This window comes from Nicotiana sylvestris, chromosome 4 (assembly GCF_000393655.2).
Source record: "Nicotiana sylvestris chromosome 4, ASM39365v2, whole genome shotgun sequence".
NCBI classification, from domain to species: Eukaryota; Viridiplantae; Streptophyta; class Magnoliopsida; order Solanales; family Solanaceae; genus Nicotiana; species Nicotiana sylvestris.
Genome location: NC_091060.1, coordinates 77,989,183 through 78,061,271, shown reverse-complemented (window position 1 = coordinate 78,061,271; position 72,089 = coordinate 77,989,183). Strand labels below are relative to the sequence as shown.

The following is a 72,089-nucleotide window of genomic DNA, read 5'->3' as shown; positions in this document are numbered from 1 at the left end:
ATGCCGAGGGATTTTTGAATGTGTTCATGTATCCCTTCACGCTGAAGAGGCGGACAAACACAAAAACTTCAAAAAAGTCTTCAACGAGGGAAAAATAAAGCCTATGTTAAAGGTCGTACCGACCAAATATGTGAGAGCCATTGTCGCCAGATAAATTAGAGGTCATGCCGACCCAACGCGTAAGAGCCTAAGCGCCAGCCTATATTAGAGGTTGTACCGACCCGGCGCGTAAGAGCCTAAGCGCCAATCTATGTCACAGGTCGTACCGACCCAATGCGTTAGAGCCTATGGGCCAACCCAACAAGCCTCAGGGCCGATCTGTAAACCTAAGGGTTTTTCCTAGATGTCCAGTTCACCTGGCTAATCATCGACAAACATCTAAATCCAAAACAAAGAAAGACATACACAAGCAAAGGGAAATGCATGAAAGATGAAACCGAAAGGCTTCCTTTTATAAGTATATAGGAGATAATATAAGGCTTCGTTCACAAAGTTCTCTAAGAACATTGTACAAAGAATCAAAAATAAAAAAACCTAGTCTACTTTTCCCTTGGGGGCTATGGCTCCATCGGCCTCCTCCTCATTATCCTCGGCATCAGATACAAGGAACTTGGCATCGTATTCGTCCGCCTTGGCCTGCGCTATCTCTTCCGGGAGATTGAAGCCCCTTGCATGGATCTCCTCGAGGGTTTCCCTCCAGGATCTGCATCGGGCATATTCATTACTTTTGCTCTCCTGATCAGAAGCGCCTCTCAACTCAGCCCGTGCATCGGCAACGTCTTTTAAATAGACGGCCACTCTCTTGTCATCCTTAGCTCGAATCTCTTCAGCTTCAGCCCAGGCGTCCACGACCTCGACCTTTATCTTCAAAAGGTCAGACTAGAGCCTTGGAATTATGCTCGTCTGGACCGAGCTGTTTTCACGAGTATTTCGGAGTGTTAATTCCGCTAGCCGCAAAATATTATGAAAAAACCTTTAGCTCATAAGACTTATAATAAACTAAGGGTCCTCCCTATTGAAAATGTTGAAAATGGTATCTGAGCCAACAAAAGTAAGATAAATATTAAACATCTACTCCAATAAGTAAAACCATGGACGATAACACTAAAACTAATAGTACAAAACCGCAACAAATACCCATAAACAATGAGTCAATTACAGAAATTAGGCACATTAAAATAAATAAAAAATTAAGAAAAGTAAGAAAGAAACTAAAGAAACTATACCCAGAATATGAATATTTAAGTATTACTAAAATAACCAATGCTAGGCTATCTAAATTAATAGATACTATATCCAAAATAGAATACAAATATATTTACTATCTTAAAAATAAAAGATGACTAAAGAAGAATTCGCACTAGAAGAAAAAACATATGAAAATCCGGAAGGATTAAAAATAATAATAATATTTTCTAACTTAGGAAGAAGATACAAGAAAATAGGAAATAACCTAAACTTAATGTTAGAAAAAGAAACGGTAAAACTAGAAGATAGTTTAACTGCAATGATTAGAATAACAAAGGAAAACGAAGAAATAGATAGAAAACGAGAAATTAAGGAAATACAACAGCAAGCTAAAGAAAAAATACAACAGATAGAGGAAGTAAAGAACACTAAAATAACAGAATTAGAAAAAGAATTAGAAATACTAAAACAGTTATATGCAAGTAGACAAAAAGAAAAAGAAAAACGCAAAGAAGAAGAACAAGAGTTAAAACTGACAAATGAAATAGAAAAATTTAAATTACAGTTAGAAGAGGTACAAGATAATCCACCAAAAATAAGCATAAACGAAATAAATGATCAAAGTGATGATGATAAGGATCTAGGAGAAGACTATCCAGAAACAAGTGAGACATATACAGAAATTATAAAAAGAACAGAAACAAATCCAGAAATAAATACAGGAGATATGACCGAGGATAAACCAAGCACATCAGGAATAAAAAATCCAAAACATCTAAACCCGAGCTATTACAAAATAAGTTATGATTCACATGATAGGAACAAAATATTATGGGATAAGAGACTAAATAGGAAATGGACACCAGGACAGATAACTGAATAATGTAATTTTTTAGATCTAGATTGTGTAGCATATATAAATAAAACAATCCAATTATGGATAGGATATATCTCAAAACAATTAATAGATAATAAAATAGCAGTAGCTGAAACACCAGGTTATATAGAAAGAACACTCATAGGAACAGTAAAACTATGGTTACAAAATTTAACAAATGAAAGCTTAGATACATTGAGAAGTAATAAGAAACATGATAGTACAGTTGCAACAACGGCTACAGAAATATTGTATAAATATGAAATAGCGATAAGAAATAAATTTAGTAGTATGACAACAGAAATAGAAGAACAAAATAAAGAAAAAACTACAAATAGAAATTTAATGACAAAATTAGCAATATGTAATATGTGTTATATAGACGAATATACTTGTGCATTTAGAGACTATTATTATAGAAGAACATATAGTCCGGATGAAAGTAAACAAATAAGAAAATTATATTTTACCAAATTACTAGAACCTTTCAGCTCAAAAATAATAAAAAATTGGAATGAAGCAGATTTAGCAGATACCCTAGGAGCTCGAATAAAAATTTTACAAAATTGATTTATAGAATTATGTGAAAAATATAAAGAAAATATCAAAATGGATAAAATATTAGTAAAAAATTTGGCATGCTGCAAAAATAAAATGGCACCTCAATTCGGATGCACAGATAAATATTACAAAAAAGAAGGTAAGAAAACAAGAAGATATAAATCCAAATATAAGTATAAGAAACCAAGAAGAAGATATTATGTAAAAAATTACAAACATAAAAAACTATATAGAAAAAAGAAAAAACTAACAGAATGCACTTGTTACAATTGTGGAAAACTAGAACACTTAGCTAAAGATTGCAAATTACCAAAAAATCCAAAGAAAAAAAAATTTCGAAATAATAATAGACAATGATAAATATACACAAATGGAATATATAGATTATGAATTAGGAAGTGAAGACAGTATATATGAATTTTCAGAAAATGAATTATCAGAAAATGAAAAGGATGTAAATAATAACATAATAGAAGGATCAGACGAAGAAAATTATGACTGAAAAAGATATACAAATCATACAACAAGAAGAACACCAAAATGAACAATCTTCAGAACAAAAAATAATATTTGACACCACTATATTTGAACAAATAAAAGGAAAAGAATTGGACCTAAGCATAGACAAAATACTAGAAGTACCAACAATAAAGAATTGGTTTAAAAGACAAAAAGAAGAATACTACGTAGTAAGCCAAAGGGAACATATGATAGACTGTAAATACATTAAAGTTAAAGCCAGAATACCAATATTAAATAAAAAACTATTAAATAAAGAAATACAAGATATAAAAGCAAAAAACCCAATAAAATACGTACATTTAGGAGGAACAGAGATACTAATAAAAGCATGTTTTAGAGAAGGAATAGATACTCCTATAGAAATATACTTAGCAGACGATAGAATTGTACAACCTATAGAAAAAAGTATAATAACTGCAGTAAAGGGTAACTTAATATACCAAAAAATTAAATTCATAGTAAGTGCAAACTATTCGGTTGCAATAGATGATAAAAATATAAATAAATCATTAGTTCTATACTGGAAAATATCGGGAATAGAACTAGCACCAGGAAGTAAAATATTCACAGCAAGATGTAAAAATCTATATGTCTTAACAACAAAACATAAGATAGCAGCTAAAAATAAAATAAATAGAATTAAAATAGAAAATCCGTTCGAAAGAATAGTATCAGTTATAGACAACAATGACTATAGTTATAAAGAAATAGACATAGAAGAAGATTTAGAAATAGTAAAAGAAAGATTAAGCACATCAAAATGAACAAGTGATGAAATACCAGAAACATCATCAAGAATGAGTACATCAAGAAGAATAGATTACACAACTCCACAAAAATTAATAGAACAAAAAATAGAAGAAATAAACCCACATCATTATTATATAACAGGAATAATGGACCAAAGAAAATATTTAATATTAATAAATACAGGACAAAAAGAAAATTATGTTATAAGAGAATTAATACCAGAAAAAGAAATAGTAACAAAAGAACAACAATGTCCAGAATTATCAAAAACACTAAGAAAAAGTGAAGAAACGACTGAAAAAGAATTAATTATTGGAGGAATACCAATATTAATAAATTTCAAAATATATCAAGGAGATAAAAACATTACACTAGGAATAAAATGGTTAGAAAAAGTCAAACCATATAACTTAGAAGATAGGCAATTAACAATAAGTTATGAAAACAAAAAGATAATAATCAAAAGAACCTTAATATAATGCCAAAAATATATATACTTGCCAAGATAATAGTAGAAGGATATTATAATAGATATTATACACCTATGATGGATACAGGAGCAGAAGCTAACATGTGTAAACATAATTGTCTACCAGAAAATAAATGGAAAAAGCTAAAAACCTCCCTAGTAGTAACAGGTTTTAACAATGAGGGAAGTATGATAACACATAAAGCAAGGAATCTAAAAATACAAATATGGGATAAAATATTAACCATAGGAGAAATATATAGTTATGAATTCGCAAATAAAGATATATTACTAGGAATGCCATTTTTAGATAAGTTATTCCCACATACTATAACAAAAACACATTGGTGGCTTACCACCCCATGTAAACAAAGAATATGAGCAAAAAGAGTAACTAATAAATTGAGAAAAACAACACCCTGGATTAAAGGAAGTGAGAAGATCACCCAGAAATTAGAAAATATAACACTAAGCAACCATAATATAGAGATAATCATTTTCTCAATAGACAAGATAAAACAACTCCAAGATAAATTAGAACTACTATATAATTATAATCCCCTACAAGGATGGGAAAAACATAAAACGAAAATAAAAATTGAACTAATAGATGAAAATAGTATAATAACACAAAAACCTTTAAAATACAATTTTAATGACCTAACAGAATTTAAAATACATATACAGGAATTGTTAGACAATAAGTACATACAAGAAAGTAATAACAAATACACTAGCCCAGCATTTATAGTAAATAAACATAGTGAACAAAAACGAGGAAAAAGTCGAATGGTTATAGATTATAGAAATTTAAATGCAAAAACAAAAACATATAATTATCCAATACCAAATAAAATACTAAAAATCAGAAAAATACAAGGATATAACTATTTTAGTAAATTTGACTGTAAATCAGGATTTTACCATTTAAAACTAGAAGATGAATCTAAAAAGTTGACAGCATTTACGGTACCACAAGGATTTTACGAATGGAATGTATTACCCTTTGGATATAAAAATGCACCAGGTAGATACCAACATTTTATGGATAACTACTTCAACCAATTAGAACTGCATAATATATATAGATGATATACTATTATATTCTAGAACAGAGAATGAACATATAAAACTACTAGAAAAATTCATGCACATTGTAGAAATATCAGGAATTAGTTTAAGTAAAAAGAAAGCTGAAGTAATGAAAAATCAAATAGAATTCTTGGGTATACAAATAGATAAAAATGGAATAAAAATGCAAACTCATATAGTACAAAAAATAATTAACTTAAACGAAACACTTGATACAAAAAAGAAGTTACAATCATTTTTAGGATTAGTTAACCAAGTAAGAGAATATATTCCTAAATTAGCAGAAAATTTAAAACCATTACAGAAAAAATTAAAGAAAGATGTAGAATACCATTTTGACGAAAAAGATAAAATACATATAAAAAAGATCAAAATTATGTGTCAAAAATTACCAAAACTATATTTTCCAGATGAAAAAAGGCAGTTTACATACATAATAGAAACTGATTCTAGTGATCACAACTATGGAGGAGTTCTCAAATATAAATATGATAATGAAAAAACTGAACACCATTGTAAATATTATTCAGGATCATACACGGAACCACAATTAAAATGGGAGATAAATAGAAAAGAACTATTTGAATTATATAAATGTTTGTTAGCATTTGAGCCATATATCGTTTATAACAAATTTATTGTAAGAACAGATAACACACAGGTAAAATGGTGGATAACACGGAAAGTACAAGATTCAGTAACAACGAAGGAAATAAGAAGGCTTGTATTAAATATACAAAATTTTACATTTACAATTGAGGTAATAAAGACTGATAAAAATGTTATTGCAGACTACCTATCAAGAAAAAGGTACCCAAACTGATGACAGCCAAGAAACAAAAGATTTATTTGCAATCCTTACTACTCTATCTTTATAGATGGATAGTATGGGTAAAAGATTACAACAGCTAGAGGAAAGCAAGCCAAGTCAGCAGAATGACTATAAAGATGCGGAGCTAAGTCGATCGGAAGACTCAAAATTTCCAGAGTTAGAGGGAGACGTTGGGAAACTCCATAAAACCCATAACAATGTTTGTTTACATATAGCTGCAGGTACGAGTAAATAAGTTAATAAGAAGCCATATACCAATGCCAATTTGAATAACATATTTGATAAACCAATTACTCCAAAAATACCAAAAGAAACAATGACTACAACACCACAAACCTCAACCTATGCAAACAGTCTACACCAAAATAAGAAAATATACAACCATATTACCCAGACCTATATTGAAAACATATACAAAATCCAAACATTTCTAAACCTTAACCCCAGAGCAACTACTACAACAAATCCAACACAAGACTATATAACCCAAAAACTCCAAGGATATAATAGACTAATTGCCCAACCAAAGACCAGATCCAATCTAGTAAAAATATGTTACAATTACGGATTATTTAGCACAGTATATACCTATGATGGAGAAGAGATAAGTGGAATACCAGAGATATATAAAGCATTTATTACATGTAAAAGAATTACAAAAGGGAACCTATTTTTTATAAAATTCTATACAGCACCAGCTGAGATACTATACGATGAAATAAAACCTCTTATACAGGTTGTAAAAATAGGATTGACACGAGATATGATAATACCAGAAGAGATAGAACAAAAACCAGAGATACCAAAAATCGAGATACCGAGTTTTTATGCCAACAAAAGAATAATTGGAATAGCAACTATTATCCAAGAATTAGCCAACAATTATCTACAGGAAAATGCCATTTGGAGCTACTACTCAAGAGATCAACTAATGATATATGCAAATTCAAGGGAACTACGACAAGGAGATATGGATGAAGTCCAAAAATAGATTTTTATCATTATTAAAACCAGAGATGCAACCAACTACAAGAGCACTAAAGAAAGGATTTATTTCCAATGAATTACTAACAAGATACTGCAAATTAGTAGGCAATAAGTACCCAGATCATATATGTTCAAAGTGCAATGGAGAAGATAATTATGTACCAAAACTACAACTGGAATAAAGATACCAGCATAAAAACAAAGGAAGAAGACAGCTATGGCAAACAGAGTATGTAAAAAGTCGTAAAGTAAATAGTACGAGTCATATTCATGAACAGTAAAGGTCGTTCATGAAGGGTCGTTGTTTATAAATAGTAAGAGTCATTTGAGTATGTAAAAAGTCGTAAAGTAAATAGTACGAGTCATATTCATGAACAGTAAAGGTCGTTCATGAAGGGTCGTTTGTAAAAAGTAAGAGTCATTTGAGTTTTCTATATATAGTCTGTATCCGAGAAGAAGGAGGAGAAGCCTCACCTTCTCTCTTATAGAAATTTTAATTTAAGTCTTTCATAATAACAACTATGGAACATTCAAACGAGCTACAAGATCAGGTATGTTTATTCATAGTCATGTCTAACTAAACTTTTGTATTCCTTATAATCTCTTGAATATCATAACTGTTTATCATGTTATAGTACTGTTATAAAGAACATCTTGAGAAAGTTTGTCATGCCTAATAATGCTAAGAGTAGTTAAGCCCAGACTATGTCATCCTAAGGTCGAAACCGGTAGACAAGGAAGCCGTTTAGGGGAGTAGACAGAGTTGAGGCACTGTTAGGGAAAATGATTGAAGCAAGAAAAGCATGGTAGTGGCCAGAAAAGATTGTTCAGAATAACTTATTAAAGGATGATAAACCCTATGATAAACAAAGAGGTTAGAGGGAATATGTTTAGTAAACACATGATAAGAATAAATAAAAATAGATCTAATGAGCAACCACACATATCTACTAGATGACAATGATGATTACAAAATACTCATATTGTATACTTTTAACCAACTTAATAACGATATTAGAAGAAAAATTTACGATATTTTAGTTACTTTTGAAATAATAAACATAATGGAAAAAGGATATACAGAACTAATTCTATCAGAGAAAATAGACGAATTATATTTATATGAACTCCATTTATATTCAGATTAATGATCAGCTACGAATATCAGCAGTACTGGTTACGAACTTTAGAAAATATAAATTTATTAGAAAAATTATTAAGAGAAAATATAGAAGAATATCGAAAAACCCAAGATATCTAATACTTAGAATACACGAGAGAAAATATAAAAGAAATTTTAATGTTAATTCCGCTAGCCGCAAACCCTCCGTCTTTCTTTGCAACTGACGTATCAAATTATTAACCTTCGAGGGTAGAAAACGAAACATGCATCCCCTCGAAACAAAGGTTACCTGTCTCTCGAGGTATCCTTCGTAGTTCCGGATTCGGCTCGCCTCCTATCGTAGGTATACTAACTCCTCTACCCTTTTATCACAAAGAAGCCTGAGGGATTTCTCCCCGTCCAAAAATTTCCGCAACTGGCTTCACTGCGGAGCAGCTCGGACTTAAGCTTATCAAATGCCTATGAAAAACAAGCTCAGTGAGAAAATAAAAATTCAAACTGAAAACCAACAAAGTCAATCAAAACTCACCGCAGAATATAGTCGTTGAGCCTCCTCAAAAGTTGAGCGTGCATCTACTGGCCTAGTCTCATTGACCCCAGTCGAATCACTCTCGGAGGGGATATGATCGCTCGATAGCTCGCTTGATTTAGGTGGCCCCTGGCCTCGAACTCCCCTCGAAGTACCTTCGACGGGAAAAGAAGATGGCGGCAGAAAATCTTTATCCCTCGAAGTACCTTCAATGGGAAAAGAAGACGCCGGCAAAGAAGGAACCATTTTCCCGAGGCTAGAAGCCTCGGGTGCTGCAGGCTCAGCTTATATATCTTCTTTGAACCTCCGGGCAGGGATTTCCTCGCTATGAGCACCTTCTCCCTTCAAGGATTCCTTCCGTTTGTTATTATTCCTCGGCCCCGAAGCAGACAACCCCTCCTCCTCTCCGAGGGGACACGGTCTCACCTCAGGAAATTCTCCAATGCTTGCGGCGACGGAATTAATACACATAAAAGAAAGTACCTTTCAAAGAAAATAAACCACACAGCACGTACAGTGGTGTTTTGCCTCCCATCTACCCTTCGATAGGTCTCGCCACTTGCACTCATCGTAGGTCGAGCGAGATGCCAGCTTCCAAGTCCAATCCGCCAGGTCGGGGACCTTGTATGGCATCTAGGGAATTGTTGTACAAAAGAAAAGGCAAACATCTTTACGGATTCCGCCTCCACCATGAACAAAATGATTAAAACACAAGTGTACCACTTACGTGTGAAATTCTATTTCTTAGGAAATGGAAGGAACTCCACAGGGATAATATCGATAGTCTGCACTCAAAAGAATTGACTCATCCACCCTTGGCCCTCATTTTATTCATCGTTGGCAACAAAGGGACTGGTGGATCGACATCGTAAAGCTATCAGGCCTCCGTAATGAAAGGGTCGGTATAATCTGATTAGATGGCTAAGGGTGAACTCGAGACCGGCTTCCTCCGCAAAGAACCTCATCATCAATACTATCCTCCAGAACGACGGATGAACCTGTGCTAGGGTAGCCCGATATCTTCGGCAGAAGTCGAGCACAACTCTATCGAGAGGGCCCAATATGAAAGGGTACGTGTATACGTTCAAAAAATCCTCTACATGATCCATGATGTTCTCTTCCAGGGAAGATACCTGGAGTACCACCTTTTCTCCCTATCCGCAGTCTCTCCTCACTATCTCGAGGTGTACGTCTCCTATTGATGAAGTGAACCTCGATGCATGCTCCTAATGGCCCTCAACATTGGGAGGTCTCTATAACGGAAGGTCCCTCCTCGAGAAAAAACATCTCGAGGTTAGCTCGCCGAACACTAGCGGTGTACCACCGACCGAGCGGGAAGTAGAGGCGAAACTATCCTCTTTTTGGTGAGCGGGTTTGGGTGTAGCAGCCATAACTATGGTGAAACAGGAGAAGGGAAATGAAAACTTAGGCGAAAACTTTGAATTAAAATAATGAAATAGCTAACGTAAGGAAGAAGAGCTCTATAAAAAGGATAGATGCTCAAAGTAGCGGAATCCTCAAATAAGGGGGGAGCAAACTCATAAATAGAGTGAGCGGCAACTGTACGCATACTTTAAAGGTCGATTAATTCTAACTAGGCCATTAATACTTTAGGGGAAGTGTACAGGAGGGACCATCTCGGTCACTTCATGACCGTGCCATACGAATGACTCTGTCGTACAACGTTCGAGGGGTCAAAGATTCCCATGTCTACCTAGCCTCGAGATGGTGCCCGATCTTGAGGATCTCTATCAAAATAAAATTGGGCTCTAAGGAGCTATCGGCATCAATCTAGCCTCGAGACGGTGCCCGATCTCGAGGATCTCTATTAATATAACTATGAGCTCTAAGGAGCTATCCACATAAACCTAGTCTCGAGATGGTACCCAATCTCGAGGATCTCTGCTATTACAAGCACGGGTCATTCACCTAATTCTTTGTCCCCCGAACTACCCGAGCCCGAGTCAGTTCTCACTCGAGGGTTATCAATAAAGCCTCAGGGATATCTTCATCTCTAAGTTCAATTTGAATGCTCTCTCAATTATTTTAAGCCCGAGGGCCACCCGAGTTCGAATGCATCCTCGCTCAGGAACTATCTATAACGCCTTAAGGCTATCTTCATTCCAAGATCAAGGCCAATTTTTGCTCAGTTGGAGGTCACCTGAGTACGAGCAAACTCTCATTCGGGGACTATTTGTAAAGGCCTAAGGGTTACCTTTATTTTTAGATGATCAAGCAAACCCTCACTCAAGGACTAGCAGCGAGGCCTAACAAGGCTAAGCCCTATCCCAAAGATAATCGAGACCCAGCTCTCACTCAACTCAAACTCAGAGGGCCCGGCAACCTAGGTTTGTATCGGATCAATCCAGGCTTAGTCCGAGGGATGACAAAGAATTTCAAAGAACATCATATTAACCAATCAAGAACCAAAGGAATTCTTATGTTCGGGTCCAGTATTCAGACCGATCGATAAAATCGCACGCGTGGATTTTTCAAACACAGGCAAAAGGGGGATCTAGCACAAGGCAAAGACATATTGGAAGAAACTTTTGCATTAATAAACGATGATTACAAAATTCCACGAGGGGTCCTTACACAGAAACAAAGAAGCAAAATACAACAGCTAAAGAGCCTAATCTACTTTTGAGGGTATGTCCTCGGGAGCGACATCTATGAGAACCATTTCCTCGAGGATCCCATTTCGATCTTCAGAGCAATATCTTTGAGAGTCTCTTCAGAAGCAACTATAGCCTATCAAAGAGCAAAGGCTTTTAAGCAAGCAGGGTAAATTATGGTTTGGTGAAAAATTTGGCAAGTGTGGGTCTCGCCAGCACTACTATTGTGAAGCCATTTATTGAGACGTTATACCCCGTGGGATGCAAAAGTTAGTAGATGATGCCACATCACTCCACGGAAAGCAAAAGTAATGAGGCACCACACCAGGTTGAAGTTAAGAGAGATGAGAAGCGGTTTGCACTCCATATATCTTTTGATTCGGGAAATTTCGAGGTCTCTCTCTCGTTATCTCGGGCCAACATCAACCCAGTATAATCCCACTCAGTGGGGAAGAGCTCTGAAAAAGAGCCATGGTATAACTAGCAATACCGCTACCATGTGACCTTACGATCACGGGCTTGAACCATGGAAATTAGAGTTTGGATAAGGATGAAGAGAAGAAAAGGGTTAAAGGCTGTTGAAGAATGACTGGGTGTAATTTTGGTTCAAGTAACCTTCCATTTATAGAAAGATAGTAACGTAACTGATGGCACAATCAATGCTTTGGGGAACGTATCAACAGGGGCAATCAATGACTTTTAGGGAACGTATTAACAGGCGCAATCAATGCTTTTTTGGAAACGAATCGGCGGCGATATCACCGCTTTTAGGAAAAATAAACCGGCAGTGTATTGAATACTTCTTGGAAGATGAACCGATGGGATGTTTCAGTCATCACAAAAGCTTACATCATAAGCATGATGTCATCGTAAGAGGCTCGATAATGTCGATGTCAAAGTCATTTCTTATCATTCCACTCTAAGAAATGTGGGGACTATCTGTATACGGCTAAAATCAGAGAGTCCGATTTTAGGGTCATCGTGGCATTCCATAGCTCATTGCCAAAAGGCTCGAGGCACAGCTCGAGGTTTGATGAACCAGAAGGCTCGAGGCACAGCTCGACCTCGGGGAAGTACAAATTGATGGCTATGATGAACGAGTGGGAGATTCCCAAGGCAAGTGGTTAGAGCTGGCCAAGTCTATAAGAATAGGAAAGGTTCGTACCGTGGCATTAAATGGCTATACCAGCCGTATAAATTTGTAATAAATGCATATTTACTATATTGGGATTCCCCCACCTATATAAAGGTGACCCTTATCAATTTGTAAAGACAGATGATATTCAATAAAGAACAAGAACATTCTCTACTCTATAACTTAAACATATTCTCCCTTGATTTCATTGCTTATATTTATTGCTTACATTTATTGTGTTTCATTGATTGTTCTCCATTTATTATTCATCACTGATCATAAAGAGCCATCATCAAAGCTCTTAGGACTATTATCCCTCCATCGATTGTCCTCGATCAAGCCTGTCTAGCTCGACCTCGAGGCCCCGCTTAGGCTGGTCCGAGACCCCGACTTGCAGCTGTTCGGCTTGAATAACTACACTGCCTCTTACCCTTACCGTTTTCTTAACTCACACTTATCATCTATTGCCTATCAACTAGCATAAAAATAAATCACATATTTTTAGAACCACAAAATCAAATCTAATTATAATTACCATTTTCAAGATAAACATATAGAATTAATGAAAAACATGTCTGCCAAATACCAACATTTCTAATTCAATTCCAAACATAAAACACCACCCACAACCTGTCTATAGAGCCTCTAAGTACAACTGAAGAGTAATATGGAAATGCTAGCAACAAGGCCCCGACTATACCTCAAAACACAGTACATGAGAACAAAAGATACATGACCCCAAAATGAAGTGGGGCTCACCAAGTCAGCTGAAGAGAGTGCACCACTATCATTGATCAATACTGCCTGCTATAGAACTACCTGCATCTATTAAAGATACAGCGCCCCCGGCAAAAGGAACGTTAGTACCGTCGAATAGCACTAGCATGTAAAGCTAAAAGCCTACTTCCAAAACAGAATGACCATATTAGAAAAGGAAAACCACAAATACAGCAAGTCACAATCAACAATATCCAAATGCCCAATTTAAACATAATAATTTTCAAAATACGAAAATAATATATATTTTTGGTTGGGAGATAATTAGCACCGATATACCACCGTCTTTGTTAGCACGGAGTCTGATCACGCCCGATCGGCTAGGCCATCTTCCCACGAACAATGTGGTTTGATATGTGATGCGAAAGAAATTTGTTACCAAGAGTAGTACCACTATGTGCGCAATATGGAATCTGATCTCCACCCGATCAGCTAGGCCGCCTTCCCACATATGTCGTGTGGGTTGACTTTTCCAATTGATAGCTATTACCAGTTTCATCCCAATTAAGGGGAATAATCACAATTTCACCAATATTTCAATTTCATCCCAAATAAGAGAATAATCACAATCCACCTCTATACCGGCACGTGTAGTTTCAGGTGTTGGCCTTATGACCCACCCTTCCTCGATTTTGCTAATGATACTCCCAGAAACATTTTTGATTTGATTTTCACACAAAGGTAACATAAATACAATTGTACTCACCTCAACACACATTGTATGAATTCTTATTAGTATTTCCAATCACTCACAACAACAATATTTCCTTGGCTCATTTGGCCATTCACAAGATTCTTTATTCCTGGCACGGTGGCCATATTTCATATTTCATATTCTCACCTCCTTCAATTTCAAAGATCATCATCAAATATCCACATATAGAATATTTCAGTAATCATATGCCTCAAATTCATTAGTAATGAAAAATTTAAACACAAAAAGTTTCTTCCCAAAGAATGGGGCATACCGACCAGTAATAGAAACACACATCAAAATCATAAACAATCAATACACCATTTTCTCTTGCAACACTCTTTCCCAGAAATGACAATGTACAATTTCAACACCTGAGTATGTAAGAACTCGAGCCACACTGAATATATTTATAAAGCGAGGCATTAGTTAAAAAAACCACTTATGGGCATGAATTGAGTACAAAAGCTTTTAGGCAAATCTATCTTCAAAATCATTTTTAAACAGTTAAGTTGAGGCTCATTTTATAATCTTTATCACATCCTCTCATTTAATAGGCACCACTAGCCACAATTATTACTTAAAATCTTGGCACGTTGGACACACTCTATTTCTAATTCACTTATTTCATTTTCAAGCATCTTTATAGATTATCAACAACAATACATTTTCAATCAAGACTTTAGGTACACATATGAGCAATTTAGAGCCTTAAGCATATCGAGTTTTTCTCACCCAATTGGTATACTAGTTTTCATTTAAAACACGACTCAAAGCCATAATATTTTAATACGCAAACCATACTTTGAACATCTATCTTTCGACATAAGGATCATTCGGAATAATCAAGTTTATAGGGGATAAACCGGAATATAGTAATTAGGAATCTTGAGCCAACCATACTTGAACTTACGGGAACATTATATAATTCGATTCAAAGAGAGAAAGTTTAGCCAACATACCTCAAATTCACCCCTAAGTGATATTACAATGATCCACTATACTAAGAAACTTCAATCTACAATAACAACATCCAATGGGACCAATATTAGTAACAAATTCAATAATTTAGGCCATTTAGGCACTTCATCAAACTTCTAGTAGGCATAAGTCTCTACATCTCTTAACCATAGTATTAGCTCATCCAACTACCACTATTTACCAACAATTTATCCCACCATTTTTCCTAAACAATTCATAATTTCCAACATCACATACATGACCATCCATCCACACCCAACCAACAAAATTCCATCAAATAGTCACCTTTCAATCTCTACAATGGTTATGTATTTAAATTAGAAACTTATGGCTTCCAATCACCATATCATAAGTTTCAATACTTAATTCATACTCATATTACCATAATATATCCATGCATGTAAGTCTAAGGGTGTAGGGTTACCTTTTGGAAGAAATCTTGCAAGATCCTCCTTTGAGTTCTTGAAGAAATTACTTGAAGATCTATGTATTTTATGGAGGATTGAGTTTGTTTTAGGGTGGAATTGATGGAATGAAACACAAAATTAGTAGGTATTACTCACCTTGAAGATGGGGGGGAGTTGAAGGTAATGAGAGAGTGGAGGAAAACCCCAAAGTTCGGCCAAGAGAAATGGGGAAAATGAACCCTGAAATGAGTATATAATGTTTCGGGCACCATAGGTGGCGTGGGGTGCTACCTGTGGCGCTGGTTCCAGAACCTCAAGATACCCAGCTCCAGGGATAGCGCTCTATGCTATCCTGGGCACTGGTGATGGAAAATCATTTCTATCTCGCCCGAAAATGGGCATAACTCTCTCATACAATGTCTGAATTCGATAATTCTTTTTGCTATAGCTCCATAATTTCCATACGGATCTAATGCTTTAATAAAAATAAAATTTGAAGCTCATTTGGTTAATTTTATACCACTTATTCTTGAAGAAATAACGTTGAAAAATCCTAGAAATATCAAAATTAAATTCCGTTACCATCAAAAATCCACCTGAGGCTCTCGGGACCTCAACCAAATATACCAACAAGTCTTAAAATATCATAAGAACTTATTTTATGCCTCAAATCACATCAAAAAACACTAAAAACACGAATCACATCTCAATTGAAGCTTAAATGAAACTATCGAATTCAAACTTCTACATTCGATGTCGAAACCTATCAAATCTTGTCTGCTTGACTTAAAATTTTGCACACAAGTCATAAATTACATAATAAAGCTATTCAAATTTCCCGAATTGAAATCCAAGCTCGGTAAGGTTAAGGTCAACTTTTGGTCAAACTTATGAATATTCCAAAAATTCAACTTTCCAACTCGTTCCAAGTAACTTCTCCCCACTTACAAACCTCCTTGATATGTTCCGAAACACTTTTCATGCCAAAATAATGTGGTTCCACCCTATAGGTCTCCTTTATTTACTCAAATATGTTATTCCTGAATACCGATGTGGTACTTTAAAATCTTAAATCATTAGCAAATTTTAATGGGGATGCTATTGGGCTTTGGTACGATGTTTTTGTATACATATATGGGTATGACAGGGCCCAGTCCCATCCTTTATACAGTTGTATACTCTATTAGAGGTCTGCAGACAGTCATATATAGTTGGATAGTATGTGGCCTTGTCGGCTCACCCTATTGTATTCCACACACACACATACACACATACACACACACATATATATATGTATATATATATATATATATATATATATATATATGTGTGTGTGTGTGTGTGTGTGTGTGTGTGTGTGTGTGTTATATGTCTTTTGGGCATGTGTCCTCATGTATGTTATTCACATGATTCAGTAGATTATTGACAGATGTTATGCATGGCCTACCCTTATTTCATGTTTATATCTTAGATGTATGCTTAGGGGTGTTCGATAGGTAGGAATCATGCGCTCATCACGACCCTTCATTATGAGTCGTGACACTAGGTATATCGGACCTATTGAGATTCTTGACAGGATTGGAGAGGTGGCCTACAAGCTTGGACTGCCACCTATTCTAGCTGTATTTCATCCAGTATTCCATATTTTAATGCTCCGGAAGTATCACGGAGATCCGTCTCATATGTTAGATTTTGGCTCAGTCTAGTTGAACAAGGATTTGTCTTATGTTGAGGAGTCGGTGGCCATTTTGAATAGACAGGTTTGAAAGTTGAGGTCGAAGAACATTGCTTCAGTAAAGGTTCAATGGAGGGGTCAATCATTCGAGGAGGAGACTTGGGAGACCGAGCATGATATATGTAGCCATTACCCTCATCTTTTTCACCACTTCAGGTATGTCTCTATACTCGTTCGAGGACGAACATTTGTTTTAAGAGGGGGAGGATGTAACTACCCGGCCGGTCGTTTTGAGTATTTTAGCCCCGATTCCCAAATTTTTGCTACCTCTATGTTGTACTATGGATATGCGATTTGCCGGGGGTGTTTGGTTTTGGTTTCGGACGAGTTTTGGAGTGGAATGGGACATATAGTCCCTAGGTTGGAGCTTTAAGTTGAAAGAGTTGACTGTAGTTTGAATTTTGTGTAGACAATTTTAGAATAGAGTTCTTATGGTTTCAATAGCTCCGTATGGTGACTTTTGACTTAGGAGCGTGTCTAGATGTTGACTTGGAGGTTCGTAGGTCGTTTCGGCATGAATTGTGAAACTTAGAAAGTTGAAGGTTTGGAAGGTTGGGAAATTTGACTGGGAGTTGACTTTATTGATATTAGGGTCGGATTCCGATTCCAAAAGTTGGAATAGGTCCGTCATGTCATTTATGACTTGGGTGCAAAATTTGAAGTCAATCGAAGTTGTTTTGTTTTGCTATGAATCGGCATTGGTTTCGGAATTCGGAAGTTCATAGTTTCATAGGCTTGAATTGGTGTTGTGATTCGTAAAATTGATGTTGTTTTATGTGATATTTGGCCTTGATTAGGTCTGTTAGGTGTTTTGGAACTTGTTGGTACATTAGGACAGGTCCCGGAGGCTCCGAGTGTGATTCGGATCAAATCTGGAACAAGTTTGGACTTGTGAGATAGCTGAAGCACTGCTACTTCTGGTGCAATCACACCTGCACATTTTGGGCCACAGGTGCGTCACTGTAGGAGCGGCCCTCGAACCGCATAAGCATGTTTTGTCATGGCGAGCTGGGACCGCAGGTGCGGTCAATGTTCCACAGAAGCGAACTCGTCGATGCGACGAATGCATCGCAGAAGCGGAGATGGCCAGGTAGGCCTTGGATCACAGAAGCAGACAGTGTTCACATAAGCGCTTAAACAAAAGAGATAAGTCCACAGGTGCGAGTCTTCTGGGCTTAAGTTGGAACCGCACCGGAAATAATTTTTTCGCAGGTGCGACTGAGTGACCGCAGATGCAGATTCACTGAGCAGAAAAGGCCTAGTTCGAGGGTTTGATATCAGAATCCATTTTTGGACATTCAGAGCTCGGTTTGTGGTGATATTTCGGAAGATTTGCGTGGAAATCATTAGGATAAGAAATTCTAACTCGATTTTTGTTAAATTACACAAATCTATTGTTAATTTAATCATTTAATTAGTGATTTGATTTGAAAATTTGAGGGAAAATTGTGAAAACTTCTTAGGCTAATATTTGGGGATTTGAAAGGTGATTTGAGGTCGGATTAGAGTAATTATTATAAGGTTAGACTCGCTATCGAATGTGAGCTCAGAATTTATAATTTTGGTCAAGTTCCGATACGCGAGCCCGAGTTGACTTTTTGTGTTGACTATTTATTTTTTTGCAAAGATAGTAATTTTAGTGTTCGAAATAGTTTCCTATAGTTTATATTTATAGTATGAAGTTGTTTTGCTATATTCGAGCCGTTCGAAGTTGGGTACTCGAGGAAAAGACCTACTAATGGATTGAGTTTGCGTGTTCCGTGGTAAGTGTCTTGCCTAACTTTTTGTGGGGGAATTTCCCCTTAGGATTGGTGTTGTTTTGTGTTAATTGTGACATGTGGAAGCCATCTACGCAAGGTGACGAGTGTGTACACGGGCTAGAAAATAAAAATTTACCGGTTTTAGCTATGTAGTTCCCCTTCACGCCTTAATTGAATTATCTTATCATGTTGTATTGATCATCATTAGCCTATTTTCACATGTTCTACTTGTCTTATCTCTTACTTGTTAATTTGTCTACATGTTTAGTCGATGTTTCTGCTTCCTTTATTCTATATTCATTATTTATCCGTTGAATTCTTTACTTGAAGTTGTTACTCTTGGAATACCTTGTTGTTGGAATTGGTATTGAGTTATAAATACCGTGATTCACATTGAGGCAAAGTGTTAAGTTGTGAAATACTATTCCGTTGAGTTATTCACTTCTGGTTATTATTGTTGAGACTCTTGTGTACATTATGGTTAAGCCACGTGCTCTTTATTGTGAAAACACTGTTGTTGTTAATTTCTTTGGCAAGTTGTGGTATTGGGCATTTGAGGTACGATTTGTGTTACATTGTGATATTGATACGCATGGGCTCTTTAATGTGAAAACACTGTTGTTGTTGTTGTTGATTTCTTTAGCAAGTTGCGATATTGGGCATTTGAGGTACGATTTGTGTTATGTTGTGATATTGATACGCATGCGGTGGTATAAGTTTTTGGGGTTGAAACACATGCGGTGAGACAAGGTGGGCTTGCTACGCGTGGCTAGTAGGGAAACTACTAGAAGTCATGCGGTGCGATAAGGTGGGCTAAAAGGCGGGATGCTATTTCAAAAAAATAATTTTCAAAAGTAAATGCAAGGCTCCCGCGGTGATATAAGGAAAGATTGTGATTTATTCTTGTGATTTAAGACTACGAGGCGGTACCTCGGTAGTAACTCTTGTTGGTATTTCTCCATTGTTGCACTTGTCTTTGGTTATTTTGTTTCCTTAGCATATCATTCCTTGTTTTCTCCGTGTTACATTATTTGTTTTAGTTCTATATAGCTAACCTTGATATGTTATTGTTGTTTCAATTTTATTGCTATCATTACTACACTGCCATACACTTGTACAGTTTTTCTTATTTATTCTAGTAGGTCCTTGACCTGACCTCCTCACTACTCTATCGAGGTTAGACTTGACACTTACTGGGTACAGTTATGGTGTACTCATGCTACGCTTCTGTATATCTTTTTATGCAGATCCAGGTACCTCCTACCAGCCCAGGTATTAGAGAGAGCTCAGTTGCAGAGACTTTAAGGTATACATGTCAGCGTCCGCATGCCTTGGAGTCCCTCTCTACCTAGACTATTTTATTTTCCTTATCCATTTTATAGACATTGATGTATAGGATTATGCAGTACTACTATTTAGAGCTTGTGACTTGTATTCAGTGGGTCTTGGGAGTTGTATATGTTGAATTGCAGAGTTTATTTTATATAGTTACTGAGTTTTGAGACTTTAATTATTATTTCAGTTATTTATGCATGAACGTTAGGCTTAGAGACTAGGTGTCCTCATGACATCCTACGGAGGAAAATTGGGGTCGTGACAGGATTATAATAGTATGGTAGTAATATTAGCTTCTTGTTTTTTATTTGTAGTTAGTTTTGTATGTTAGCTTGCTTTAATAATTAGTAGTATACAAATATAGACTTGTAATAGAAGTTGGATAGCTAAATTTGAATTAAAAAAATTATGGACTTTTCCCAATGATGGATCTCTTGGACAGCTTTCCTGAGCGATTAAGGTCCAATAAGAAACCAAAAATATCTTTTTTATTTTTAGTTAGTCATAAGTAGATAATAATTCGCTTTGATTTTTCTTTCATCATTGGTTATTTTTCGAGGGATGTATCTTGAACTGGATATTTTTATTTTTAGAATAAAGTTGAATGAAGAAGATTTGAATGCTCCTAGGTGCGTTTTTACCTGTTTGATGCTGGCATAGTTAGGCCTTAGCATGCGAGTTACCTTTCAACAGGTTTTCAGGAAAATTGATGTCTTAGATAAATTGGATAGCCTATTAGAGATGCCTTCTCTCAATTTCTTCACTTGTTTGTTCATTTTGTGCTTATTGTTTAATATTTCTTGACTATGTGATTATTTGCTTTAACATTTGAATTGGAACAGAACCGTTCTGAATGGGACATGTGCATTGTGTGACATGAGGTCTTGATTGTATTCTGTACTATCATGTGTTAGTCTAGAACTTGTCATGTATGTTAGTTAAAGCGAAATAGTTAAGTCTTGTGAGTCTTGGAGTGGACATAGGCGCTTGTTTTGGTTGTCTATTAAGTTGTTACGCTACTATAAATAAAATTTTCCGTAGTTAGACCGTTTGAGCCTATAAACTTTTTCTTTGGCACCCACATTACAGTCGGATCCTATTTTGTTCTTAACTAGATCTTTTTGAACTTTTACCTCTGAAAGCACTTAATCCGCTAGAAGAGTAAGGTGAGAGTTAAGGTTAGCTTTGATTGGACCATAGAAAGGCCAAAAGTTGCACGTATGTTTTGAAAGACTATTAGTCGGGCAAAGCAAACTTATGGAGAGTGTGAAAAAAAAGAGAAAAAATCAAAGAAAATACAAAAAGAAGAAAAAATAGACCTATGGTACTTTGTAGTGCTTATGAGGGTTAAGTGTAGTGTATTAAAGTGCTTAGGAGGGTTAGTCACTGTAAACAAATATATCCTACTCGTACCTTAGCCTACATTACATCTAGTAAAGACCTAATGGATCCTAGACTTTACGATCTTATATTTGAGACATACATTATGGGCAAGCCTATGGTACGACCTCGCGATCCACATAAATTTCTTTCTGAGAGTGAGTGAGTTATTTTTTGTCATGATGTCCTTGAACTACATTTCAAATCTTGATTTGATTATGTGGATTATATATTCTCTTGTTCTTTGCTGAGGACACATGATTTCATGACGTATAGGTGACTTTATTAAACTTCTCTTGTTGGAGTGAGTGTGCAAGTCGAGAATACTTATTGGCAACGAGTCGGTCTTTGAGGTGAGGTGGTTATGGGAAAGTTGTTTGGTTATTTGAACTTTATTATGCTTTGGCATGTAGAAGTTGAGAAGTGTAGAAAGTATGTATGCAATGGCTTAGTTGTTGGTATCAACCATGGTCAGAGGTGTAGTGTGCTTAATTGCTAAATGCTCCTTTGTACATGATGTCATGTGTTGCATTTGTAAGTAAGCAAGGTTTTAGGTTGCTCGAGGACGAGCAAGAGTGTAGGGCCCCGTAAACATTTACCTAAAAACCCAAAATTTCGTGGTGCCGAGATAGGCTTGTGTTAAAGATTGTAGAAGAAGCTTGCCGCGGTATGGACTTTTTGGGTTGAACAGTGTATTGAGCAGTTAAAGGAAAATATTGGTAGAAGAAGGCATTTATGCGGCCCACTATACACTTTACGGGACGCAGAGTGAAATAGAAACTTGAGTAGAAGTTTGGACCAATTCGCGGTCCATTATGCGGCCGCACAACAATTTCGCAGGTCGCACACAGATTGAAAATTTAGCTTGGAAAGTTTTCGGAGGGAGGTTCTGCGGCGCATTATGCAGCCGCAGAATAGGTCTGCGGACCACAGACTGGTCGTAGAGTGAAGCAGAAAATGTCAACTCTGGAGGGTCAATTATGCGAACCATTTTGCGGACCGCGGACCTGTGTCGGGGCACTTAATTTTCTAATTTTAAACTTGACCCCATTCTAATTAACACCTTTGGAGATCAATTTAGAAAGATAATACATACAATTCTAGAGAAAGGGAGTGACATAGAGTGAGAAAGGGAGTGACATAGAGTGAGAAAAGGAGTTCTTAAGCTCCATCCACCAATTCTTGCTCAAACATTGAAAGATTACCAAGTAAAACTCACTATGTCTTCATCCTAAAGGTAAGATTTTATACCCTAGCCCTTAATTTTGAAATTTAACTAAAAATGGGTAATTAGAAAGTTAATTCTTGGGCATGGGAGTTGTTTATTTTGCATCCATGTGTTAACAAAGGGTGTGGAAGATTGTGAGCTAAAAATGGTAAATAATGGGTTGCGGAATGATGAGATCCTCCATAGAAAGAGTCTTAAAACCTTAATGCACACCTAGTAATTGGTAAAATGCTCAAATGAGCTAGAATCATGATCATCTTCCTAACTTTGGTTCAATTTGTTATATTTCTAAACTAGATTGAAGTTTCTAAGAATTCCGGAATATTTTAGAGTTTAAGGAAGCTCAATGGAGGTATGTTGGCTAAACCCCTTCTTCTTAGAATTGAATCCCACGGTGTTCATGTAATTGGTGTAAGTCCCAAATTGATCATTATAGAATTAGTTATTCCGGATATGCTTGTGTTGAAAGGTATACGTTCAATATGTATTCCAAATGATTTCATCATGTTATCTTATCATTTGAGGATGTGTCCAAAATATGGAATATGTGTTAAAAATGTTAAGACTTCAAGTCAAGTTCGAATGAAGGTTGTTATGCCAAATTGTATGAAAAGTCTCAATGTGCCTAAGATTCCCAATTGCTCATATGTGTATTTAAAGTCTTGAATGGAAAGCCTTATTGTTGTTGATGATGATAATGATGTTTGCATATGGAAACGGGAACATGAATTATGAAATACGGCCAAGTGCCAAGAGTGATTTTATAATTGTGGCCACTAGTGCCAATGAATTGAAAGGATGTGAAAAAAGAATGAAGCGAGATGATTGATAGAAAAAGGTAATGTCTCGGGTGAGAAGGCCTAGCAGATCGAGCCGTGATCGGATGCCATACCGCACACATGGTGGTGACTGTGCTAGAATTTGTAATTGAAATTGTGATTGTGGTTGATGTCTCAAATGAGACGGCCTAGCCGATCAAGTCATGATCGGAGTCTGTGTAAAAGTACGGTGGTACTTTGAATGATGGTATATTGTTACTGAAGATCTCCCAACCTAAAAACATGGAAGTTTACTTGAAAACTTATGTGGTTCTTAACTTGATGTTTTGGTATTGTTTGAGGCCGCTATTGATTTCATGATTGTTTCCCCTTGTATTATCATTCATTCTATTGATATGGTGTTTAGTTATACATACTAGTACTATTCGACGGTACTAACATCCCTTTTTCCAGGGGCGTTGCATCTTAAATAGATGCAAGTGGTTCCTCAATAGGCAGCATTAAGCAGTGATAGCAGTACATCCTCCTTCCAGCAGACATGGTGAGCCCCATTTCATTCTGGGGTCATGTATCTTTTGTTCATTATATTATTACGTTTTGAGGCATAGCCGGATCCTTGTTGCCGGCACTATCATTGTACTCTTTTGTATCTATTAGAGGCTCCGTAGACATCTCTTTGTTTATGAGTGAATTTGGGTAGAAAGTATCTAATAGGTTGCTCGACCGTGTTCACTCGGTTGAGCGTCGGTCGCGCCCCCCAAGTTTGGGGCATGACAAAGAGCTTAAGGGAGGGGTGGTTATATTTGGCTAAAAATCCATATTTTTATATATTAAGTGCCTTACATTTTTGCCCTATTCTTGTTAATTCTAACGTGTTATGGGACGACTCGAGCTTAATTATGATGCTTATATGTATATGAGTCAATTAAGAGTGATTTGGAATGAATGCACGCAAGTTGAAGCCAAAATAGAAGAATTTTGAGGGTGTATGATTGTCACGACCCAAGTTCTCCCTCCACGAACTGTCGTGACGGCACCTAGTCTCTAAGACTAGGTAAGACTAACAATTTTCGGAAAACAGAAACAAAGATACAAAAACTAGCAATTTACGAGTAATAAAATAGAAAAGTTTAAGATGACGCTCGGCATTTACAATAACAGCACTCTCGATCAATACTAACACTCCCAAAACCCGGAATCTCATGAAATCACAAGCTATGGATATTATATAGTGTTCTAACTCCAGAATGTCTAGTCAAAGGAAATACAGAAGGTTATAGCTAAAAGAGAAGGGATCCTCGGTCTGCGAATGCGGCAGATATACCTCGAAGTCTCTGAAGATCGCATTGCCTCACTGATAGTATGGCTGAGCCGAAGAACCTGGATCTGCACACAAAAAACAAGTGCAAGAAAGGGCGTGAGTACACCACAGCGGTACCCAGTAAGTGTCAAGCCTAACCTCGGTCGAGTAGTAGCGAGGAAGGTCAGGGCCCTACTGGTTATAGATGAAAAACAAGGTAAAGCAGTATAGAATACGATGATATAATTAAAATGCTAACAGTCTATAACGAATAAAATCACAGAAAGAATCTAACTCAGTACACAGAAATAGCAACAGGGGGATCTCCCGGGATATCGTCCTGTAGTCCCAAACGTATATGTCCAGAGGATCTCCTGGGATATCGTCCCGTAGTCCGAACAATAAATGTGCAAAGGAAACTCCCGGAATACCAATCTATAGTACCAAAGTAAATATCCAGTACGGGAAATCTACCGGGTGTTGTCCTGTAGTCCCAATTATAAATGTGTAGGGGGATCTACCAGAATACCGATCCATAGTCCCAAAGTAAACAAGCAGGGGGATCTCCCGTGATATCATCTCGTAGACCCAAAGTAAACACACAACCATATCAGAAGAATATACAGTTCTATTCAAGAATTAAATAGGAATTATACTCTAACATGGTGCACAGAGTACAAGTAGGCAATTAAAGCAGGTAAGACAATTAAGTCACGTAAGCATGCTTTTCCTAATCTAAACAAGAGGCTTCAAGTAAAAGTATTTGCTAAATTACAAGAAAATATAGGTATTAGCTTAATGAAAACGGGATTTTCAACAATTAGCACGTGTATGCACTTGTCACCTCACGTACACGGCACTCATATAACAACAATACCAAGTCCTAAGGGGAGTTCCCCCACACAAGGTTAGGCAAGCCACTTTCCTCGAACCAGCTCAATCAACTCAAAATTATGTTCTTGCCACGAGTACCGGACTCCAAATGGCCCAAATCTATTCAAAGTAATTGCATAATGTAAATATAACTTCATGTAACTAATTTAACTAATTAATTCTAAGCTATCACGCAAAATTAAGAAAATCGCCCAAAAAGTCCCCTGGGACCACATCTCATAATCGGATAAAATTCACAAAACTAGAATCCATACACTCTCACGAGTTCATACATACCAAATACATCAAAATCCGACCACAAGCGACCCCTCATATCCCTAAATCAAGGTCTCCAATTTCAAACCCTAAATCTCCAATCTTTTAACCACTACTTTCCATAAAGTCCTTGTCTAATCAGTAGAATAACACCATAGAAACAAGTTTTGGTTCCAAATATCTTACCTCCACGAAATTCCCTTGAATTCCCTCTTCAAAATCTCCCAAAAAGCTCCCAATCCAACTTTAAAATGGTGAAATAAAGCTGAAAATTGCGAAGGAAGCCTTATATAGGTTCTGGCCTAGGGATTCCGCACCTGCGGTCCTTTTACCGATTTTGCGGTACCGCTTCTGCGGTCTAGCCAACTGCATCTGCAGTTTCCACTTAAAGTCCTGGGACCTCAACCGCGCCTCACCTACCGCACCTGCAGTCTCGCAGGTGCGTGCAACCATCCGCACCTGCGGCTTCTGGTCTTCTAGCTCCTGGCCGCATCTGCGACTGCTCTTTTGCTTCTGCAATCTCGCACTTGCAGTCCCCAATCCACAGGTTTGGTTATGACAGGAACTCAACAGCGTCAGCTGCAAATTCTAGCATCCAACTCCCCGATAAACATCCGAAATCATCCCGAGGCCCCCGTAACCTCAACCAAAAGTACAAACAAGTCATATACCACTATTCAAACTTATATCAATCTTCGAAACACTTAAAACAACATTGAATCATCAAAACACCCTCGGATTCAAGCCTAAGGATTCTAAAACTTCCAAATTCCACTTTCGATCAAAAAGTCTATCAAACCTCGCCCGAATGACCTGAAATTTTGCACACACATCCCAAATGACACCAGTGAACCTACTCAACTTTCTTGAATTCCATTCCGACCCATATACCAAAATCTCACTATTGAACCGGAAACTTCCAAAAATTCAACCTTCGGCATTTCAAGCCTAAATAAGCTACGGACCTCCAAAACATAATCCGAACACGCCCCTAAGCCCAAAATCACCCTATGGAGCTAACGAAATCGACGGAATTCCATTCCGAAGCCGTCTGTACACTACTCTGACCACGGTCAATTCTAAAGCTTAAGCTCTAATTTAGGGACTAAGTGTCCCGAAACACTCTGAAACTCCAAACAAATCCTCCAAGGAAATTCACAATAGCAGAAATAAACTTGGGGAAAGCAGTTAATAGGGTATCGGGGCGTTAATTTTTAAAACAACCGGCCAGGTCGTTACCTTCTCCCCTCTTAAAACATTCGTTCATCCTCGAACGAGCATAGAGACATACCTGAAGTAGTGAAAAGATTAGGGTAACAGCTGCGCATATCCTGCTCGGTCTCCCAGGTCACCTCCTCGACCAGCTGAACCCGCCACTGAACCTTCACTGATGCAATGTTCTTTGACCTCAGCTTTCAAACCTGCCTGTCCAATATCGCCACTGGCTCCTCAACATAAGATAGATCCTTGTCCAACTGGACTGAACTGAAATCCAGCACGTGCGACGGATCACCGTGATACTTACGGAGCATCGAAACATGAAATACCGGATGAACTCCTGCCAACCTGGGAGGTAAGGGAAGCTCATAAGCAACCTCCCCAACACATCTCAATATCTCAAAAGGACCAATAAACCTCGGACTCAATTTCCTCTTCTTCCCAAATCTCATAACGCCCTTCATAGGCGAAACCCGAAGCATGACCTGCTGTCCAACCATATAGGAAACATCACAAACCTTCCGGTCCGCATAACTCTTCTGTCTGGACTGGGCTGTACGGAGTCTATCCTGAATCACCTAAACCTTCTCTAAGGCCTCCTAAACCAAGTCTGTGCCCAATAATCTAGCCTCACCTGGCTCAACCAACCCACCGGGGACCAACACCCCCTACCATACAAAGCCTCATACAGTGCCATCTGAATGTTGGCTTGATAACTGTTGTTGTATGAAAATTCCGCCAATGGCAAGAACTGATCCTAAGAACCTCCAAACTCCATAACACACGCACGGAACATATCCTCAAGAATCTGAATAGTGCGCTCGGACTGTCCGTCCGTCTAGGGTGAAATGTTGTGCTCAACTCCATCCGAGTACCCAACTCATGATGTACGGCCCTCTAGAACCGTGATGTGAGTACCTCTATTTGAAATGATAGAAACCAGAATACCATGCAGACAAACAATATCCCGGATATAAATCTCCGCCAACCGCTCCGAAGAATATGCAGTACACGTAGGAATGACATACGTGGACTTGGTCAGCTGATCCACAATCACCCAAATGGCATCGAACTTCCTCAAAGTCCGTGGGAGTCCAACTACGAAGTCCATGGTGATCATCTCCCACTTCCACTCTGGAATCTCTATCTGCTGAAGCAAACCATCCATGCTCTCGTGCTCATACTTCACCTGCTGACAATTGAGGTATCGAGCTACGAACCCAACTATATCTTTCTTCATCTGCCTCCACCAATAGTGTTGTCTCAAATCTTGGTACATCTTCGCGGCACCTAGATAGATGGAATACCGCGAACTATGGGCCTCCTATAAAATCAACTCCCGAAGGCCATCAACATTAGGTACACATACCCGACCCTGCATCCTCAATACCTGTCATCACCAATAGTCACATCTCTGGCATCACTGTGCAGAACCTTGTCCTTGAGGACGAGCAAATGAGGGTCATCATACTGACGCTCCCTGATACGATCAAAAAGGAAAACTAATAAATCACACAAGCTAGAACCCGATTGGGCTCCGAAAGATCCAATCTCACAAATTGGCTAGCTAAGGCCTGAACATCCATCGCCATGGGCCTCTCTGCTGCTGGTAAATTAGCCAAACTCTCTGCCCGGCGACTCAAAGCATCGGCCACCACATTGGCCTTGCTCGGGTGATACAAGATAGTGATATCATAGTCATTCAACATCTCTAACCACCTCCTCTAGCGCAAATTAAGATCCTTCTGCTTGAACAGATGCTACAAACTCTGGTGATTAGTATAGATCTCACAAGGAACACCGTACAAATAATGACGCTAGATATTCAAGGCGTGAACAATAGCAGCTAACTCGAGATCATGGACAGGATAATTCTTCTCATGTACCTTCGATTATCTAGACGCGTAGGCAATCACCCTACCGTCCTGCATCAATACCGCTCAAAGGCCAATCCTCGAGGCATCACAATAGACAGTATAAGACCCCGAACTTGTAGGCAATATCAATAGTGAGGCTGTAGTCAAAGCCGTCTTGAGCTTATGGAAGCTCGCCTTACACTCTTCCATCCACTGGAACGGAGCACCCTTCGGGGTCAGCCTGGCCATAGGTGCTGCAATAGATGAAAACCCCTCAATAAATCGACGATAATAACCCGCCAAGCCAAGAAAACTGCGGATATCTGTAGCTGAGGATGGTTTGGGCTAACTCTATCCACCTTTATCCCCTCACTCGACACCACGTGACCCAAGAATGCCACGGAATCCAACCAAAACTCACATTTCGAGAACTTTGCATATAACTCATTTCTCCCAAGGTCTGAAGCACTGTCCTCAGGTGTTGCTCATGATCTTCCCGACTCCGGGAGTATACTAGAAGGTCATCAATAAAAACAATGACGAACGAGTCAAGATATGGCTGAAACACACTGTGCATCAAATGCATGAAGGCTGCTGGGGCATTGGTCAGCCTAAATGATATAACAAGGAACTAGTAATGACTATACCGAGTCTTGAAAGCAATCTTCGAGATATTCGGCTCCCGAATCTTCAACTGATGGTAACTTGAACGCAAGTCAATCTTAGAAAACACTCATGCACCCTATAGTTGGTCAAACAAATCACCAATACGAGGCAAAGGATACCGGTTCTTCGCTTTAACTTTGTTCAACTGGCAATAATCAATGCACATACGCATAGAACCATCCTTTTTCTTCACAAACAAGATAGGAGCACCCCAAGGTGATACACTGGGCCGAATAAAACCCTTATCAAGCAATTCCTATAACTGATCTTTCAACTCCTTCAACTCAGGAGGAGCCATACGGTACGGAGGAATAGAAATGGACTGAGTGCCCGGAAACAGATCAATGCCAAAATTAATATCTCTATCGAGCGGCATGCCCGGAAGATCAGCTGGAAATACATCACAGAAATCCTGTACTATTGGGACTGAATCAATGATAGGGGTATCAATACTGACATCTCTCACATAAGCTAGATACGCGTCACACCCCTTCTCAACAATTCATTGATCCTTAAGGAAAGAAATAACTCTACTGGGAGTGTGATCTAAAGTACCCCTCCACTCTACTCGCAGTACATCTGGCATAGCCAGCGTCACGGTATTGGCATGACAATCAAGAATAGCATAATGGGGCGACAATTAGTCCATGACCAAGATAACATCAAAATCCACCATGCTGAGCAATAATAAATCAGCTCTGGTCTCAAAACCACTAAGAGAAATCAAACACGACTGATAAACGCGGTCCACAATAAGAGAATCTCCCACATGAGTAGAAACATAAACAGGGGAACTCAAAAAATACAGAGATACACCCAAATGCAGGGCAAATAAGAAGACACATAGGAATAAGTGGAGCCTGGATCGAATAAAACCGATGCATCTCTATGACAAACTAGCACAATACTTGTGATGACAGAATCGGAGGCGACAGACTCGGTATGGGCAGGAAGGGCATAATATCTGGCCTGGCCTCCCCCTCTAGGGCGACCTCTACCTCCCCGTCCTCCGCCTCTAGCTGGCTAAGCAGGTGGTGTAGCAATTGGTGCTGTGATCATAGCCTGGGAACTCTGTGGGGCACGCTGTGAATGAAAAGTATGTGGAGGTGCACCATTCCTAAGTCTGGGGCAATCCATCACCATATGGCGTGTGTTACCATACTCAAAACAAGCTCTGGGAAGATGTGGCAGTTGTGACTGGCTCGGGCCAAGTCTGCTGGACTGACCATTGAAAGCACCCCGCGCAGGAGGCACACTAGATACTGGAGGTGCATAATAAGGTTCCTGAGGTCTAGAAGGAGCTGGAATACCACTGGCTGCTAGAAGAGCTGAATGAACGGGGCGACTCATATAACCCCTACCATGACGAACTGCAACTAGGGCACGGGCACCAGAATAATGGCCCGACTCTTGAGACCTCTTGGCCTCCCTCTCCTCTCTGTCCCGAGCATGCATACCCTCTACTCTCCTAGCAATTCTCACCACCTGCTGATAGGAAATATCCATCTCCAACTCCCGAGCCATGATAGACCTGATGCTGGGAATGAGCCCCTCAATAAACCGGTGAACTCTCTCACGAATTGTAGAAACCAAGGCTGGTGCATGCCTAGCCAAGTCAGTGAAACGGACAGCATACTCTGAAACAGTCATAGTGCCCTGGCGCAAATGCTCAAACTCTGGGCGCCATGCGTCCCCGAGGTTTTGAGGGACAAACTCTTTCAAGAACATATCTGAAAACTGAGTCCAAGTAAGGGAAGCTGCCTCAGCTGGACTATCCAACTCAAAAGTACGCCACCATAGGCTGCTCCTCGAAGCTGGAAGGCAGTGAAGAAACCTCACTCGATCCTGATATACTCATAGTGCGGAGGATACGGTAGAACTCCTCCAGAAATCCCTTAGCATTATCTGATGCTAGACCACTAAATACAGGAGGCTTGTACTTCTTGAACCTCTTAAGCCTCCGTTGCTCATCCTCAGAACCCGCTGCCCTCTCCTCGGGCTGAACTGGGGCTACAGGCGGTACCGGTATAACCTCTGGGATCTGATCAACCTGGACCCGCTGCTCAGGAGTGCGGGTGGCGGGAGTCTGTGCTCCTCACCGGCCTGGGATGTGGTTGCAGCGAGGGGAATCAACCCTGCCTGAGCTAGAGTAGTGTACATGCTCATGAACTGTGCAAGAGTCTTCTGAAGAGCTGGAGTAGTAGTAGCAGTAGACGTATCAGGTGCCTGGACTCCGGCGGGAACTGCTGGTGGCTCCTCGGTGGCAGCTTGCGCGGGTGCTCTGGCTGCACCACGTGCGCGTCCTCGGCCTCTACCCTAGCCCCGACCTCTAACGGCTCTAGTAGGGGGCGCGGGTGCCTGGTCATCTCCGGTAGCATGTGTCCTCACCATTTGTGAGAGAGTAGAAGACAGAAGTTTAGAATTGTGATATCAAAATTTCGCACGACAAGGAAATCAAATGAAGTGGAATTTTCCTAGCAGTTACATAGCCTCTCGTAGATAAGTACAGACGTCTCCATACCGATCCGCAAGACTCTAATAAACCGGCTTGTGGTTCATGACTCCTATAAACCTAGAGCTCTGATACCAACTTGTCACGACCCAACTTCTCCCTCCGCGAACTGTCATGCCAGCACCTAGTCTCTACGACTAGGTAAGCCTAACAATTTGCGGAAAACAGAAACAAAAATACGAGAACTAGCAATTTACGAGTAATAAAATAGAAAAGTTTAAGATGTCGCTCGGCATATACAATAACAGCACTATCGATCAATATTAACACTCCCAAAACTCGGAATCTCATAAAATCACAAGCTATGGATACTACATAGTGTTCTAACTCCAGAATGTCTAGTCAAACGAAATACAGAAGGTTATAGCTAAAAGAGAGAATAGAGAGGGACTCCTCGGTCTGCGAACGCGGCAGATATACCTCGAAGTCTCTGAAGATCGCCTCGCCTCACCTAGTATGGCTGAGCCGATGAACCTGGATCTGCACATGAAAAGCATATGCAGGAAAGGGCATGAGTACACCACAACGGTACCCAGTAAGTGTCAAGCCTAACCTCGGTCGAGTAGTGGCGAGGAAGGTCAGTGACCTACTGGTTATAGATGAAAAACAAGGTAAAGCAGTGTAGAATACGACGATATAATTAAAATGCTAACAGTCTATTACGAATAAAATCACAGAAAGAATCTAACTCACTACACAGAAATAGCAACAGGGGGGTCTCCTAGGATATCGTCCCGTAGTCCAAAACGTAAATGTCTAGAGGATCTCCCGAGATATCGTCCCGTAGTCCGAATCATAAATGTGCAAGGGAAACTCCCGAAATATCAATCCGTAGTCCCAAAGTAAATATCCAGTACGAGAAATCTACTGGGTGTTGTCCCGTAGTCCTAATTATAAATGTGCAGGGGGATCTACCGAAATACCGATCCATAGTCCCAAAGTAAACAAGCAGGGGAATCTCTCGGGATATCATCCCGTAGTCCCAAAGTAAACACACAACCATCACAGAAGAATATACAGTTCTATTCAAGAATTAAACAGGTATTTCTACTCTAACATGCTGCACAGAGTACAAGTAGGCAATTAAAGCAGGTAAGACAATTAAGTCACGTAAGCATGCTTTTCCTAATCTAAACAAGAGGCTTCAAGTACAAGTATTTTCTAAATTACAAGAAAATATAGGTATTAGCTTAATGAAAACGAGATTTTCAACAATTAGCACGTGTACACACTCGTCACCTCATGTACACGACACTCATATAACAACAATACCAAGTCCTAAGGGGAGTTCCCTCACACAAGGTTAGGCAAGCCACTTACCTCGAACCAGCTCAATCAACTCGAATCACGTTCTTGCCACGAGTACCCGACTCCAAATGGCCCAAATCTATTCAAAGTAATTGCATAATGTAAATATAACTTCAAGTAACTAATTTAGCTAATTAATTCGAAGCTAACACGCGAAATTAAGAAAATTGTCCAAAAAGTCCTCCGGGCCCACGTCTCGGAATCGGAAAAATTCACAAAACTAGAATCCTTACACACTCACGAGTTCATACATACAAAATACATCAAAATCCGACCACAAGCGACCCCTCAAATCCCTAAATCAAGGTCTCCAATTTCAAACCCTAAACCCCCAATCTTTTAACCACTAATTTCCATAAATTCCTTGTCTAATCAGTAAAATAACACCACAGAATCGAGTTTTGGTTCCAAAGATCTTACCTCCACGAAGTTCCCTTAAATTCCCTCTTCAAAATCTCCCAAAAATCTCCCAATCCGACTTAAAAATGGTGAAATAAAGCTGAAAATCGCGAAGAAAGCCTTATATAGGTTCTGGCCTAGGGATTCCGCACCTGCGACCCTTTTACCGCTTCTGCGGTCTAGCCAACCGTATCTGCAGTTTCCACTTAAAGTCATGGGACCGCACCTGCGGTCTCGCAGGTGCATGCAACCTTCCGCACCTACGGCTTCTGGTCTTCTAGCTCCTGGCCGCATTTGTGGCTGCTCTTCTGCTTCTGCGATCTCGCACCTGTAGTCCCCAATCCGCAGGTGTGGTTATGACAGGAACTCTGCAGCTTCAGCTGCAAATTCTAACTTCCAACTCCCCGATAAACATCCGAAATCATCCCGAGGCCCCGGGACCTCAACCAAAAGTACGAACAAGTCATATACCACTATTCAAACATATATTAATCTTCGAAACGCTTAAAACAACATGAATCATCAAAACACCCTCGGATTCAAGCCTAAGGATTCCAATATTTCCTATTTCCGCTTTCGATCAAAAAGTCTATCAAACCTCGCCCGAATGACCTGAAATTTTGTACACGTCCCAAATGACACCACGGACCTACTCAACTTTCCGGAATTCCATTCCGACCCCTATACCAAAATCTCACTATCGAACCGGAAACTTTCAAAATTCAACCTTCGACATTTCAAGCCTAAATAAGCTACGGACCTCCAAAACACAATCCGAACACGCCCATAAGCCCGAAATCACCCAACGGAGCTAACGGAATCGACGGAATTCCATTCTGAGGCCGTCTGCACACTGCTCTGATCGCGGTCAAATTCTAAAGCTTAAGCTCTCATTTAGGGACTAAGTGTCCCGAAACACTCCAAAAATCCAAACTAATCTCCCGGCAAATTCACAATAGCAGAAATAAACTCAGGGAAAGCAATTAATAGGGGATCAGGGCGTTAATTCTTAAAACGATCAACCGGGTCGTTACAATGATGTTGACGTCCAACAAGCCAAACTCCTAAAACGCCAAATGCAGTAGAGCACAAAGTGGAGAAAAAACTTCCTGTTGGGCGCCTGGCGCTAACAAAAATGGAAGTTCGGGAACCTTTCTATTGCAACTCGGAGAAGGCTATTTCATTACTACACGTCCCTAACAAGTATGAAAGAGTTTCTAAACTTATTTTGAGGGATTGAACATTATTTGGAGGCTAGAACGCCGTATGGAGCACTTTGGGAGGAAAAAAACATAGAGTTCTTCATTAATTCATCTTTTCTTTGTAATTTATTCATGCAAAACACTTAGTGTGATTGTTACTATAAGTATGAGTGGCTAGGCACTCTATTTTCTAGGGTTGTGGTTCAAATATTTTGTGGTCTTTTTAATATCCTGAATGAAACTAAAAACTGCCACAAATTATGTATCAATATACGGGTTATCATGTAATGAAAGCGCTCCACCCTGTAATAGGCCTTGTGCAATCAGAATCCAGATTGTGAAAACATCAAGGTGGAAAACAGAACAAAAAAAGAAGTAACTGCATTTACACCCTCGTATCAATTTATTTGTACATCAGTTTCTGCTTCCATAATCTATTTCTTAGCAAAACCAAAAATTTCCATTTTCATACCAAATGAAATTTCTAACCTTGTCTTTGCAGTTCTTGAATACAAATATGAATATCATAAACAATGATTAACTTTACGGAAACGCTGTATTTCCAAATTACATAATACGTATCTCACATTATACTAACATCCCTTTCACTTCTATACAAATTTGCTCCCTGCACCACACCTGAAAACTTTGATCCAACTTGACACAAAATAAGATTTTTATGAAGGCAAAAAATTAGTTAAACCTTGTGCTATTCCTCCTTCCCCACCATTTCTTTTTCATTTTATCGCTGGCTCCTTCATCACTCCCGAGTTTATTCAGAATCACCTTTGTTTCTCTCAATCTTGATCCGTAATCTTTTTTCCAAGCTTCAAACATCTGCTTCAATCTCCTTAGCTCACGATCTGGATTTAAGTTAGCCTCAACTTGACCTGATTTTACTTCCACCAAGAACTTTGCATCGTCACCAAATACTTGACTCCTCTGCTCAAACTCCTCAGCTAACCGGCTTATGACACTAAGACCTGCGCTCATTGGCCTTGCTCCATTGCTCTCTCGGGCCCTATGGTTGCTTCCCGTCTCCCAACTAGACTCTTTCTCATCTGTTGGATTGACGGACGCATCAGAGTTCCTCCTCGAATCATCAAGGGTTAAGCTCCTTTTTGCAATGGAAAGACTTGACTGCAGCGATCTCATTTGTTTCTGCCATATTTCTTCCATGGATTTCATTTTCAACTCATACTCTGACCAACGATTCTCATACTGCTGCAGTCTCTGGTGAAGTATGTCATTCTCCTCTTCTTTTTCTCGTAGAGCAGCTTCAGCTCTAAGGACTCGACGTTGTAACTCTGCCAGGAAAGAAGATTTCACAAGCACCTCTTCCGACTCATTACCCTATAGGAAGTTAATCAGGATAAGAAACCAATAGAAGAAAACGGGCAGCACGAGAACCGATTGCTGACTAAGATGAATGATACGCTTTTGTCAACGAATCCAAAGTTAACTAACGAACTTGAATAAGCAGTGAGTGAAATATAGTGCAAAACAAAGAGATGTCACAAAACGTTGTCATCCCAAATTTATAGCCACCCATGATTACCTTTCTGCCTCCAAATTGTAAGAGTCCAATGTCTCCTGAGCATCTTCTAACTAACCAGCCACGAATCACTGGAGAAGAAACTCAATGAGGTGAAAGAAAACTACAATATTAAGTTTAAAAACCTAGATAAAACCATGTCAAATCTATTGGATGAGCAAGTGAAAATATTGTTAAAACCATCTAGTAAATTTATCTCATTGACAAATAAGAGAAAGGAGTCAAACACTACAAAGCCCTGAAACTACAGCTATTTGTGCAAATCTATCTTACAGCCAATATCTGTCGAGGATTTGAGCGCGACGGGGGCACCACTAACCTTAATTATGCAAATAATTAACAATAAAATTTTGTGTGCAGTTCTTTAAGAAATTAATAAGTATGACAACTTATCCGCAATATATAAACAACCAGAAATTTTTAAAGAAAGAAAAAGCACTAAGCAAAGAGTGAAAGATTACTTTGCAAAATAGGTGCTACAGGAAGCAATGTTGATAGAAGCGGTGTCACCCAACACTACTTCGTTAATTTTTCTTATTTTATATCAGTGTTAGCGAAAGCGCTCACTTCCTCGCTTTAAGCGGGAAGCGATGCGACCCGCCACCCCCATGTGAAGCGACTCAGGTATAACAAAGCGACCGCTTCCCACTAAAATGCGAGAAGCGACCAACCGTAGCGATGCAAAGAAAGCGACCACTTCTTTATTTTAAACAAAAGCCAGGTCCTATTTTATTAAAAACGAGTTTCAGTGCATTTAGGGTTTTCAGCAGAGCATTTTCAACAGCGACTAGAGGCGAGTAGGGTTCTTCTTTCACTGTTTCAACGTCCAAATAGCAGTGAAATGCTGACGAATTTTTTTTTTAGCCTTCGGTTCTTTCTCAGAATTGATGCCAATCCTTGGGTTCTTCTGCCCAGTTTTTAACAGAGAATTATTGCCCTTCCTTTAATTTTTATATACTTTATTCTTAGTTCTTATTGCCTTTCTTAGTCCCTAGTTGATGAAGACGAACAAGTTGAAGAAGATGACGAGCAATATAATGATAGTGGAATACAAGAATTTGACAATCTTGTGGAAGAATAGGATGCTCATTCTGCGCTTTAATTGATGCTGCTATTTAGTTTTTACATTGAATTATTGAACATTTGCTTACAATTACATGTGTTGTCTATTTATTTTAAATTTTTTTTTTTAAATTCCGCTTCACTTCAAAAAAGCGAGCGTTTCGCTTCTCGCTTTAAGCGAAATAGGGGTTGTCGCTTTTTCTCGCTTCACGCTCTTCACAACACTTTTATATATATATATAAGTAATATGCAAATATAAACATTGTTGTCAGTGCTTTGATATAAAACGTTTTGACAAAACTGGTTTTCAAAATGTAAAAGAAAACGAAAGAAGAAAAAAATGCTAATTTTGCTGGAACTAGGTCTCGAACATAAGACCGAATGGTGAGGAAAGCTGGGAAGGTGCTGAAACTAGCAGCTCAACCACTCCTGTCGTCCAGCTTTTGTTTTCCAGGGGGGCCAAGTAAATTATTTAAGGGGTCCTATCTGGATATACAGTACACAAAAGATCTATATATACATGGTTTTTGCCGAACCTAACGGATTCCGGTGCCCCCACACACTCCACTGTAGGTCCGCCTCCGCGTTTATCCAATCATGCAAAATACAATCATGTCTAAAATATTGAACTGGAGCTTTAGCAATTACCAGATTGTATCACAATTGATGCATCATGAATATTTCTGTAAGTTTTCCTCTTGGTCCTGCATTTTATCTGCGTTTGTATACACACAGCTGCTCTGTGTCTCTGTAGCAAGATTGCATATTCTTTTCTAGCTTTCTCACCACGTACAACTGAACAGAGAAAGCATGCAGGAATTGAGTTGAGTCATAAACCCTGTGAAACCAGATAAAACAGAGAAGGAAAAGTTCAAAGTTCAATGAAAACCCACATGACTGAAGTGTAGCAATTCCTCTGCCCAATTGTTTGAGATGTCGGCGAGCTTGGTGACCTCTAAAACAACTTTGAACACGTAAAATGCCATGGAGAGTGCGATTTCTGGTATCTTCAAGAACCCCAACCTGAAAAGAGGTAATAAGAGAACAATGCATTTGGAGTTAATATATGGAACAAATGAAAGTATGCTCTTTAGTTTGGGGAAATAATTATCTTAACATTATCTCAACCCATTTCTGTTGGCATGGTCTATAGTGGACATCTCAATAGAAGATGTGGATGATTGGAAAGCAAATTTTAGCATTGCAAAAGTTTATAGTGGAAGGGGGAGCAAAGGAACAAAATTCCAAAAGCTTGCTTTACGCAATTGTGCAGTTGCTAAGATATTTAATAGTAATCCAATTATCAAAGTTACATAGTTTAGATGATTCGTTTCAGTCATCTTTCTCGGGAATCTAATTTAGAAAGTAAAGTCAGAAACTTGACAGAAACGCCAGTACTCAATTACTAGCATGATAACTCAAGTACTTAACAGAAACGCCAATGGAAGTTAGCACAAGTTTGCATATTTTAAATTTATATTTACATTCATAAAGATCTAGCAAATGCTGTAACAAAAGAAGCAGCACATGGGTAGGTGTGTAAGTTGAGGATGATTAGAACACTAGATGCATTCGGCCTTAAGCTAGTTCTATTCCATGCTTTAGTTACCTTTGGAAGAAAGAAAGAACAGGCAATGGATTCCAGTGATCTACAATGCACTATCTACATATAATTCGTTAATCGTTCTAAATATTTATCTTCTCTTCTTTCCCTACAGCTTTAATTAGGGATTGTACAACTCACAAGTGAAGAATTCCTACAACTCCATGCAAAATAAAAATTGAACGAAAAAGAAATGAGGTAATGGACTTTGAAATTTGGGGGAATCTAGAAGAGAGAGGAAGGTAGTTCAACAGGGTATACGAGGCTTAATTGTACAATAATTATACTCAGAGGTAATGATACGTGCTGGCAGTAGCGTTAAATCTAGATTCACAGCTCATAGATCAACATAAAATTTGACTGTATTGACAAATAAAAGCCCAGCAGAAGTGCACACGCAGGAGGAAAAAGAGGGAAGAAAAAATGGGAGCAGAAGGACAAATTTGGTGGTCATAATAGTCTTTCTCACCTGCCCAGTTCGGAAGAACAACTTTGTGAAGCCAACTTGGTACAAATCAGGCAGAATATTGAACTGATGTAATATTGCAACTGAGACACTGAGTGGATCTTGCGATGCAACATGGTCGAATAAAAGGAATCCATATCTGATGCAGAATTCCATTGAAGTAAGAACTCGAGCATACTGACAAATGAACATTAAAAAAAAAGCATTAGTGATAATACTCCATCTTACCTTCTAGCAAACTTCTGATGGGACATTCTGGTAGGAAACCCAGATCTTGATATTCGAACTACTTCTAAGACACCACAACATCGTAACTGCTGCAATACAAGTCCTTGCTCATACTTTCCAGGAGACTGAAAATTGTTGGGCTTGATACAACGTACGAAATGTGGAGTTGTGGTCTCTAATCGTTGCATTAGTTGGAATAATTGTCCCTGATAGCAAAAGGAGAATCAAGTATCACACACATAAACTGAATCCCGCTACATCATGAACACCCTTACACAAGGGAGCAAAGACAGAGAAAGAATGAATAAACTCCTCCATGAACCCCCCCCCCCCCCCAAATTCTAAGTCAATTGCTACAGTCAAACAATAATTATTTTTTGTGATTTTTTTTATAACGAGGAATAATTTTGTGATATTAAAAATTTAAACCACCAGTCCTCCAATAAGTTTATCCAGATTATATGATGCTGAATATTACTCTTTAAGTGTCAATAAATCAACCAAAAAAATTTTGTTAATCTAAATACTAACCGTAATGTATAAAGCATGCTTAGAAAAGCCTTAACTATATTTTGACTGTGATTTTACTTGTAGACCATATATAGGAAGGAATCTAGAGGGTTATACAGCAACAATACACTGCGTTTATGATTCTTGTACACTCGCTTTTTTCTTTGTTTCTTCTTCCACTTTCTGCTTCTTAGCTAATCATATATGGCCTAAAAGCAAAAGTCTATGCAGAGTCATAAGCAGGAAAAGCTGCATTTGAAAACTTAAAGAAAGGGTTCTTTTTCTTTCTGAAGATCGATGTATAAGATTCCTCTACCAACACATTTAACTCCATTTTAGAAAAATCCATTGAGTCTGCATCTATCCTTTTCTTTTGTTTGAACCTTTATTAGTTTTCAGAAACAGGATTTGGCTCAGGATTGCCTATTTTTGTTAATTCCAGGGTTTCTCTGAATTTGAAAGTGATCACTTAGTACATTTCCATACCAAAGCTTAATCCAATTAAGTCTGTAGCATCTACCAATTTCTCCATATCCCCCTTTCTTTTTGTTTTGACAGTAGCATTTGGACCATATCAGCATGTTATTGGATTTCAAATAACCTGACTTTCAGAAGAAATGGAAACGGAAGTTTTATCTTTTCTTTTAGATAGAAAAAAGAAGTTTCTATATGTAAAAATACCTTGAATTTGGTGGAAACGCTTAATTTTTGGGAGTCTGCTCCACCAGATTTGTACAATGGGCCAACAACAGGCTTTTCAGATTGAGCAAGCATATATGATGCAAACGTTTGAGGAAGGTGGTACTTGCAAGAAGATAGAAGCTGAATTGAATTGGAGTGCAGTAAATCACGATTCTTCTCAAGAAATCCAGTTGTATCGTAAGTAACCTGGTAACAAAGGAATTATTACATTTCCCTGATAGAAAATACGGAAACAGCATAAACAAGCCATTCACATCACTACATTAGATAGCGGGTGAAATGGGACAAAACAAGTAGGTCATAAACAAGCATACCTCCCCTGCATAATGGCATACTGTAAAAGCCTTCCCTCGTTCACCTCTGAAACAAAGATTAGAATTTAGATGCTGCTTGAGTTTGTTGGCAAATGACATGTCTGTGCCATTAGGAAAGGTCGACTCCTCGTCTAACAGAGATAACAAACCCAGTGGTTTCTGCATAAAAGAGAAAAGAGAAGTTTCAGTATGCTAAACCAGATATATACTTCAAGAAACACCAGACATGGAAGACCTCCATTGTGGCGATTTGGTTCCTCTATCAGCATAATTCACTTACTACATATTTCAGGCTAACGTAATACCAGAACAAGACTTAGGGAAAAACATGCTTTTAACGAATATGACCACATCTGGTTTATGAGAGCCATGAATACATAAACTCCTAAAATTAACTAAAGAAAAAGTGAAAGAAAACAATATATATGGCTAGGACTGAGTTAGATTTATTTAAGAGACTAAACATACAAACCTTCTCAAACAGATTTAGACAATCTTGGTTGTCGTCAAAATCAACTTTTGTCCAATCAATGCCATCTTGAATATACTCCTGGAAAGACAGTTAGCTGTTAATGAAGAGTTAAATACGGTAATATATAAATAAAACAAACTAAAGCTCCAGAAAGTATCCTTTAAGTTGCCTAATTGGCAAATGCAGTGGTCATGCATGTTAAGAGTAAAAACTGCTGCCACCTAATTCTGTGGTAGATTATCAAACAGTATTTATAGCGTGTTTGGCCAAGCTTCTAAAATCAGCTTATTTTGAAAAGTATTTTTCTCAAAAGTACTTTTTTGGTGATAAGCAATTTTTGTTTGGCTAATTAATTTGAAAAGCACTTTTGAGCAGTAATTAATGTTTGGCCAAGCTTTTAAAAACTGCTTCGGTATTTTTCTCAAAAGTGCTTCTCAGAAAAGTGCTTTTGGAGAGAAGCTACTTTTTTCTGCTTCTCAAAAACTGCTGCTACTTCTCCTTAAAAGCACTTTTTTTCCTTATAAAAGCTTGGCCAAACACCTCAATTTTTGGAAAAAAGCACCAAAAAAGCACTTTTGGCCCAAAAAAAAAAAAAAACTTGGCCAACAGGCTACTAGTTTAACACCATAAGCTTTGAGACTTCTTAAGCAGCTAATGGATCGGCAAAACAGTATTTTGTTATAAATGTTTAAGCAACATGCTAAATAAGCCTTTAGTACGTAGAGGCAAATGTACAAAATCAACCCCAGACAGCCAGAATCAAATCAAAACCAACCCCCTTGAAGTCAGCATGTTGGTGTGACAATTACAATTACAATAATTATAACTACTATTTGAGAAATGCTGTGAAATTAAAATGTTTGGAGCAAACTTACTGTATAATCGTTTAGTACATTAAAATAGTACTAAGACAAATAAATGTAACCAACAACGATAATAAAATTGACCGTACCCTTTTTCAAGCAATAATGACATTTTTCTGTCACAAAATTACATTCCAAACCAAACAGGAGAAAGTATAAGTCACACAGCCATTCTCCCTACAAACTTTCTGTAAACCATTAAAAGGGCCTGCTTCTGCTAACCTAGTCAATTGTGATTATACCAAGAGAAGACTCACAAGAAAATATCCACCAAATTAATAATTGAAGTTGAAGGGTCATGCTGAGATTCAAAAGGGAGGTTGAGATCAATTCTCTCATTCATAACAGCATCACTGTTCTCACTAGTAACTGGTGAACAGCTTTAATTATTCTGTGTAAGAACTTCTTGTGGGATAAATATAATGTAGAAAACGAGAGAAGAAAACATTTTTGTATCTGTACAAAAACAAAGGTGGATATCATATGATGCAAAAGAGAAAGTGAATTCGGATAAAGGGTGATCAGGAAGATAGGAGATTGCTCACCTCAGGAAGAGAAATCAAGTTTAGAAATGGAATAATATAATAGCCAAAACAAAGAAGAGCAACATGAGACTGATATCAAGATAGCAACTTCTAAGACCCAGAAAACATTGAGATTCGAGGGACCAAAGAATTCTCGCCAACTTAAACATGCTTCTTTGCATTATACTTTCAATATTTTCAAACTAACAACAAACCCAGTGTAATCTCACAAGTGGAGTCTGGGGAAGGTAATGTGTACTGAAACCTTTAGACTCCAGGGTCTGCCTCTAAACCTCTAACCTCGTGTTAACACCGCCTTACGTCTCGTCAATCATTACAATGTCATCTGCAAATAACATGCACCATGGCACCTCCCCTTGAATGTGACACGTCACTGCAACTATTGCCAAGGCAAAAAAAAAAAAAGGGCTGAGAGCTAATCCCGCATGCAAGTCCATCGCAACTAGAAAGTGTTCTGAGTCTCCTACCACTGTTATCACATGGGTCTTAGCTCCATTATACAAAGCCCTTAATCGCCCTAATATATGTAATAGATACTCCTCTAGCCTCCAAACATCTCCACAGGACCTCCCTCGGGACTTTACCGTAAGTCTTTTTCAAGTCAATGAACACCATATGTAAGTCCCTCTTCCTCTCCCTGTACTGCTCCACCGATCTCCTAACAAGGTGAATGGCTTTAGTAGACGAACGCCCTGGCATGAATTCCGAACTGGTTCTCAGAAATAGGCACTCCTCTTAACCCTCAACTCCACCACCCTCTCCCAGACTTTTATACTCCCTCTGTTCCAGTTTATGTGAACCTATTTCCTCTTTGGTCCGTTCCAAAAAGAATGAACCCTTTCTAAATTTGATAACAATTTAGCTTAAACTTACAATTCTACCCTTAATGAGAAGCTTTTATAACCACACAAATACTCTGGGCCCCTTTTTGACTTGTTTAGAACCACAATTTCCAAAAGTCTTTATTTTTTCTTAAACTTCGTGCCCAGTCAAACAGGTTCACATAAATTGAAACGGAAGGAATAGTATGACTTAGCAGCTTGATACCTCTATAGTTGTTGTAATTTTTTATATCACCCTTGTTCTTGTACAAAGGGATTATCGTACTCCACCTCCATTCTTCGGGCATCTTCTTCTTCCTAAAAATGACATTAAACAGCCCAGTGAGCCACTCCAAGCCTGCCCTGCCCGCGTTCTTCCAATCATCTGGCCTAATCGCTCTTCCCCTGCTCAACTTACGCATAAACCCCCTTGATCTTCTTAATTTGTATACGCCTACAATACCCAAAGTCTTGACGACTCTCGCATCATTCTAAATCACCCAGCACATTGTTCTTGTCCCCTCTTCGTTCAAGAGTTATGGAAGTATGCCATCTTCGTCGAATATGTACCTCTTCCATCAAAACTCTGTCCTCTTCCATTAAATTCTGTCTTCATTGTCTTTGATGCATTTCACTTGGTCCAGTTCATGGGCCTTCTTTTTCTCTCACCTTGGCTAGCATGTACAACTTCTTGTCCTCCGCCTTTGCCCCCAAGTTCTTCGTACGAACTATCAAATGCTGCAGTCTTAGCCACTATAACCGCTAACTTCGCCTCCTTCTTAACCTTCTTATACCACCCCCTACTCGTCCTCTTTTCCTCCTTGTCTACGGAATGTTTTCAAAATAAACAAAATGAATTTGTTTTACCTACTCTTATTTTAAAGAGGTGTGTTAAAAAATTTATTTATTACAAAGGTCTGAATACTAAGTGTAAGTAAAAAGGATGAAATAAGTTCTTGTGTAAGATATCATCCAACATTAGACAAATATCATGTCTTGTATCTAACACCTATAATAGGTGAGACTTGTATTCATCAACTCATAAAGTGTTTGATATATTTCTTCCCTAATCTTATTTTCTCACACCCTTCTTCAGATAATTAAGATTCACAATCTCTAATTATGCAAAATAACGGTAGAACTAAAGCTTCCTCCTGCAAAGTGATACAAAGATAAAAGATGGAAGACGGAAGAAATCAAAAGCACCTTCACACTGTTCACCTACTCAAGATACCTAGGCGAGTAAAGTCTACTATACTTGTATTCAAAATCAAAAAAAGAAAACATGAAGGAAAAGATTCCAACTCCATAGCCAATATCAATAAAGATTGTGCTATTTAAAATTGAAAATAAACTTCTTTCCCGTCATTTTGTAAAACTCAATTAGATTAACTTTGCCCAAGTGAATTACCATCTTTCGTTATGTCCACTAACAGAAAGCTGCTACTGAAACGCCTCTTAATGGACGGAATAGCAGACAGATATTTTAATAATTAGGAGCAGCACCATTGTGGAAGAGAAAAAGGATTTCTTGGTATGACTTCTGAGAGGCTGATTGGTGCTCAGTCAGGCTTATATTCGTACCTTAACTTCTATTCAATCTGTCACGTTGCTGACGTAATTCCTCTTGGGACATTTATTAAAAAAGATGTTGAAAATGTGCATCATTTTAATTAAAAAAGAAATCTGTTGTCACCACCTGCTTAGAAAGTGGAACTAGAAAGCAGTATGTTTATTCTAAAGTATTTAGATGTTTGATAAATAGTTAAAAATGCTTACCATACATGGCACTGGATTCTAAATTGGTACTACATGGTCTCAGGCTATAAAAATAAGTATAGTTTATGAAACTATTTTATGTAATAACTCACCATATGAAGTCTCACATGTCAAAATAGGCATATATTAGGAACAGAAATTTACTAATACACTATGTTCAGAGCAATGGAAATATCTCTAGCATATGATAATGGCAAACATTAGGAAATCCACCTTATCCAACCAAAGCTAACAGAACCCCATCCCTACTCCACTTTCCCCGCCTTTCTCCCAACAACAACCTTAAATGGCATCCATAGTTATAAGTCTTAGGTACAAACCTAACAACAACAAAGAATTCAAGAAATCTGCAATCTCTAGTAATTTTGACATTAAGTCAAAGATATAGCTACAGCGGAACCTTCTCTTTTTCCCACTAATTAGGCCGAGAGTTCGGGGATGCTACATGTTCTCCGTTGTTCTTACACATCTTTTACCCTGAAGCAAAAGCCTTTGTATTCTATCCATGGTTGCACATATTCAATCAGTATCATTGAGCAGAAGGAAGAAAACAAACAAAGACATGACCTAAGTGAAGATACTATATTTAACAGGTATCAAGATCTAGAAAGCCTGAAAGTCAGATGCAAATATATTCAACCAATGCATCAGTTTCTAATAGGATTAAGCAAAGGGATCATCACCTCTTGTTCCAACTTGAACAAGTGACGGTTAAAGTGTTGTTGCAACCTCTCATTGGCATAATTAATGCAGAACTGCTCAAAGCTATTCCTCTGGGAAGGAAATCAAGGTCAACATAATTAGAAAATAAAAGTAACATGAATGAATAAAGCATTATAAACCACAATACCTCGAATGATTCAAAACCATAGATATCAAGAATGCTGATAGATCTTCCAGTTCGACGTTTGCCGACTGCAAGTGACTTATTTATTTGTTCAACGAGCCAGTCAAATAGACAAGAATAGATTGATTTTGCCAATGCATCTCTTGTGTCAGTAGCCTAACAAATAGAGAGAACGATCAGTTATTCTTCAAGGACTTCTTAAATGGTCCATTGATCAAACGTAACTAACAAGCTTTCGGTATTGCCATATACTGAATCATTACCTGAGAAAGTGTTAGCTTTTGGACAATATCATCATTTCTTACTCTCATTTTTCGACTTGATAAAGCTAGCTTTAGCTCTTCCACACCACACCCGATTAAAGTTGAAACGGTTGTTAGGCCTACAAAATTAGACATCAAATAATAACATCAAAGAGCCAACAACAAAGCATGAAAACAATGTAGTTTCTTGGGAAACTAGTCAGTTTTAACTGTAGAAAATAAGAAGATTCTCCTAACATACTTTAGTTTGATATACAATATAAATCAACGTCTTAATCTCAAATTAGTTGGAGCTACATGAAACTTCTTTAGCCATTCTACTCTAATTATGCCACTAGCTGTTAGGCCTACCCTACATACAAAGCTTTTAATTAGTCTAGAAAGACTCCTAAATGTCGGACCTAATGTAAGTGTAACAACAACTAAATAAGTCACTGATTGACATTGCTCGTACAAATCCTTTGGTCAAGTTACAGGTCCCACATAGGTATAAAAGAACACATCAAAAATCGGGTAATGTGCAAATCCACTTATTGTGTTCTTGGAGGGACACTTAGTTTCTTTCACATGATATCAGAACCAACTATTTGGTAAGCCATTCTCATACACATGAGTCAGCATTCAAATCCATGTGCCAACCCATGAACCGATTCCACAAGTAGAAGGTTGAGTTATATAGTGTTCAACGCCGGGTGCAAAAAGGCACCCAATGAGGTTTGTAAAGGTAATGGACCATTCCACGAAAAGGCTTAAGGTTTTGGGTCAAATGTACAGATTCTTTATTTTTCTTTCATTGTGCTATGTTCTTAACTAGCTAGATTGATCCCGCCAGATTGTAGATCATTGAGCTCTCCTCTATACTCCATATCCATTTATTATGGTGAATTATCAATTCATCATAATTTGATATTCTTTAAGCTAGTTTTCAACCTACTGCAACCCTCCTCTTTTTACTAACGTGGAACTGGATATTCTCTGCATTGGCTGTCCAGTGTCCAGATAGAATTTGAAAACTAGTGTTTGATGTAAGTTGAGGAAGGCAGTAGTAAATAATGCCTTTTCTTTAGGACTCTGAAGTGGTCAAGTAAAGTCTAAAATTTGGTATAATATCACATGGCTACATTACATCAAAAGAGCATGTTATGTGACATCACTTTATCAAATTATTGAACTTTTCCTATGCGTCCCATAGTTAACTATAAAATTGAATTGAGTCAACCAAAGTTTTATATATCAAAGAGAGGAAAGGAAGGTGTCCAACTGAGAGTAAGAAAGAGCAACAGAAGGAAATCGGTTGCAACCTAGTCCTAACAGAAATCATCAAAAAAAAAAAGGAGAAATAAACTACTGCCTACTAGGAGTTGGAAGGGCCACAAATAGCTGAAGTGATTATCTTTTCACTTTCAATATTACCTTCATCGACAACTGGTTCAGCATGGTTTTCATTGTCCACAGATGTAAAAGAGATATTTCCAAGCCATAGCACTGCAGCTAGCATCGAAAAAACACTCTCTTGATCCTCCTTGCTGATATGAACAACATCGAGTGCTTCCTAAAACAATACACCATATTTAGCTTCACAAGTTTTAAGAAACAAACAAGATCGAAAGTCAAATAGCCTGTTATAGACTAAAGATAAAAGGTGAAATTATTTTTTCGTGGAATAAGGATCAAACTTGACAGCAAGACGAGAAGAATATTACCGTTACAATACGAAATTGTTCAGCATCATCAACCCCAGAAATTGAGTAGCAATTGCTTTGTCTCAGGTAGTTATACTCACTTACATCCTTCAAATTTAATTTCTCTGCAGATGAGGTACAAAGAGAAAAGGAAAAAGACCTAAGTGTCCGACAAATATAGTAATAACTTGTAATTCCAAATCAAAGTACTCATATTTAAGTTATATTAAGCATAGCAACGATCAGCAAAAACTATAAATCAAACACATACTATCATTCAGTCCAACTTCCATTTTTATTGTATTATAGTTGCTTTGCTACATGCAATTCTCGTCCAAAACCTCTCATATATTGATATGAAGCTGCATTAGCATTAGCATGCGCTAAACTTCGATCCTCATTCAAGCACATACAGATTTTGCAGGAAAAGACCGAAAGGAGGACGGGGAAACCGAAATGCAGAGTATCAATCTGACATCATCAGTAGAAAGTAAAAAAATTTAAAGGACTCAATATACTGAAAATAGAGATTGGTGATTAGTTTCTTTGAGCATTAGCTTCAAAAACGTGATTGACTCTTTTGTTTCCTCTTCTTCGCTTCTTCAACACTTCTTGCAATCTTGTGGGATTGAGGAACGTATGGGTAGGGTTTCTTTTCATCTTATATTCTTCTAATGTGAGTTTGAAGAATGCTTTCGCTAATTTTGTGAAAAACTTTAGCAGGGTGATTTTGATTTTCTCTCTTCTTTGTGCTTGAGAGGTGCAAAACCTTGAAAGTCCATCAATTTGGTATCAGAGCACCGGTCCAGGTCTGAATTCTTGAATTGTTATCTTGTTCATCATGTCAGCAGACAACAAAACAACAAGCTCGGGATCCTCTTCATTGATGAACAACTTCAGATTGAAAGATTAAGAACTACAGCCCTTGAACGAAACAACGAAGAAATCAATGCAGACTTTGACTGAATTGGTCGAAAGTTTGCTGATTCCAAATCAGCCACCAAACCCGCCATAATGCCTACAACCTCCACCACCACCAAGATACAACATACCAGCTATAGTATGGTGCATTCCGCTAAGGTGAACTATCTTCCCTTGAGATATTTAGAGATAATCCATACGCAGTTAACGGTTTCTATGACAGTTACTGTAGAACATGAAGTGCCAACAAAAACTAGGGATCAAACAGAGAACAGCGCATCTTATAGGCAAAACATCTAGAGCAGGTGCATTGACAGATCAAACAATGAAATTCTCACCCTCCTACAGATTTATCATTCATACCTTTGAGAGCCCCTGGAGCTCCTGCGCAGAGCTGATAAAATATATGATATGACCTTTCTCCCTCACTGCATTGAACCACTCTGGACTGTTCCATAAAACTTATAATTAAGTTTGCACTACAGAAAAATAAAATAAATTTTGCTGACGATCAAGGCAATTGGAAGGAAAAGTACCTTTTCAAGTAAAACTGTGAAGATCAAGAAACCACATCAGCAGTCAAAGGAAAAGTACAAATATATGTCAGCCACTAGATTTTACTTACATGTCAAAATTTCATTTTAATGAACTCATACAGGATGTTGTTCTTACATGTTTGAATATTAGCCCCTGATATTTTTCCAGTCTCACTAAAGTGAATCTCAATAAGTTTCCCCTGTCAAAAATATAACAATTTCTTAAATGCTAGGAAAAGAAATCTTGAAAAATAATTACTAAGTCAAATCCAGGTCAGTTACAAGAAAATCACTTACAAATCGACTTGAGTTGTCATTTCTTAAAGTTTTAGCATTACCAAAGGCTTCTAAAATCGGATTCGTTTTCAGAATCTCATCCTCTATTCCACTACCACCTCCAAGGGCAGCCAAGTATTGCATGGCTATCTTTGCTGTTTCAGTTTTGCCAGCTCCGCTTTCCCCACTGGGCATGAACAAACCAAGGATTATTATAGTATACAGATTATCTAAGGTGGCTTGATGCAATAAAAAACTACTACCGAAATTCTTAAAAGTCAAGATATAAAACATGCATAACAGGAAATCAAAGAGGATCATCTGTAATAATATCATTTGCAATAATCAGAGAGTATTGTAGGTATAACTACTGGTCGGAGTATTGATCAGGTAATAACTGGAAAAGATGTCAAAACAAAAGAATGTACCGACAGACCTCTCTATAACAACATCGTCATATAACAACCATTCACTAAAAGCCAAGTTTTTTATGGAACCAATTTTCATGCTATGCTATAATATATGTTCTCTATAATAGCATTTCGCTATAAAAACCATAAAAATCCGGAACAAATAAGATTGTTATAGAGAGGTTTCACTGTATATTATTCTAACTCCACTCCAACTTGCGTGAATATGCACATTAGAAAATGCCAAACAACCTAAACAATAAGAATGCATGCCTTCATGAAAGGCACTACGCGAGAATACCAAAACAAACCAGAAATTATTGACTTTTGGTAGCATACAACCATCAATCTGCTACCCGTCAGTGTTGTTAAAGGAGAAAAGCATTAACTAGTGCTCAGGTTTATCGAGGCTTTACGCGCAAAGCACAATTAAAGTGTGAGATTTAGTTAAAAAAAGGTGCAACAAAGGCGCAACAAAGAAAAAAGTAAAAAAATATATATGTAATGCAAGAAAAAAGTAACTTCATTCATAATGATTTCCTCAACAATTAATATATCTTTTTGCCAATCATATTTATTGTTTATATCTCTTATTCTATCCATGAGATGCGCCTAACCTACACATCGCGCATTGTGCACTTACATTTTAAAACTATGTTACTTGGAGATTTGATTTTATTTGATAGTCGGACTGATTGTATAGATTTATTCTATTTTCTTAATTAGCATTAGGAGCTTTGTATAAATTCTCTTTCTCATGGGATGTAAAGACACACAAAAATACAAGAAGTCTTCTTCTTCTTCTTGAAATCTTCATGGTATCATAGTCATTGCTACCCTTAGAGGTGAGTTTTTCTCCTTCGCAGCAGTGGGGTTTCATATTTGTAGCAATAGGTCGAGTTTCCTCCCTCAAAATAGTTTTTTCCGGTGACTTTAAGAAGTTGTCCCATGAAAATCTTTTCATGGCAGTTTTGGAAAATTAATTTTCCCTGTGGTTCGCATGCATGTTCTGACCCTACCCCAGTCAAGTTCATACTTTCTCGAATCACCAAAGCTAGGGTTAAGGTGAGGCAAACCTATTCTTTACGGCAAGATAGTGATTTGCTTCAGTTTTTTTTCCTTCTTCTATGAGACAAGTTTGAGGTAGTTTCTTTCCGATTTTTAGAAAATTTATTTTCTGATTTGGAGTGCTATTTGAACTATGGGGACACTAAGGCAGTTGATAACACTTACCCGAGGGATAACACTTCTCTTTCACAAATAAGTGTTGTAAAATTAGATGGGGCTGGTACTTATCTTGCTTGGTCAAGATCTTGTTTGCGTTTTATTAAGCCTAGAAAGTTGCTTGGTTAAGGAGAAAAGAAAGCACCTACTGTGACTGATGTTAGTTGTAGAGGGTGTTTGGATTGGCTTTTAAGCTGGTCAAATCAGCTTTTAAGCTCTTTTTAGGTTTTTTCAATCTTTGGTAAAGTTAAAAAGTGTTTAAAATAAGTTTAAAACTACTTAAAACAAGCCAAAAGCAATATGCTGGGCAATTCAAACTTATTGTTTTTTGGCTTAAAAGTTATTTCTGCTGAAAATCCACTTTTTTAAAGTCAATCCAAAGGCTCATAGTCAATGGGATTCTGATAATTCTCTAGTTATGACATAGCTTTTAAATACGATGCACCCTCACATTTCCAAACAATACTTATTGTTTGATAGAAGATATAGAATTCGACTAAGTGCACTTACTCTCGCAAGGGAAATGATGCTGAGATCTTTGAAATTCGAAATAAAATTCATGCCACTAGGCAAGGTGAGTTGACTATTACTGATTATTACTCTGAGCTAAGTGGGTTACGATAGGAGATTAACTACCATCAGGACCTCCAAGCAAAGTGTACTAATGATGCAGTTCTCTTTCAACAATTGATTGAAAAGGAAAGGATTGATGATTTTCTGGCTGATTTGAACCAAATATAAGATCAAATCAGGTTTCAAGCTATCGATAAAGTTCCTTTTCCTTCTATTAAGGATGCACACTCTTATGTTCAACAGGAAGAGAGCCGACGAAGGGTCATACTTTATTCAGCACCAACGGAAAAGTCTGGGTTAGTTGTGTCTCATGAGCAACCAAATGTGTTCACTTCTTATAAAGATCACCTGCACTGTGATTAATGTGGAAAGCCAAGGCATAAAAAGGAGACATGCTGGAAACTACATAGTAGACCAACTAAAAATTGTGGAGAAAAACGTGTAGGTCCACTAAGGGTTCAAGCTAATATTGCAAAAAACATAGAGACATCCAAGGAAATTGCTTTTGGAGAAGTTTTGTCTTCGGATGAAGTTCAGTATCTTCGCCGTCTTCTAAACAAATTTGATTATTCTAATGTTGCCACTTCCAACTATATACAGTCATGTATTTCCTTTAATGCTCACCTTAATTATTGATTTATTAATTCTAGTGCGAATAGACACATGACACGCTCCTCTAAACACTTTCAAACTTACTCTCCTAGTCCCAAAGGGGATTATGTCAAATAGCCAATGGCTCCCTAACTCCTGTCTCTGGAACAGGTCTGTACATCTGAAATTATATTATCATCCGTTCTCCATGTACTTGAGCTTCCTATTAATATGTTATCTATTAGTGCCATCACCAAAGAACTAAATTGTAGTGACAAGTTCTTTCCTGATCGTTATGTTTTTCAAGATTCTCAAACAACGAAGAGGATTGGCAGTGGTAGATTGCATGACGACTTATATTGGATTGATGGGATTCGAGACTCTAGTCAAGCCTTTTGGGAAAAAATAAGGATGTTAAACAAGAAATAATACAATGTCATAGATCATCTTTTTTTCTTTGAAGAAGCTATATCCTAGTTTGCTTTCCAGAACTAAGTTTGGATCTTTGTTTTGTGATGCTTGTGAATTTGCCAAGCATACTAGAAACTCTTCTCCTTTAAGTGATCATAAAAGTACAACTCCGTTTTCAACTACTCATTTTGATGTAAGGGGTCCTACTCAAACAGTTTCTTTGTCTGGTAATCGATGGTTTGTTACTTTTAGTGATTGTTGCACTAGGATGACTTGGGTGTATTTGTTAAAGGCCAAAAGTGAATTTTCTCCTGTTTTTAGTTTCATAAGATGATTTGTACCCAATTTGAGACTAAGATAAAAATCTTGCGAACCGACAATGGTAAAGAACACATGGACAATCCACCAAACAAGTTGTCCTTATAATAGTGCACAAAATGGGGTTGCTGAAAGGAAAAATAGGCATATATTAGAAGTGGCAAGATCTCTTATGATTAGTATGAATCTACCAAAACCTTACTGGGGATGCCGTTCTAATAGATGATTATCTCATCAACAAAATGCCAGTTAAAATCCTCAATTTTCAGAATCCTATGGAAGCTTTAAAGGGTAAGAATGATTATATTGTTCACAATATAAAGGGTATTTGGGTGTGTCTACTTTGTTCACAATAGGAACTCTGGGAAACTTCAACCTAGAGCTCTTAAATTTATCTTTATTGGGTATTCTCCAACACAAAAAGGGTACAAATGCTATCATTTCCCTCCCGAAGATCCATTGTCAACATGGATGTCACTTTTCGAGAATCTCATCCTTATTTCAGCATTACACCATCACCTCTTCAAGGGGAGAAATATAAGGAGGAAGAGAAGATTCTTCCAAGTTCCACGGTTGAAATCACTACCATTACCATTGGGGAAAGTGAAATTGGAGAAAGAACTCAGGGGGAGACTATTGGGCGTTTGGATAGGCCTAATTTGAAAACTTACTCAAAGTGAAATAGAGTAGAAGAAGAAGATGTCATCATGCAATCTACCGAAGCTGAATCTTCCTCTACTGGTGAGTTATCTACATTTCCTAATGAGTTAAATTTGCCTGGTGCTCACAAAAAAGGAGGCAGATCTTACACCACAAAACACTCTTTATCTAATTTTGTCTCCTATAATTCATTGTCTCCTTCATATAAAGTCTTTGCCTTGTCCATTTCTTTTGTGTATATTCCCCAAGAATTGGAGAGAAGCTTGTGCAATCCTAAATGGAAGCAAACTATGTTTGAAGAAATGAATCCTAAATGGAAGCAAACTATGATTGAAGAAATGAAGGCCTTGTCAAAAAAATAAGATTTGGGAACTTGTCACGTGACCAGACAAGAAGTTGGTTGGTTGCAAATAGGTCTTCACCGTGAAGCACGAAACTCTCGATTGAAAGATTCAAAGCAAGATTGGTGGCTAAAGGATTCACTTAGACTTATGGAGTGGATTATCAAGTGATATTTACCCCTGTTGCTAAGATGAACACCATTAGAATTCTTTTGTCTTGTACAGCTAATCTTGATTGGGACTTGCAACAGTTTGATATGAAAGAATGAATTTTTAATGGAGACCTAGAAGAAGAGGTGTATATGGAGATTCCTTCTGGATTTGATACTGCCAAAGTCAAGGAAAGGTATGCAGATTGAAGAAAGCCTTGTACGGACTAAAGCAATCCTCCAAAGCTTGGTCTGATAGATTGTGCAAAGCAATGATCTCTTTTTGATACCAACAAAGCAATGTTGATCACACTCTCTTCGTAAGACATCAAATGGGTAAACTCACTCTTCTCATAGTTTATGTTGATGACATAGTAATGACAGGAGATGACAAAGAGGAGATGACCCGATTGAACAAGTTGGCACATGAATTTGAGATCAAGGATTTAGGAAAACTGCAGTACTTTTTGGGAATTGAGGTTGCTAGATCAAAAAGAGGAATCTTTATTTTTCAAAGAACCTATATTCTGGATCTCTTGAAAGAAACTGGTATGACAGGTAGCAAACCGGCAGAATCGCCCATTCAAAGCAATCACAAGTTACAAAGTGGAGTTAGAGTGTCGGTTGATAAGGAGAGATATCAGAGATTGGTTGGAAGACTCATTTATCTCTCCCACACTAAACCAGACATAGCCTACTCAGTTTGCCTGGTGAGTCAGTTCATGCATGATCCCAAGATCCTCATATGCAAGCTATCTTTCACACTTTGCGGTATCTGAAGTCTGCTCCACGAAAAGGTCTACTTTTCTCCAAACATGATCACCTCCAAATTGAAGCCTTTACAGAGGCGGATTGGGCTGGATCTCAAGATAATAGAAAATCTACTTCTTGTTGTTGTACACTCGTAGGAGGAAACTTGGTTACTTAGAGAAGCAAAGTATAGTTGTTAGATCAAGTACGGAGGTAGAATATAGAGCTATAGCCCATGGTGTTTGCAAAGTACTTCTGGCTATAAAAGTTACTAGAGGAATTGAGACTGGCTGAAAAGGAAAACTTTCCTTGTACTGTGAAAACAAGGTTATCATCAATATAGCTCATAATCTCGTCCAGCATGAGCGAATAAAGCAGTGGAAATTAATTGACACTTCACCAAAGAAAAAGTTATAACTGGTGTCTTGAGTTTGTTTCATGGCAACTACCCCGATTGAATTATTTGGGCCCACTCGTTACCAATGGGAATGGGGGTACTTCCAGCAAGAAATATATCGAAGAGTTAGTGTTGGGCTAGCAGAAAATCAAAGTATATCAGAAGTCTGGTCTAAAATTCCTAAAAATTAGCTTTTTATGATTACATCGGCAATAATCCGGCAAATGGGGCCCTCAAAAAAACAGCTAGCTGATATGTTTACCAAAGATCTCAACAAGCGGACTTTTCATACATTGAGTTGCAAGTTGGGCATGTGCGACATCTTTGCACCAACTTGAGGGGGAGTGTTGATTAGCATGAATTAAGGAGATTAATATATTTAAAAGATTGTTGATTAGCATGATTTCACGATATTTGATTATATTTAGGAGATCTAATTTTATTTGATTTGATAGTTGGACTGATTGTATAGATTTATTCTATTTCCTTAATTATTATTAGGGAAGGGGAGCCTTGGCGTAACTGGTAAAGTTACTTCCATGTGACCAGGAGGTCATGGGTTCGAGCCGTGGAAATAGCCTCTTGCAGAAATGCAGAGTAAGGCTGCGTACAATAGACCCTTGTGGTCCGACCCTTCCCCGGACCGCGTGCATAGCGGGAACTTAGTGCATCGGGCTGCCATTTTTGCCTTAATTATTATTAGGAGTTTTGTATAAATTCTCTTACTCATGGGATGTAAAGACACAAAACTACAAGAAGTCTTCTTCTTCTCCTTGAAATCTTCACATATATTTCGGAAAGCTTGCCACACTATCATTTCCTGCCTTTACCCAAACCTTCCCTAGCAAAAAAGTTTACTTTTTTTAGCATCAAACGCTGACACACCCCCGATCAAGAGGCATACACCAACAATATGCTGCCCCACTGAAATGCGAGAAAACATTTTGGCATTTTCCTCCTCTCATCTCAGAGAAGATAGCAATTTCACAGATATTGTTCCTTCTAAGACTATGTTCTTGCTGCTTCTTATACTTAATTTCAGATAATCAACTTTCTGGATTCTCATCTAACTAATAATGTCTTGTAACTAAGGAGGTTGGCTTCCATCCCAAACTAGCCTATTATAAAGGATTAACTATTTAAAAAGTCTTTGTATACATGATCATACAATAGCTTGAGTCAGACGAATCTCAGTGGGAGCAAGAGAAACAATAAGCATGTAAAATGATACAACATTCCAAACTAGTTGGTATCATCTTTATGGATTCTTTGCTTCCGGTGCGGTTCTATCCTTTTGATAAAATCAATGTCGTTCTTTTGTTAATTAATTTCGCATGGATTCCAAGAGATTTTAAGTCTTTTGAGATAATTTTCCTCCTTGTTACAGGTGCAGTAATACTAAGCTTGATAGTGTGTGCTTATGACCCAAGTAGGGGCAATCAATAAAGTTATGAGACAAATAACATTCAAAAAAGTAGTGCATTCATTTTGACGAAGTACAGAGCAACCAAAAATGGAAAGAAGAATCAGCTCTGAAGATATGAGAATAAAAGTGGATTCGAATATTAGAAGACAGCGAACAAGTGAAACTCAAAAGCATTTAACGTGCTGACCTTATAATGATAGACTGATTCACTTCATCTGCAGGAAAAGAAAATTATGTAAGATTTATCATGATTGCCAGAAATGATATTTGGCCTTAATCATTATTGCTGGATATACATAAGTACCTCGAACCATTTCTCTTATTGCCATATCCGTGATGGCATATACATGTGGGCTCTCAATGGATTTACGTTTATATGCTTCAATGTACTCATTGCCATACAACGAGACTTTCTTAAAAGGATTTACGGCAACAAGAACTGGACCAGCTTTTGTCTAGAAGAGGTGAAGAGGAGAAGAAATAAAAAGGCATAAGAATACGAGAAAAAGCTAACTACAATTCAAATTAGGGAGATTTGTGCATACATAAATCATATCTCTATTGTATCTGTACTGAAGATTGTACAACACTGATGGCTCATTTAAATAACTCAATTGCATGAGATCATCCACACCATCCAGAATATCAGGATTCGCAGGTAATAAATCATCAGCTTTAACTTTTAAGACCTGCATTGACCAGAAACAAGGCGTGAGATTAAACCTTAAACTTGAACGCTCAGTAAGCATGAAAAGCCAACCAGAATAGCCTTATTATTTTAACAAAAATGAGATGTGTTTATGAAACATTATTTAGAATAAGAACTTCAAGAGAGTTAGACAGGTAAGATATAGAGCCCTTGGGTTAGGAAGAAGAGTGGAAGGGACTGCAAATCTGGGGAGGGAGAAGAATGGTGATACAGGTTGAAGCAGGGCAAGGATAAGGTGCACACAGGAAATGAGAAAATGAGAATGAGTGCTGACAGATGGGTGATATAGAAATAAGTTAACATACTTCTTTTTGTTTTCTAAGGCATCCATTCTTTTCAACTTTTTAAAAGGATTGAACAAGAGAACTGTCGAAACAATTTGTTTCTTTTATCATAAAGATTTGCAAGCAAAAAGATGAAGGAATCTTAGCAAACTGCACTCACCTTTCCTTCAGACAATGATATGAGAACTTCATTTCCAGATTTCGAAATGATTGTTGCCAGCTCCCAGTTACCATCAGGTAGTTGAAACCATGAATGGAGCTTCTGCAACAAGTCAACAATAAAAGTTCAAAAAAGAAGGTAAGAAAATCATTAAAAAGCGGAATGTTTTGCCGCAGTCAAACCAGCATATCCTGTTTGAAATCATTGTAATGGTAAATAATTGCACATGTTGAACATTACTTGTATTACATCACAACCCATATCCATTACAAAATTCAAAAAAAAAAATGAATTCAAACAAGAAAGACAAACAATTGCAAGGCTGTTCGTCGACTATTGTAAGTCTAACAACAGTCAATTTTTATAAAAGCTGTCCACATGTGAGATGAAGTAGGCCATCTTTGCCTTTTGCCAACAACAATATGATCCTGTAAAATAATTAGCCACCAGCTGTCTCACAAGATCTAACGCCGATATAGCAATTGTCAAGAACCTAAAATATCCGTATTGATGAAACCTACTGTAAGGTTATGTCGTGTCTAAATTCACATGTTGCACTGACACCGTGGGATGCAAGTTTAACTAGGGTGAAGCAATCATAAACATTAGAAGTCTGAGTGAATAATAAACAGCCTCTGGCTTCCAAATAATCAGCCTCTTTGTTTGCCAGCATCACAAATGGGTGACAACTGCTCCTACTCCCCCCTCCCCCCATGCCCCACCCCCCAAAAAAAAAAAAAGAAATCTTGTCTCCAGAGCCCTTCCAAAGCTATTGCTAATCATTCAACAACTCTATAGGGATGAACTATAGAAAGGATAACTTTTTTGGTTCCCGAATTCCATCCATTTCACCGGCCTTCAAATTAATTTGGGGAAATACCAACCGGACTGGAACATTTGAAGAGAATTTAAGCATGATCTTTCGAAACAGGAGTTGCACACGAGTTAGTATAACTAGACACTTTTATCAATGCATAATCACAGACTTGTACGCCAGAAGAAATACTCTTCAACCACTCATAATTATCGAAAATTAAAGGTCCCAGATTTTCCTTCAGAAATCTGGTTTCCTGTAAAGATATTCCCAAATCAGTTGAACTATTAAAATGAATTCTGCTGTACTCCCAAACAGAATCCTTTTAGTGAGCAAGGATGGATCAATACGTCCCGCCCCATACGCCTTGGTAAATACATAGACAAACTTGAGAATCACCCAGCCATTCTCAGTAGCAGATGCATCTCTCATAGTTCACAAGCCAATTACATGATCACGAACAAGGGAGAGAGTCTTCTATCTAAGTACAAAAGATGTAGCATGCATTATGTTGGATTCTTAAGCTACTCACGTGATGGCAAATCCATACTTCCTTCCACAAGAAAGAGGAATAGGTAAACTACTCTCAGCCCATACCATGTCAGATTGAAGAAGCTGATCCTATAAAAGTTCAAAGTCAGCAAGCTGATTCAGAAGCCTCTTTGTGGGTTCACCAGAATGTTATGAAACTTAGTAAGAAGTTTGGGGTCGATTTCCAGGGTTGTGAATGGGATGCACTATCGCTTTTCATGAAGATTGATAGGAGAAGGCAGGGAAAGTGGGTAATAAATACCTCACCCAACTTGGCCTCAACTTCAAAATCAAAATGTCAAAGGGAATTGAAGGGTTTGAAATGGGGAATGAAATACAAAGAGGGTGAACCAAGAAGTGGGGGGAAAAACCTATTTAGAACTGTCCAATGAAGTTAAACCTAATTTCATGGAACATGAGGGGCCTTAATGACATGCGGTACAGAAAAATTGTCAAATCTTTGATACTTAGGTGGAAGGCTGAGGGTAGATGACATGTGGGTAGTATGGTACCTCAAATATGGGGAGCCATATGGGTAGATTATGTTTATCAAAAGGCCAGTGGAACTAGAGGCGGCATCTTAATCATGTGGGATAAAAGAATAATGGAGGGGAAGTTGGTGTGCATTGGGCAACAGTCAATTTCTTGTAGGATCATAATTTTAGCTCAAAATTATTCATGGTTTTTAACAAGGGTATATGCATCTAATTGCAGAAGAGAAAAGAGAGTTATGGTGGGAATTAGCGGGTCACAAAGGTGTATGTGATGATCCTTGGGTGGAGTGTGGTGATTTCAACACTGCAAGATATTCAGATGAGAGGAGGCACAATAATACGCATACAAGAGAATATGACTGAATTTTCTGAATCATAAATGATCATGAGCTGAGATAACTGTAGATTGGCTTCAAGGATTGATAGATTCTTGTTTTCTATTGATTGGGATGATAGTTTCAAAAACATCAAACAATCTTTATTACCCATCACAGTCCGATACAATTTCTGGGTGGAGATTGGGAGGTCAGGAATCATACTTCAAATTTGAGAATTGGTGGTTGGAAACTGAGAAGTTCAAAGATAGAGTAAAGGGCTGGTGGGAATAACTTGAAGCTACAGGCAGACCCGACTTTGTTTTTGCAACTAAGTTGAAGCTTCTCAAAGACAAGTTAAAGGAATGGAATTCAACAAATTATGGTAGTTTAGAGAAAAAGAAGTTGATATTTTAAACCAGGTGAGTTGTTTTGACAGAATACAAGAACAAAGGAGTCTCTCTAACGATGAATTGCTCACAAAGCAAATTTAGCTACGGAATTTGAAGAGATAGCTGAATTTGAGGAGATTGCTGGGAGGCAAAGGTCTAGGGTACTATGGTTGAAACATGGAGATAGGAATACGGAATATTTCCACAAAATGCCAAAACTCTCATAGAAGATTCAATAGCATTGACACCTTAGAGAGCAATGAGGAAGTGATATATGATTCAAATGGTATTAAAGAAGAAATCCTGCTTTTTTATAAAAAAATGTATACAGAAACTGAAGGATGGAGACCTGATTTCATCTACAAAACAGACCCATTATAACAGAGGAAGAGTAGTTATGGTTAGAAAGACCCTTTGAAGAGTTGGAAGTGTTGAATAGTATTAAGTTGTGTGCTATTGACAAGGCACCTGGACCTGATGGCTATACCATGGGGTTCTTTCAAACTTCTTAGGAGTTTTTAAAAGGGGAAATTATGCAAACTTTGGGAAATTTCCATTCACATGAATATTTTGGAAAAAAGCTTCAATGCAACTTTTGTGGCATTAATACCCAAAAAGACTAGAGCAAAACAACTGAAAGATTTCAGACCAATTAGCTTGATTGGAAGTGTATATAACATAATCTCTAAAGTGCTCATGGAGAGACGGAAGCAAGTGGTGGAGAAATTAGTTGATAATCAGCAAATGGCATTGATAAAAGGTAGGGAAATTATGGACGCAGCCTTGATAGCAAATGAAGTAGTAGACACTAGAATGAAAAGGAAGACACCAGGACGTCTGTGCAAGCTGGATATTGAAAAAGCATATGATCATGTCAACTGGAATTTTCTAATTCTAACTCTGAAGGATATGGGTTTTGGTACAAAATGGCTGAAGTGGATATCTTTTTGTATCAGAACTGTTAGATTTTCTGTACTTATCAATGGAACTCCTGAGAGTTTTTCCCTTCTCAAAGGGATTTAAGGCAAGGAGACCCGTTATCTACTTTCCTCTTTCTCATTGCAATGGAGGGTTTAAATAGCATGTGGAAGATGGTAGTGTTAATGGGCGGATAAGAGGATTTCAGGTGAATAGCAGGAATGAGGGCATGGAGGTTTCTCACTTATTTTATGCTGATGACACACTGATTTTTTGTGATGACAAGCTGGAGCAGTTAAGGGTCATCCGACTTATTCTTACAGTTTTTGAGGCCATCTCTGGACTTCATATAAACTGGGGAAAAGTCTACTATTTCATGTCAATATGGTAGATAATCATCAGGTGCTTGCTAGGGTGTTGGGTTGTGACATTGGGAAGCTTCCTACTGTACATTTGGGTTTGGCTCTGGGGGCAAAAAATAAGGTATGGAAGTATGGAATGGTGTGATTGATAAATGTGAGAAGAGACAAGCAAAATGGAAGGCTCAATATCTATCTTTAGGGGGCAGGATCATATTGATTAACAACATTTTGGATGCTTTGCCAAATTATGTTATGTCTCTTTTTCCACTGCCTACCAAGGTGGAAAAAAGATGGGATTCTCTCCGAAGGAATTTTTTGTGGCAGGGTTGCAAGGAGACTAGACGATTTCATCATGTCCAGCAAGAAAGAAGGAGGTTTAGGGGTCAGAAATTCCAGACTGCATAATAAAAGTTTATTGTGGAAATGGCTATGGAGATTTAACACAGAAGAATGCACCTTATGGAAGAGAGTGATTAGCCATAAATATGGACAGCAAGGGCAATGGATCACCCCTCCAGTCAACTCTTCCAATGGAACAAGAATAAGGAAGGCAGTTAGGAAGGTTTGGGAGGAGTATGCTTTAAATATTGGATTCACAGTTGGTAATGGAAGAAGAATATCATTTTGGAGTGATAATTGGTTAGGGCATGGTCCTTGGAAAGATTTTTTCCCGGATCTATTTTGCTTAACAACTACACCTCAATCTACAATAGAAGGTGCATGGAATTTACACTGTTGGAATTTTTCTATCAGAAGGCTCCTAAATGATTGGGAAATTGATAGGGGGGCTGAAATGTTGAGGGTTCTGGAGATTTTTCATGGTACCACAAATGTTGAGGATACAATGATATGGAATGGAGGAAACACTAGAAGGTTTTCAGTCTCTGTATATTCTTTTTTGTTAGAAGGTGCTCAATTATCTAGTTGGCCATGGAAATACATATGGAAGATTAAAGCCCCTTTTAAGGTCACATGTTTTTCTTGGCTGGTGGCCAGGAAAGCTTGTCTCACTCATAAAGTTTTGTAGAGAAAGGGGATTCCTATGACTTCCAGATGTTTCTTGTGTCAGAAGGAGGAAGAAACCAACAGCCATCTCTTTCTACATTGCAAGGTAACTGATACTCTGTTGCAGTTATTCCTTTCCCTGGCAGGAATACAATGGGTAATGCCAAAGAATAGCGAGGACCTTTTGTGGTGCTGGAATTATATTGAAACAAGGAAGAGTCAGAAGCTATGGTGGAGAATGGTGCCAGCATGTATATGGTGGAAGGTGTGGACAGAAAGGAATCGTAGATATTTTGAGGATAAAATTAGTTCCATGCAAAGAATGAAGCTGAATTATTTTGTCTTATCAATTCTGGTGTAAAGAGAACTATATAGAGGATGCAGAATCACTTGTAGATTTCTTAGATTCTTTGTAAGATACAAGGCCCTCTGTAATTTGTACATTCTTTTTTTGGATACCAGTACTAACTTGGTGCTGATGAATATATTGTTACCTTACTCAAAAAACAAAAACAAAAAAAAGGTTGCAGATGTCTGATAATTTCTAGGCCAACTTGCATGCACCTCAACTAGTCCACCGGACAACCTATCCAACCTACAAGCACAAGTTGCTAAGAATCTTGCTCACCAAAACTAAAGTAGATGGCCTCACACCAAGTGTTGTAGCTGTGATTTGAACCTGGCATCATCAGATTGATTCTCCCCTACCTCAAACTGTAGGTCAGCGCCTTGGGACCAGAAGGGACAGTTGCTGATAAAGCATTCATCTTTGTCCAGATAATGAAGATTAACATCAAGTACCTCTGGGTACTCCATATCAAGCAACCAGATCAGAGAAAATTTCAACCTTTAACTGGCAACACGATTGTAGAAAACATTACCATCTCTTCTTGTAAAATTCCATTTCATGGTGAGTCATTCATAGTAGGAAACACTGCCCTTAATCACAAAAAGGATATATTTCATTATTCATAAAGCATTCTCTTTTTCCGGATACTGAAAGAAAACAACAAGCTCCCTGGATTCTCCCTTCCAAGCTACGGATCAGAGAAATTTTTCAAACTATAAGGCAACACATTTGGAGAAAATGCTATCAACCCTCTAAACTTCCACTCCTTTATGGTGAGTCATCCATTGTATGAAACAATACCCTTAATTACAAAAGGATTTGTTCCATTGCTCATCCACATTGTATATTGTTTCTTTCCTAATGTACAACCGTGTTGTTGTATAAGATTTTAAAAGGCAACATTCCTCGAAGAGCATTTAACCACCATTTCTTTTGAGCGGATGAACTATTACCCGTGTCATGCAGTCAGTTTACAAATTACTAGCGTATTCCAATCAAATGATGAGTCTATAGGTAAAAGATGAACTTACATCTGAATCATAACCTTTGAGTAGCTATTAAAAGCAGAAGAAACATTTGATCTAGAATTTTATAAGTTTTCTTTAGGCAAGATAATAATTTGATATGTACATTAACTCTATTGTGGGAGAGGTTTGCCCCACAATGGAGATTCTTCTGGATTAGTTCAAAAAGGGAGAAAATTGATTTGTTCAAACAGCTATAGTAAAGTTTACAAGCAAAAATAAAGAAATAAACAAACAGATTAAATGTGAACTACCCCAAATTGTATAATGATGTCTCTTCATCTTTCGGGAAAGTAACTAGGAATAGGATCCACTGAAAGCACAGCACTCAACTCCGAACAAAGGCAACAGTGGGGAAAAGAGAGACAACACAAGTAAAGAGATAATCTAGTGCTGATTCACGGCCTACATCAAGTTAATTATCACAAAATCCTAACAAAATGACTGAAATTTTAATGAGACCCGCTTTCATATTTTTATGAATCAAGAGTGATATCAGCCACCAGAATTCTTTAAATAAAATTGAGAAGGTAACAATTTTTGTTGTGTGCGTGTATATACATTTATTTATATAAAAACAGAGAATTCTATTTATTTTCAAGGTATCACCATCAATATCTTGACATTCTACATAATTGCTTTCAAGATCTTACAGGGCAGAACTTCCAAACTCTACATCTAAATAAAGATAATGGTTTTAGTTTTTTATTTTAAAAGTAGCTTATCTTCTAGAAAGAAATTATACCAAAATTGTCCTCCCTGCAGAGTTTAAAATCCATTTCTCATAGAAATGATGAGCCAAGAAGCTACTGATAACTCAAAAAGTGCAGGATAAGAATCAGCGTCCTAAGCTCTCAACCATTCCCACAAATCACATCTGTGGTACAAGCCGAGCAAAAACACCATAATTGACAACTCTCATCTAGTGGTTTATCAAATTAAGCAGATAATGTTATAAGCTGAAGGCATTAATGATGTTGTGGCTAGTTCAATCAAGCAATCATCAGACTAACGGAAACTTCAAATCTACAAGTTGCATAATACCAACAAACCAAGCACAACTCATTAAAAATTGATTTCAATACCTTCTTTGTCACATAAGACGTGGTGTCACTCCACTTCGAAGAGGTGAATGCATTGGTTCTCAGATCATCATCACAGCTAGACGGGCTTTCCTCTACAGAAAAGTTCAATCTACCATAAGGGGATTCATCAATATACCCATCAGCATTACCATTAGCCTCACTCCACAATTCTCCATTCTTGGAAACAGCAGCATTTGATGCCATTCTATGATTCACAGCCTCAGACTTGTTCAAATCAAATGCATATCCCACTGGCAGTGATTTGATAGACTGAAGGGATGGCGCACCCTTAACTCGCTGTGCCATTTTTTTCCTTCAAAGTAAAGCTCTAACAACACAATCAAGATTCTAATAATTGAATCAAAAAGCTAACTTTTTTTCTCTTTCTTCGAGAGGTCCCAGTCAGTGACCTTACTTATCTGCCAAACCTAATGGAGGGGACAGCAGCAAACAACAAATAGTGGCTCCTCACTCATCAATCACACCACACTCACCAATATCAACATCATTTCCAATTCTTATACCATTCTATAAATTTAATTTTGGCCCCCCAAAGTTTCAGGAATTTATCCTCAAAAATTCGATTTTTGCACAGCAAACTCCTCAAAATATTCAATTTTGACACAGCATACTCCTCAGAAAGAAACTGAAGCTAGCAAAAGCTAGCAAATATAATGAAAACCCCTTAGATATTGATCTACAAAGAAGCAGTTAACAGCTTCAAATGATTGCATTCAAAGCCAAGATCGATCTAGCACAAAAACCCACCGATAATATATGAATAAATTCAAATAAAATTAAACTAAACCCCCAGAAATTCTCAAGATTTGTAGAGCAAAAAGAGAGGAAATAGGAAGTGAAAATAGAGAAAGGGTCAAAAGCAAAATGCAAAAGAATGAAGAAGGGAACAGCTTTTGCTTTAATTCTCTTTTTTCTGATGTGTTTGGTCTTTCACTGTACACACAACTCACTGCATTTTGAAAAAAGGGGTCTTGAGAGGGTGGGTGGGTGTGTCACCGTGACAACCTCCTAAATTCTATTCAATTGGTCTTTTTTTTTTTTTTTTTTTTTGCGGTTTCTTAACACCAACCAAAAAATTAAATATTTTTAAATTCACATGTCACAAGGTTGTGAAATGACTAAATTGCCTTCACATTGTTTGCACCATAAAAATTTGGACTTTATCTTACGTAATGGGTTATCTAGTTTTTGTTTATTTTACGAGGTGAGTGTGGACGGATGCCATTGTCTTGCAAAAGAAAAGACTTAAGAAGAAGAACGAGGGAAATGTGGTAAATGACTTTAAGATCAAAATTAGAGTTTGGTCAACAATTTCAAAAGAAAGAATTTTAAGGTTGATTTTTACAAAATAGCGATATGAACTTAAAGACGTTTGCAAAGTGAGATGCATTTCAAATGTTATATACTACTCCCTCTGAAGGAAAAAAAATGATAAAACAAAAATTACAAAGGAAAAATAATCGAATATCTCACTTATTTTCAGGCCCTCTTCTCTGCCGCCGCCACAAATGTAGGGAAAAAAGGCGGAGAAGGAAAAACAACCGTTAGACTTTGGCACATAAGATGGCCAGCACAAGAATTTGGTTCAGCTTCAAGGATGGTGCTATGAGGGACTAGGGTAGCAATCATTTATTTCCGGAAAAGACTTGTATACCCACATATCAACGAATCGAAGGGAGCACTACATCGGATATGGAATTCTATTTCCACTTTTATCGCTTTAATTAATTTTTGGTTGTTTTCACACATATTACGGTGTTCACCTTTTAACATTAATTAACCTCAAAATTAACCGTATTAACTTTTACTATCTCTTAAATTTGTGTTCATCAAAAATACAACATATACTTCGAGACTCTTTACTCCAAGGATAACTTTGAAAATAATAAGTTAATTTCGTCTTGATATCTGAATAAATCGAATATTGTGGACAACAAAAAAGGCCAAAAAATTAATTAAAGTGGACCGGAAGGAGTATGTGAACACTATTATGGACATGTGTCACGACCCCAATTTCCCACCTTAGAATGTCGTGATGGCACCTACTCTCTAAGACTAAGTAATCCTAATATTTAATAATAACTTAACATAAATAATCAACAGAAATACTAAGCAAGACTCATAAACTTCCAAAATATGATCTCAACCACAACTCTCCCATAACTTGTGGACCTGAGTCATAAGCTCTATAAAATAATCTAGAATGTCTACTACAACATTGTCTTAATGAGAAACAACAAAATAAAATGATATGGAAGGTGACTCCGAGGCCTGCGGACGCCAAGCAGGTATACCTTGAAGTCTCCGGAAGGCAGCTAACAGTCAATCACTAACGTCCAACACGAACAAGCGTACCTGGATTTGTACAAAAAGATATGCAGAAGTGTAGTATGAGTACACCACAATGGTACACAGTAAGTATCAAGCCTAATCTCGGTAGAGTAGTGACGGGGCCAGGTCAAAACACCTACTAGGACATAATAAATAGAACAAAAATATAACAACGAGAAATAATGGGAAGCGGAGAAATAAATGATACGAAACAAGTTAATAACATAGACTGATGATAGAACTGTAAGCATAGAGATGCCATAAAGTAAGCAATTAAAGAGAACCACAATAGTCAAATATGGACAAAACTGATAAGACAAGGAATAACAAAGGCAACAAGAACTATTCCACCAATAACACTTTTCAATATGATGTGCAGAACAAGAATCACAACCAAGATACCGCGTATACAACCAGAATCATAACCGAGGTACCGCCTCGTATACAACAAGAATCACAACCAAGGTACCTCCTCGTATACAACAAGAATCAGAACTGAGGTACCGCCTTGTTTTCACATTTTTCAATTTCAATCACAATCTTTCCTTATACCGCCGCTTGAGCCTTACATTTAAATACTTCTGAAAATATTTTTCCCGAAATTGCTACACGCACTTTAACCCACCTTATGACGCCACATGACTTCAAGTAATTTCCTTACTAAAAACACATACATAAATCCCACCTTATGCCGCCGCATGAATATTAACCCATATCTTTATACCACCGCATGCGCATCAAAATCACAACATAATAACAACTCGCACCACAAGTGCTCATATGCCACAACTTGCCAAAAATCAACAATATCAAATATTTTCACGACAATAGCACATAGTTCAACCACAATGTGTACATAAATATCAAATATAACAATGAATGTGAATTGCTCAATAAGGAAGATATCTCAACAATTAACAACTTCGCCTCAATGTGATAACGACTTTCACAATTTCAACACCAATAACTCAACAAGAAGATATTTCACAAAATAACAACTTCAATTACAAGTAATTCAGCAACTAAAGGTGTAACAAGGCAACATGTAAGGCAATAACTTTAACTAAGCATATAAGAGCAAAACAACAAGTAAGAGGTAGAACAAGTGTTAACAAAATCAAATAAGGCATGTAAGGATAGACTAACACATGTAAGAATAGATTAACAATGAGAGTTAAAATATGATATGACAATTCAATTAAAGGTATGGAAAGAGTCTAAATAACCTAATCTGGGAAAATACCCCATATAACCCGTGTACACACTCGTCACCTTGCGTACACGGCTTTCACATAACACAAATAGTACAATCAGTCCCAATTCCTAAGGTGTAGTTCCCTCACATAAAGTTAGGCAAAATACTTGCCCCAACTAGGCCAACTCAATCCTCAAAAATATCTTCTCCCCTAAAATTCGCCTCCACGTCACCTTGCGTACACGGCTTTCACATAACACAAATAGTACAATCAGTCCCAATTCCTAAGGTGTAGTTCCCTCACATAAAGTTAGGCAAAATACTTGCCCCAACTAGGCCAACTCAATCCTCAAAAATATCTTCTCCCCTAAAATTCGCCTCCACATGACTCAAATCTAACCAAATTGACTTAATATCATCAAACAATGCAAGAAAAAATAATTACAATAGATAAAGCTATGATATTTACACTTTTTTCAAAAAGTCAACAAAAGTCAATCCGGGGCTTGCCCGATCAAAATCCGGGTCCAAGGGTAGATTCTGACTATCCATAATCCCACGAGCCCATATATATGATTAGTTTCAAAATTCGAGTCCAAATCGACTCTCAAAACTCAATTTCTCATTTTTCAAAAACTTGACAAATTTTCCCAATTTTTTCCTCTTTGATCCACATGGTTTTGATGTTAAATCTAAGATATAATCATAAAATATAGTTGGAAATTGATTAGAATCACTTATCCAATGTTTATAGGTGAAAATTCTCTCTCTAAATTGCCTCTTACCGAGTCTAGGGTTCTGAAATGTGAGAAATGAGACTAAATCTCGACTTTTCTAACTTGTTGTTCAGTTGTAGATGTCGCAATTGTGACATGCGTTCACAATTGTGAACCCTCGCAATTGCGAAGAGAAGCTCGCAATTGCGAAACTTAGGGGCTTAGGGAAATTCTCGCAAATGCGAACCATGTTCTCCTCTCAAAAGCGACAAAGTTGTCGCAAATGCGAACCTAACCAGCCCAAGTACCATCGCAATTGAGACCCAAGCATCGCAATTGCGCGATCAACCGAGTCCTCGAGGCTCCAAAACAAATATCCACACATTTCTAAAAAGATCATATGAACTCGCTCGCTCGATCAAAACACAAAAATAACATTTAAAACTACGATTCAGACACCAAAATGCATGAATTTCAAAGCAAATTTCAAGAACTTCTAGAATTGCAACTAAGCATCTAAATTCTATCAATTCAACTCCAAATGATACCAAATTTTGCAGACAAGTTTTAAATAGCATACAGACCTATTCTAAGTCTCAAAATCAAATTTTGAACCTGATAACTAAAAGTCAACCTACGGTCAAACTTCTATACCTCAAATTGCCAATTTTTGGCAAAACAACAAATCAACCTATAAACTTCCGAATTCGATTCCGGGCATACACCCAAGTTAAAAATCATGAAACGAATCTATCTGAGCCATCAAAATACCGTTTCGGGGTCGTTTTCACAAAAAAAGTCAACCATTGGTCAACATAAACAACTTAGACTTCTAAGACAAGAATCAAATGGTCAAAATCAACCTGAAATCTTCCCGGAACGAAACTAATCAACCTTGTAAGTCATAAAACCATAAACACACATGTGTGAAGCACCAAAAGGGGAAAAGGGGCTCAATTATACAAAACGACTGGTTGAGTCGTCATATTCTCCCCCTCTTAAAACAAATGGTCGTCCTCGAACGTGTATAAGGACATACCCGAAGTGACGGAAACGTGAAGTTAACGACTTTGCATGTCATGCTCATCTCCCAGGTCGCCTCCTCGACTAGATGACCCCTCCATTAAACCTTCACCGAAGCAATGTTCTTTGATCTTAACTTACGGACCTGTTTGTCCAAGATAGCCACTGGCTCCTCAATATAAGTTAAATCATTGTCCAATTAGATTGAATTGAAGTCTATAACATGAGACGGATCACCATAATACTTTTGGAGCATAGAAACATGGAACATCAGATGAATTGTAGATAAGCTAGGTGGT

The 72,089-nt window shown here is 37.8% G+C and overlaps 1 protein-coding gene and 1 pseudogene across 1 annotated transcript; one reads left to right on the top strand and one right to left on the bottom strand.

Annotated features, from left to right (window-relative positions):
• The first annotated feature begins 6,337 nt into the window (after window positions 1-6,337).
• Window positions 6,338-7,282, top strand: LOC138889734 (uncharacterized; annotated as a pseudogene).
• Window positions 7,283-35,803: 28,521 nt separating this feature from the next.
• LOC104231820 (myosin-1-like) lies at window positions 35,804-67,478 on the bottom strand. The gene is made up of 23 exons (XM_009784882.2): window positions 66,505-67,478; window positions 59,216-59,317; window positions 58,608-58,751; window positions 58,367-58,517; window positions 58,250-58,277; window positions 50,834-50,999; window positions 50,673-50,736; window positions 50,537-50,550; window positions 50,364-50,448; window positions 49,101-49,204; window positions 48,811-48,949; window positions 47,398-47,516; window positions 47,138-47,290; window positions 46,971-47,060; window positions 42,280-42,357; window positions 41,808-41,966; window positions 41,473-41,679; window positions 40,282-40,487; window positions 40,057-40,192; window positions 38,878-39,007; window positions 38,633-38,779; window positions 36,925-36,992; window positions 35,804-36,719 (listed from the first exon to the last, which is right to left on the bottom strand). Exons 1-23 carry the CDS (start codon window positions 66,808-66,810, stop codon window positions 36,060-36,062), a joined length of 3,456 nt encoding a protein of 1,151 aa, XP_009783184.1. The 5' UTR covers window positions 66,811-67,478; the 3' UTR covers window positions 35,804-36,059.
• Window positions 67,479-72,089: the final 4,611 nt, after the last annotated feature.

What these genes read in the sequence shown, in the direction of transcription:
- LOC104231820 (XM_009784882.2), bottom strand. Translation starts at nt 66,810, where the DNA reads ATGGCACAGCGAGTTAAGGGTGCGCCATCCCTTCAGTCTATCAAATCA. An exon ending in TATGCCATTATGCAGGGGAG is followed by an intron (nt 41,680 to 41,807) that starts GTATGCTTGTTT and finishes CTTTGTTACCAG; the next exon opens with GTTACTTACGATACAACTGG. An exon ending in CATCAGAAGTTTGCTAGAAG is followed by an intron (nt 40,193 to 40,281) that starts GTAAGATGGAGT and finishes ATTCTGCATCAG; the next exon opens with ATATGGATTCCTTTTATTCG.